At 38.2% G+C, this 72,089-nt stretch overlaps 4 protein-coding genes across 9 annotated transcripts; 2 read left to right on the plus strand and 2 right to left on the minus strand.

The window, feature by feature from the left end:
• The first annotated feature begins 9,146 nt into the window (after positions 1 to 9,146).
• Positions 9,147 to 11,572, plus strand: LOC105046136 (F-box protein At4g18380). 4 transcript variants are annotated; one of them, XM_010924657.4, is made up of 3 exons: positions 9,147 to 9,268; positions 9,410 to 9,627; positions 10,186 to 11,572. In XM_010924657.4, the coding sequence occupies exon 3, from the start codon at positions 10,218 to 10,220 to the stop codon at positions 11,280 to 11,282; it is 1,065 nt and encodes a 354-aa protein (XP_010922959.1). In that variant the 5' UTR covers positions 9,147 to 9,268; positions 9,410 to 9,627; positions 10,186 to 10,217; the 3' UTR covers positions 11,283 to 11,572. The 4 variants fall into 4 exon arrangements, with proteins under 4 accessions (XP_010922959.1, XP_010922961.1, XP_010922958.1 ...); XM_010924659.4 differs by lacking the exon at positions 9,147 to 9,268 and having other exon boundaries at positions 9,281 to 9,623; XM_010924656.4 differs by lacking the exon at positions 9,147 to 9,268 and having other exon boundaries at positions 9,282 to 9,627.
• Positions 11,573 to 20,039: 8,467 nt separating this feature from the next.
• Positions 20,040 to 32,424, minus strand: LOC105046135 (uncharacterized). 3 transcript variants are annotated; one of them, XM_010924655.4, is made up of 2 exons: positions 30,461 to 32,424; positions 20,040 to 20,058 (listed from the first exon to the last, which is right to left on the minus strand). In XM_010924655.4, exon 1 carries the CDS (start codon positions 32,321 to 32,323, stop codon positions 30,497 to 30,499), a length of 1,827 nt encoding a protein of 608 aa, XP_010922957.1. In that variant the 5' UTR covers positions 32,324 to 32,424; the 3' UTR covers positions 20,040 to 20,058; positions 30,461 to 30,496. The 3 variants fall into 3 exon arrangements, with proteins under 3 accessions (XP_010922957.1, XP_010922956.1, XP_029120536.1); XM_010924654.4 differs by lacking the exon at positions 20,040 to 20,058 and adding an exon at positions 26,732 to 26,881; XM_029264703.2 differs by lacking the exon at positions 20,040 to 20,058 and adding an exon at positions 28,559 to 28,773.
• Positions 32,425 to 33,464: 1,040 nt separating this feature from the next.
• LOC105046134 (uncharacterized) lies at positions 33,465 to 40,639 on the minus strand. Its single transcript, XM_010924653.3, has 6 exons — positions 40,336 to 40,639; positions 39,605 to 39,801; positions 35,582 to 35,662; positions 34,540 to 34,773; positions 34,208 to 34,285; positions 33,465 to 34,082 (listed from the first exon to the last, which is right to left on the minus strand). The coding sequence occupies exons 1-6, from the start codon at positions 40,451 to 40,453 to the stop codon at positions 33,795 to 33,797; spliced, it is 996 nt and encodes a 331-aa protein (XP_010922955.1). The 5' UTR covers positions 40,454 to 40,639; the 3' UTR covers positions 33,465 to 33,794.
• Positions 40,640 to 40,824: 185 nt separating this feature from the next.
• LOC105046133 (uncharacterized) lies at positions 40,825 to 47,346 on the plus strand. Its single transcript, XM_010924652.3, has 3 exons — positions 40,825 to 41,239; positions 41,326 to 41,473; positions 46,964 to 47,346. The coding sequence occupies exons 1-3, from the start codon at positions 40,850 to 40,852 to the stop codon at positions 47,191 to 47,193; spliced, it is 768 nt and encodes a 255-aa protein (XP_010922954.1). The 5' UTR covers positions 40,825 to 40,849; the 3' UTR covers positions 47,194 to 47,346.
• The last annotated feature ends 24,743 nt before the right edge of the window (positions 47,347 to 72,089 follow it).

Genomic DNA, 72,089 nt, shown 5'->3' on the forward strand with positions numbered 1-72,089 from the left:
GGGTCCAAACTGAAACTAAACTAGATTAGACAAGATCCTGTAAAATTGGACCAAACCATGTCAAAAGGTCAGCCCCATAAACATAGGCCTAAACCAGACCTAACTTCAGGACACAGACACACACACACGTGTGTGTGTACTGAAGTTAGGTCTAGATTAGGCTGTGCGTTTGGGTACTGAAGTTAGATCTTGATTAGGCCTATGTTTAAGGCCTAATCTAGACCTATGATTAAGGCCTAATCCAGACCTAAAGCAAACGAAGACACAGCTTAATCCAGACCTAACTTTAGTAAACACACACAACATGTGGCTCCCATAAAGTACACATAAATAATCCTCTTGCAGAGTGGCAAGGAGAGATCTATGTAATTTACAGGTTTGTTGCTAAATACGATGGATTGGTTGATTATAAAGTCGCCAAATCAGCAGTTGTGAACCAATAAATTTTTTGTGTGCACTTTACATGCGTCCCAAAGCATTTTTTTTAATTAATAGTCTAGAGGAATATGAGAATATATAACTTGATATGTGAACCATAGAAGGCAATAAGAACAACCATATGTGCTTGGCTTCTCTGATGACAAATGAAATTTCAGTCACTAAAAGTGTACGACTAATAACATAACTTGCATCGGAATCAGACTTGACGAGCTCCGTCCTTGGGTTTGGTGAGAAAGTTCCACTGGTTCTTTGTCCAATGCTAGGTTAACAAATCTCTTAACAAATCCTGCCTGCTTTCCTTAAAAATGGGAGAACAGATGATGATGCTTGGTTAGCTTCTTGCTGAAAAAGTTATCAAGGTCTTGGAAGATAGAAGTAACATTGATCCAATGATAATTCCCAAAACCTATTTTGTTCTCAATTAAGTGTCCTTATCCACTGCAAGGAACAAATTGACATGTTGAAAGTCACAAAGTTAGTGCACAAAGAGAGGTGGGGCTGTTGTTTGATTTTTGAGTAATGGGAAAGTTGTTGGGTGCAATCATAACCATTGAATAATTTGATTGTCGAAGTCTAATACACCAAAATCAGATGGACCTGCTGATTCGATTTGTCGCTCACCTGATTATCAAGTTATATGAGCAGCGATGATTGTGTTTAACGACTTGATGATGACGATGATGACGACGATGAGGTGGTGGAAGAGACATTGAACACTAAGTGGCTTAGCTGATGTTTTGGATTTCTATTGGTTGTAAGACTCAAGTCATATGAGGTGGGATAATGTATTATAATTTTATCTTAATACAATACTAAAAACCCTAAAAACCTGATAAGCCAATGGAGCCTTAACATGTAACCTATGAAGGTCTCATCTTGTCTCATGAAGAAGGAAGAATGGCATGAATAAGGAGCAGCCATAAGCAAGTTGTGGGTAAGGGAAAAATGAAGAAAAGTTTACAGATAAATGTGACTTATGGCGAAAGAACAAGGATAGATAGTTTATCTAAAATGAAGAAAACTTGTGGGACTAATCCCATGAATACATAATTAGGCATCTAAAGGCTGTCATTGTTAAGCAAAGAAAGAGTGACAATATTAAATTTTTTAGATATGCGTTCTTTCTTTCCTAGTGAGAGCACCGAAAGTTAGGATAACCCTTTGATTCTGAGAGAAGGAAGCTCTATTAGAAAGGAGCGCAACAATACTGATAACGACATGAACAAATTCCCTTTAACCACCAATTGTGCGAATTGTCCATCAAAGCATGGAAACCTCACATGTAGCTGCTCAAAAGAGGTCTCTCTTTGGTGACACCTCTCGTGAAGGCTTAGAAAAAGGACTATTTGGAGAATGACTGCCCCATGGGAACTTCACATGTTTCCCAAATGGTATAAAGTATATGTGAAATTCTTATTGCACCATGCGGTGCAGAACGAGCTGCACCGCGCATGATGATTGGTGCAGAACCCCCCTCCCTCTTCTCCATGGTGATCAATCACCGTGCATGGTGCTGAAATTCTGCACCGCATGCGGTGCACAAAAAATAGCTCAAACTATATTGGATGGTGGTGCTAGTTGTCCATAGCCAAACTTAGAATAATAGGATACGTGTGAAATTCTTTGTGCACCGCGGGCGGTGCAGAACCGTACGCACTGTTTGAGATGATTAGCTCATGCGTGGGTCCGAAAGAAAAAAAAAAAAAAAATTTTTTTCATGTGCTGCATCCCAATCTCGCACGCGAGTCAATCATAGCGGGTGGTGCGTGCGTTCTGCACCACCCACGGTGCACAAAGAATTTCTCTAGGATACATACTAGTGATATGGCCACATCAGTTGGTACTCAACTTGGATGAAGATGGAATGCCAAAGGAATTCTATTAAATGGACATTGATATTTGATTGGGAGCACTTCATGCACATTTTCTTTGTCTTGGATTCATGTGAACCAGCTGACTTAAGTATTTCGAACATGGTGAATAGCTCAACTCCAAAAGTAAAGTCCGATCTGATTCTTAAAAGCATATGAGAAAAAGGTAAATACTAAGATGTGCTTCTACTATGAAGGTGAAATTTTCGAAGTGATGCTAATTGGGTTGGTGACTTAACATGAATACTTAAATAAGTTGGTGATCATGTGCCAACAAATCGAGTGGTCCTATACTGAATGGTGGTTGGATCCATGTCAGCGTGGTGTTCCCATGATTAAATGATTTCAACCAATTCATCATCCATGTTAGATAAACTCCCATGAGCATTATTAACATCAGGCCGGACAAGAAAAGGAGTCTTGCTTTTCCATTAAGTTCTAAAAATTCTGAATACATAATTCTAATGCAGTTGTATGCAAGGATTTTGAAGCAATAAACATTTGCTAAGTTATAGGTTGCTGACCAAAAGGAAAGAAAAAAGAAGAGAAAAAGACATACCTCTAGGTCTAGGTTTGTTTGCATATCAATAATTTTCAGATCAATACTCGGTAGGTATGGTTGTTACAAAAGATCACGGGCTTTCAGGAACCAAGCAACAAGCATGTTTCATCTACACTAATGCGTGTACCTAACGAGGACCCCTTGTTGTTTAGGGTCCCCTAAATACCCAGTGTGGGCTCAGGAATACGGGCACGTATGAAGATAGGTCTAATAATTGCGTTTGTTTCCTAAATGCATTCATTTAGATCTAGTAATTCCTCTCACAGTATGTTCCAAGAGATAAACAAACTCTATTTTGGATAACCCTCTCCTTGTTTACTTTCCAGTATGATTAGTTGTATGTTTGTTATTTGATATAAATTGACATCAATATAAGCAAAAGAAAGTAGACTTATCTGTATGTATAATTCTCATATTGCTATGTATTATCTTGCTATCAGTTGGAACAAACCCCAATATCTCAAGGGACAACTAACAAAAGTAATTATGTCTATTAATTAGGAAAGCAATTTTAAAAGGTTGGGGTTATATTCTTAAACAAAAGATAATTGATTGTCCGTGGCCATGACTATTGCACAAAAATAATTAATGTCGCTCTTAGATACATGTCTGCTATCTTGCTATGGATGATTTTTGATGTTAATGCCGAAAACTCCTAATTTCAACAGATGAAATCTTTGTACATGCACTATGTCAACTAATAATTAGATTAAGATGGTGATAAAGACAATCACGCATCCAAAAAGCTCTTGTTTGAACTATCTATTCAAAAAGAAATGTCTAAAGAGAAAGTATACAGCAAATAAATTTTAAATTTTAAAACAAACAAGAGAAAAGCCTTTAATATAGTGTAGCTCGCTGTTGTTAGAAAAGAAGAGGATCCATAGGCTGCCTTAAACACAAATTAATGAGCATGTACCTTGCATTTGCTACATGTACATCAAAACTTATTGTGATATCATGTGCTCTGATACCATTTATTGTGCAAGGATCTGTTACCACTCATTGTAATAGAAAAAAATAAATAAATAGACATGCAATCAAGTACGTGGAACAGTCCAAGACCTGCCTCCACAGGACATGCAAGATTCACTATGAGAAAGAAATAATATAAGAAGAGAATACCTACTCTCAACTCTCTATATACCAATCTCTCTCAATTAGAAGCTATCCTTACAAAAGTTCTCTCAAATCCCAAAAAAAAAACCCTCTCATAAGCCTGCCAGTACCAGGATCCTCGATGTCCTTGAATACTTCTTATGGAGCAAACTACTACATCATGCCTTTCCACAGCTGCTCTGCCTGACGCTCTACTTTGCTTTCGATTTTCTGTCGGTGCTCTGTATGTGTCGCTCTGTCTGTCATGCACACTCAATGCTCGTCGAACTCCTCTTAGCTGCTACCTGAGCCCCCCATGGCTAATGCCCTCTCTCATGTCTCTCTATCGCGACTTCAAAGGTTCTATTCGCCCATAGGGCTTTTTAAAGTCCTAAAACTCTAACCGCATCGAAGAACTACTCCTAATCGGACTGTAAAATGCCTCTGGCCATCCGATCTATGCCGTAACACCTCGTGGCTATTGGATCACACTTGATCACGCCCGATCAAGCTCCCAACCATCAGATCAGACCCAAATCATGTCCGCAAGCCACTGTCGCCATCCGATCATGCGTCAGATCGATTCTCATCCATCTGATCACACGCCAATCTATAGAAACCCATCGTGAACCACCAGCTATTGTGGACCACGACTAAAGATCGCGTGGGCTACGATGTTACACCACGGTGGATCGATCTCGGGCCTGAGTCGTGCATACCATGCGTTGCTTGGGCCCGAGCCGTGCACCGCATGCGCCTGCACTGGGCCGTGCTCTCGCGATCGGCTCGTGCACCCCTGTGCGCTGGGCCACATGCCCATGTTGGGAATAGTGTCCCAAAGCCAATCGTCAGCCTGTTGACAGTTGTGTTCTTTGTTGTATTAGTACATAAATCATAAATAAATAAAAGTTATTTTGATATTTTTCATCATAAATTATCATCTTCTAATGAACTCCTGTGCTGTGGTGAAGTCCTTAGGACTATTTAGACTCGACAAAAGAGGATTTGTTGTTTAGTCCTTAAATCTGTTCGCGACCAAATGATACGTTGTTACCAAGGACAATAATGTTTATCGAGCATAGGTCGTTGTGTGCCATATAGGTTGGTTGTTCTCTTAACCAAGGAGTGTGGAGACACTGGTATGGCATACAGGTGAGATGTAAGGGTACATCTGCACCGAACGTGACCAACTTCGGAGCTATTTCTGCTGTCAAGATTTACTCCGATGGGATATGGGTATAAATGTTCCTCCGACCTGAGACCGCCATGGTGACTTGCAAGCAACTCACTGCACTTAGGCACTGGACTACCTGAATTTCTAATTTAGTGACGGAAGGCTGCTAGGTGTAGTCAAATACTTGACTTGTCGGTGCATGTGTCAAGATGGGATTGACCACTCTAGTTCAGGAGCTGTGTACAATCGTGTTTCAATTTAGCAAAATCTTGACCAGGGTAGTCCTAGTGAGGAGTTACAGGACTGTTTGAGTTGAACACGACTCGGATGATCTAATCAGGGTTGACAGTTTAACCCTGAGTCATCCTAAACACAGGGGTCAAAAGGGATGAATTATACAGTAACCATATTCACGTAGGTTCTGAGTGTTGCGATTGCGACTATTTGATCTATCCGGACGTCGGGTACCATTGCTAGATGGTCACTTCGATTAGTATAGGAATTGGTTCCTGTGCTACCGGCTTAGGTTCGAATCTGCAGGGTCACACACAGTAGAGGTTCCTATCTGATCTGATGGCTGATGAAGAGTCCTAATATTCATGGACTATGAGTCCTACGTGTCTGGGACTCTATGATCGAGAATCAGAATTCTCTGATCACGAGTCCCACACATTTTGAGTATCGGGGTCAAGAGTCCCACTGGTTTGGAACTCTTCGATCAAGATTTCATATTGATGAACTTTGATACCCGATTGCCCATCAAATTTGGACTCAATATTTATGAGAGGTTTAATTAGTAATTTGATCACTAATTAACTCAATTTGATTGAGTAATTATTTTTGGATCAAGTCCAATTGAATTGGATTCAGTTGGATTTGATCCGATTAGGTTAAGAGTTGACCTAATCATCGAGATGGTTTGGTCCCTGATTTGATCAGGGGTTGGACTTAGTCAATTCCTGATTTGATTAGGATTTTATTGAGCCTAATTAAGCCTAATTAAGTTGGGTTTAAATTAGTCTAATTGGGCCTAACTTATTTGGTTCAATTAGGTTGGTTTAAATAATGAAACCACCTTGACCCAAACTCCCTGCGCCACCTCATATCCACTGCGCCCATTTGAATTCACGAGAAATAATTTCTCGTGAATTTTTTCTCACGCAAAGCCCTCCCCACGCCCACATTTGTGCGCCATATGGATGGATAAAGCTGATTAGTTAACCATTCAAATTCAAAGCATGTTTGAATTTGAATGGATAGCTTATCTCTTATGCCTTCATGCTTATCCATCTTGTGCGCCACATAACTTATACGAGAAAAGGTTTCTCGTGAAACCTTTTCACGCACAAAGAGTCCACGTCCTTCTCTTCTCACGCCATAAGTGGATAGGGATGAGTTGGTTTGCATTTGAATTCAAACTCGATTTGAATTCAAATGTGCAACTACTTATCTTTATCCTCTCACGCGGATAAGACACGTTCGACGTTATTTTAAAAAGGGGAGAAAGGTGGGGTGTGCGTTGAAATTTTTGGAGAGAAAGTTTGGGGCATGAGGAATCTTTCTGCGTGAGGTGAAGGTCCAAAACCTTTCGAGAGAAAAAGAAAGAAAAAAGGATGCAGAGTTTTTCTAAGTGTACCCTAGGGTTTCAGCCTGGGGTTCGGGAAGTGAGAAGGTGAGCTACGAGTGTCGTGAGCTCACCAAATTTCAGGGAGATCTTCAACATCCTCTCAAATACGTCTGCTGACGATCCGGAGCGTCCGAAGAATCGGCAGACATCGATCGAAAATATTGATGAAATGGAGCAAACAACCGTCATCCAATTTTAGGCTTGGTATTCCAAATTATTGGAGTTTCTAATAGATCAGTAGATGTCAAAACTCTATGTATCTTAAAAATATTTTATTTATTATCCATGTAGAGTTATAATGTTTAAGATCTCGGCCAAATAGAGAGGAATAAGAGCTCTCACCATGTGCCCTCTTCTTTCTAGTGAAACCCTTGTCTTCTCTAATTATTTAATTGAATACTTATTTTTCTAAAAAATATGTTTCAAATATTATGTTAGAGATTTATCCTATTTTCTAATTTTTTATTGTTGTAATGTTCCAAATTCAAAAGATGAGTTACTATACTTATTATCTGCATTTACGTTGCTTATAAACTTCACAAATTTTAACAAGGACCCATAAATTGATATTCATCCTAATTATTTATAGAAATTAAATATTAGTTTTGATTGGTAACTTCATTATTTTTTCAATTTATCTATACATCTAGTTTTGTTATATAATGAAGTTAGATCCAGGATTAGCAAACCAAATAGAGAATACACACAAGAAGACAGGAATTTGTATATTTGGGTCTCTGGCCATATGTATAGGTGGAGACAAACACCAATGATAGACTATAAAAGCGTGAAAACATTATTAATATAAATCCCGCTAGTTAACAGTCCCAAGAAAAAAAAAGGGATAGGCCATAGATCTTGCAACCTGTGAAAATATATATATGGATTCCATTGAGGACCTTAGCAACAGCCAACACATAAATTCTAATCTTAAGATTTTGAACTACAACCAATCCAACATATAAATCTTGAAAATTATAAAAAATGATAGGAAAAGCACTATATTTCAAACATGCAAAATACATGGATCCATGCCAATGTTTCTAAAACTGGATTTGATCCTTTTGTTTAATTGATTGAATACAGAAATCGATCATTTGTCTGATTCAGTTCAAAGAATACTTTGAAAGTGATAAAAACTCAATTAAACTCAGGAGAATTGGACGAACTGGCCAAACTAACCATTCCAATTCAATTCTTATGGATTTGATTATTTTTTGCACTCACGGATTCACTCTAACATAATTGGCTAATCAAGGGGCGAGACACACTACCTCCTCCTAACCCTAATTCCTCCATCCTTCAACTAATCATCGTCCTCCTCTTAAAGCTCTCTCAATCTCTCCCCTTCTCCTCCATCATCTAAATCCATCGATGGCCGAAACTAGCCTCAAATGTCCCCCAAATCCTAGCCTCCTCCAAATGTCTCACCTCCCCATCTCTCTCTAATCCCTCTTCTTATTCTTTTTTGATGGCTCAAGTCCTCTCGCAAACCCTAATTTGAGATCATCTGTCCCACCTCTCCTTTATTGCTTGCCTCATCAACAACCACAACCATTCCTATCTCTAAAGAGGGTGCAGATTGTGAAGGTGGACCTCGAGTCCGAGTCTTATGAGATCGAGATCCCACCTCTCCTCTTCGCCTGCCTCATCAACTACCACGGTCACTCCCACAGTTCAAAAAAGATGCAGCCCATGTAGGTGGACCTCGAGTCCGAGCCTGATGAGATTGAAGTTATTTTTATTTGCCGTCTCGATAATGCCATTCATAGCACTATCACCCATTGATCTTCCCTCAATTAGCTACTTAGCTCCCTTTCATCTCAAGCTCCTCCTAGTAGATCTTACTGCGGAAGCAAGTCTATCGAGTAACTAAGCTTACATATCCTTTGATGGAGGAGGAGACACTCTCTTTCATGACGAATAAATGGTAACCATTGTCATCTAATTTGTGTAAGATCCTACTTCATGAAAGATAAAATCAATTGATCTCTTTGATTTTATTTAAATATGGCATCCGTTAATATTTATCAGAGCAATATACTTCCACGGAGGATTTTTTTATTTTATTGATATTTTTATAAATTTTTTAAAATAAAAATATAATTATTAGGCTATAATAAATTTTTTTTTTTTTTGCAGCTGTTATCAATCGAAATGGTATACCGGTCAACCTGGTACGGTACCGGACAACTTGTCTATTTGTTGCCTAGTTCTATTTTAAAAATATTACCCTGTATAAAAATGATGTTTTTACCTGATGTTCTCCTAAGAACCAGGTGCCCTTAATTATCTTCAAAAGATATCATAACGTACAACAACCACGAATAAAAATATTAAATTTTCTTTAATCTTTATCGTCACTAGGAATTAGCAAGTTGTCCACCTTCGGTGCCTTTTACTACCTGACGCCCTTATCCACCGTCCTCCATTTCTGCACATCAGGGGACAACCAGTTTACGGCGCCGTTATCTCCGTCTTTTATCTCTGCTTAGGTAACGATACATCAGAGAGAACTCGTCTTCATTTGTCCAGAGCGGGGGGAGAGCTCGAACCCTCTTGAAAACCCTAATTTTCTACACAATTTCTTCTTAATATCTATAAGTATTCCTATAAATTTGGTCTATTTCTTCTAGGAGATGGCATCAGTTGCTGGCTTTGGCTCGAGGAGGATTTAGGAGGAAAAATCCCAACATTTTACTTCCAGAATCGCTAATTATTGGATTTTGCTTTTGAATTGAAGCTCAAGGTCCTTCGATCAGGTGGGTCGCCGGGGAAAGTTTGGATTTTGGAGCAGTTTGTAAGATTCTAACTGGGAAATATGCTTTCCGATTGACCTGGAGTCTTGTAGTAGGTATTCTTTTGTTGTCTTTGGTGCTTTCATCTTGTTATGAATTATGAGTGAAAAGAGATTGATTCTTTGATAATTTTTTGGAGAAATTTAGGTTCTTTATGCTAGTACATATTTTGAGATGCATCATTTTGAAGGACTTTTTATGCCTTTCTGGGGTCTGTTCTTTAGTTTGATTGGAATAGCTGATGTATAAATCCAAACCACAGATCTCTGCTCATTCTGTTCTCTTGCTTATTCTTGCAAAAGACCTTTTTTCTGGGTTGCTTAAAGCTTGAAATAGTTCAAAGTCACGAATAATTAAATTGTTTGTGAGGTTTTATAGATGTAAGATTTGTGCTAATTATCACTTTTTTTTTTTTGTCTTTCGGTTCTTCAGATGATTTATTTGGATTTCAGCTTCTTATTTTCTTCCCCAAAAGCTAAATAGAGTTACCATTTCATAGCTTAGATCCAAAGCTAGTGTCTTTTTTTCGTCCCAGCATCAAAACTTGCATTTTTTTCAAGTTCAAAACTTTCATAACTAGAAGAGGAGAGGACATCAATTTTACTTCTTTACAGGTAATTAGAGCAGGGAAGCATTCTTGGAGAAAATGCAGAACAAAACAAGAATCCATGCCCACCCATCTCTTGAACAAGATCAGTTTGACCGCATACCAGACTCTCTGGTGCTCCTCATACTCAACAAGATTGCTGATGTCCGGTCCCTGGGCCGCTGCTCTGCAGTGTCCAAGCGATTCAATTCCCTGATTCCTCTAGTCCATGATGTCTATGTTAAGATCGACCGTGTTGTCACTGTTGATGGTGACTATGATGATGCCTTCAACCCATCCTCCCCGAAAGCTCGAAATCTTTTCTCCCACTTTCTAAAGCTCCTGATCTTCACCCTTCTTAAACCCTTCCACCATCTTCGCAACACCCATGGTGGGAACAAACCCCTCTTCCCACAGCTCTCCCACCACTCGCCTGCACAAGTCCTGAAAAACTTCAGCCACATCCACAATCTCAGGATCGAACTCCCTGCTGGAGATGTTGGAACAGAAGAAGGAGTTCTTTTGAAGTGGAGGGCAGAGTTTGGGAGTACCCTTCAGAATTGTGTGATTTTGGGAGGTACATGGGTAGATCGAAAACCGGCATCTACCGAACATGAAACAAGGTTAGAAGACAATGGGAGCATACCAGAATCTTTCTACACAAATGGAGGGCTGAAACTTCGTGTGGTCTGGACAATCAGTTCCTTGATTGCTGCTTCCATAAGACATTATCTTCTGAGACCAATTATCAAGGACCACCCAACACTGAAGAGCTTGGTCTTGACCGATGCTGATGGGCAGGGGACATTGAGTATGGGGGTAGAGCAGCTGAAGGAGTTCAGGGAGAAGCCATTGGCAGCCTCAGCATCTTCAAATAGGACACAGGTCCCGGCGTCCAACATGAAGTTGAGGTATGCTCCCTACTTGGAACTCCCTGGTGGGATGGGATTGCAAGGAGCCACATTGGTGGCAATCAAGCCCTCTTCTATGAGAAGTAGTGGTAGCACTAGTAGTAGGAAGGAGGCTGATGCCTTTGTTTGTGGAGCATTTGATGGCCCATATAAGGCTGCAGCGAAGGCATTGATGAAGCAGCGGACTTACCTTTTGGAAATGAATGGTTTCTAGATGAGTGATCTGCTTTCTTTTTGCTGCTTACCATGGTTCAAATTTTTTTCTCATCTGGAACTTCCAGTTCCATTAAAAGGTGAAAGCTTCCATCTCTGCTTGGTTGTGTGTGGTAGCTATCTGTTGTTTGTGTTCATGCTTCTTGCATCTGTACAGTAATAACAGCTGGTTAGATTTATGTCTGTTATATGAGTGGAGTTTTGTCTTTGTAATTTTCTGTTGCTTTTGAATATGCGATGTTGCTGTCTTCACTCTCCAAACTTCTGTATTTGTTGTGTCTGATTTTGGCATCTCACAGTTTGTTCATCATTTCTTTCATTCTGAAAATGGATGGATTAACTTTTGTTTCCTTCTTCTTTCTCTTGTGGAAGTAGAAATACGTGAAGGAACACTTCATGTTGGGGCAGCTAGATAGTAGTGAAGCAGCTGCAACTGATTCATTTAGATGTAAATTACTGGTTATATACCTAATAAGCTGGATCACAGATATGCATGGTCCACAATTTCATGTCCCGTTGGAAATGCAGCAAACTAGGGCTGCAGAATTATACAACTCCTATTCAGTCTTCCGAAAAGATTTAATTGGTGATCTTGGATGCCCGATTTTCTCTCAATGACTTGTCAGTAGGTCCCCCCCTCCCCCATCCCAAAAAATAGTCTTCACTCTTTAGAATAGATGTATCTGGTAGTTTTATTGGTAAGCAACTTAATGTCAACGACTTGTTGTAAGGTGAATGATTTTACTTATCACACAGAGTGGACAACAGGTTTCATTGTAGGATGGTAGAAAAATATGAGAACGCCAGATGGTTATGGGACTGCCCGAAAGCTTTTCAAAGGCTCTGTGAAGTACTGTAAGATTTGTTGAACATTGGAAGGATTGTATGGTAATCTCGAAGACTTCTGAATGATGTAAATCCAGCAATTCTGACTTCTGCGTGGCCTTCTTCTTGTATGGTCTCTACTCCATCTTTTAGCCACCATGCAGATTTGGAAACTTCACAGTTTTGAGAAGATTTTAAACAAGTGGTTAATAACTTGTGAAACAAAGATAGTATCATACTCTCTATATCAGTTGCCGCAGTGGTGTCTTAATTTGGGTAAGAGTCCAAACGTGTCATGATTTGAAGTTTTGTCTAGCTTGGAGGCTGCAATAGTTTTTAGAGCACAAGCATTGGGTTTGACTTGTACATAGGGTAAACTATGTGAATGATTTTAAGCATGGATAATGCTGGGTTTGTGACAAGTGCTATATTAGTGTAACTTTGATTAACGGAATATCTGATGGTTGTCATGCCATGAAGATAAATACTAGGGCCAGCTTAGAGCTCAGAGGCTTGTGGCATTGTTATGTTTGGGGACATGTGAGTGTGGTCTTGGGTAACAGTCGAATGGCAAGCTGGTGATGATAAGCTATGGAGTTTGATGTGTGCAAGTTCTAGATTGAGGCACCAAGTGATGAGCTTGTGTAATACAAGGACCATTAGCTCAAAGGGTGCTTCTATATGAACCTCAATTCAGCATGTTGGAATTAGCCATGCCTGAGACACCTAATTGAAGGAGAGGTTGGGGATCCAGAGATGACCTGCAGGTTGTCGACTGGAATGAGATCTAATAGTAGAGGTTCAGATCCAATGACTTAGAGAATTTATGGCAGTTATGGCAATACCAAACCTATTTCATCCTATAAAAATTGGAAGAGAGACTCTTGCAATATTGAGATGTTGGAGATACCTGATGTTTGAGAAATGCAACTCGGTTCCTACATGTGTTGCTTTTGCCTGAAGAGAGTTGGACAATTTAGGGCATACAGGATTTGATCAATGGTTATGTGAACAATGTTCATGTCATGCGTTTAGAAAGCTATGGCATCCAGGGTTGTCAAGCTCAAGCTCCTCTTCATGAATGTAGCCATGTACTTGTTCTGGATGGTGCAGAAGTTGTGATGTCTGATTTCACTTGGGTGGAGATGATTTTTATCGAGTGTGATCTTATAAACTTTAACAATCATTTTTAGTCACTTAAGTATAGAAAATGGCATGGAGATTTGGAGAATAGTGGGGTTAAAAGTTGTCGAATTCTCATGGTTTCATTGATTCTTTTTGTTCTTCATTTTTAAGGACTCGTAAAGAACTAAAAAACTACATGGTGAGACAGGATTTGGTGGAACAGAGTTCCATAGAGCCGATCCCCTATCCATTTGCAAAGAATCTTCATAAAAATGTTGAGATGCACATTTGATCAACTGCCAAGCTTCCAGAAATCTATATCCTAAAAGAAACAAGGTGCATGTGTGATCTACTCTATTTTTAAGTTGTCCAAGAATCTTGATCCATAAAGAAATAAAGTGTCTCATTGATGTATGACTCAATGTTAATGACCCACACTCCTTATATTGAGTAATCCAAGACCCTGGAAATGCTAAACTATTGGGGGGTCTGGTGAAGCATTTTGAAAAAGCTCCAAAGAAGAAGTTTTGTCAGTTGCAGTGAGAATTCTAGTGGGACATAGAAAGTTCTAAGTATATAAAGTATATTCTTGCACATTAACTAAGAGGGTGCAGAGTTCCTTGCAGATGGACATAAGAGAATGATAACCATATCGGTGACCCTAGGTAATTTTGGGCATTAGGTTAAGAGATGTAGGCACATTTCTTAACCACTCAGGGTAGGTTGGTTTCGTTATACCAGCAGGTGGTTCCCTACAAGAACAAAGTTACAATACCCTAGAAAGAAATGGTGTGAATTGCTGAACTTGGCTATCAATGTTAAGCGAATAATGATTCGTTACTTGAAATAATACTTATTATTATTTTGATGACTCACACCCACCAAAAGATATTCCTGAGGTATACGATTTGAACTCCTATTTCCTTCCTTTAGCACTAGCATTGCAAATTGTTGCGTCGAAACATAAGGATGGCATGATAAATTGTCTCCTCATGTATGCCTAAATATGATCCTACCAGTTCAGTGAGCTGTTGCCACTTCATATGCAAGGTCTAAAGAATAAAATTCAAGTATCATGTAGGATTTCTTTTGAAACTCCATGCTGACTAAAAAGGGTACAGTGATGCATATCATTGTCCCATTTAACATGTTCACTGGAGAACTTTCTTCCTCACCAGGTGTTTTACCATCGAGGAAGGTATTACTAGGATACATGGGGATCAAGCCCTTGGTGGCTTGGTCCAAGCTATGTTGGTAACCTAGCCAAGTTCTGGCCTTCCCTTCTCTGCATGAACATAGCGCAAAAGAGTAATCATGCCCTCAGAATGAAATTTAGTTACTGCACTGATGCCCTACTCCCATCCCCATGCAGTTCCTTGAGAGGCAGGTGTAATTTATGCAGAGATGTAATATGTTCTGATCTGCACTCTTTACAATTATAGTGCAGTAAGTCCCCATGCCCACAATCTGAAACTTTATTAATGCGTTGATGCCTCGATCATATTTTTGCTCAATTTCTTATGCAGACATGGCAAAAGAGGATTGGTGCAATTCTCTAAGACTGGTGTGACTCATGAGGAGGTAATCAAATTATCATATGTCATGCCAGGACCAAGATATGAGTGGAGGCTGATAACCATGTTTTCTGAAATTTTGAAGGATTGCAAGTGATGATCTGAAATCAGAGCTTCTCCAAAGGAAAGTTGGTGAGGGCCAAACTGCATTTCAGAGAACAAATTAAGAGGACATGAATTAGAGCATGGACCAGTGGAGACCACAAACTACTTTTGGCTCACTTCTCTTAATAAATTAGAGTAAGCATTAATTGGCTTTATTGCCTGAAGAAGCAGAGGAAAAAGATATGGAACTAAAGTAGCAAATTATCATCTACCAAAAAAATGTAGCGAATTATCATGTAGCAACCAAAAAACAACCAGTAAATAACACATGATCAGCATTCATAAAAGCCTTGAGAGAGATGCACAAAGACACTCCAGTGAAATTTATACGTCATTCAGCCATAGCCATGCATCTCTATGCTTTTTTACTATTGAAAAAAAAAAAAAAATGCCCATCCCTTCATCAGAGCTACATCAAAACTCCGGAATAAATCCACTTGATTCGAACCAAGAAATTCACAGGAGTCCCAGCATCATGTCAAAGCCTCAATTAATCTATGTGCAAGTTACCCCGTAAGAGCACACATCTGAAGTCCTAAAGTAGTCTAACATATTACTTCTCACAAAATCTTTGCATTGTTATATCCATGTTAAACTAGTTCTAGCTACCAGCAAGATCAGGTTTCCATTTTCTGAATGACCAGGGGAAACTCGCAATGCATCAGTGAGCTTTAAAGCCTTGTTTCAGTAAATGGTTGTATCTCCTTTTAATAATAAGGATCCATCAAGAGCGAAAACAATCAAAATACACAGACCTTTCAATATACTACAAAATTACATATCCAGATTTTAGAAAAAAACATAACTTCTTATAGTCTCTCAATGCACAAACAATTATCACAATATCATAGAATGGATTAGTAAGGAGAGAGAAAAGAAACGGCCATTCCATGTTACAAGTAAATTTTGGTAACCTCTCCATTTAAACTGTCATAATCCCGGCATCCCCATAAGCGGCAGAATGACAAGGGGAAAAGGCAAAAGGAACTCGTTCTTGCAAGCTCCATCTTTTCTTAATTGCTTCATGCCAATGACAAGCAGAAGTACCAGCAGCTAGAGAAATTGCAAGGACATACACCTAAATATTATCCAGAAGTTCTGAAATCGATAAAAGTCTATTTTAGACTATACTTCATTTTTTCTGAGAAAAGAATCACATATAAGCATATATCAATATAATCGGCTCATCAGCAATTTTGGAACAACTGAGCAAACAACTACGAGCACCAGTTAGTTCAAAAAAAAAAAAAACAAAGCATGATGCATGATGGTGCTTCATACTTCATTTTTTAAAGTTGCTGGGTGGTCTTTGATACATTGACAGATTTAAATTATCATTATTTACTATAATTTCTTTTACAAATGACAGACAAGGAGAATATAGGTGCACAGTTTACTGGTGGTCTTTCCTCTTATCTAAGCCAGAAAAGTTGAGCTTGCTTATAGTCTGGAGATTTTCCAAAAACATAAAAAAATACTACCACCAACAGAAATCCTAAACAGGATATGAGGCTGTCGCTCCAACCTATAAAGGAGACTATTGGAAAATGATTAAAAAAATAATAATAAATTCACTTCAAATATTTGATAGACAGCTCTATTAAATAACTTAAATGGGATAAATATTTTCGCGTGCATTTTCACCAAGATGATATGTTCACTACTTTCATAAAGATAATAAAGTATAAATTAAGACGATATTGCTATATATACATATAATTTTACATATTGCTAGCTACAAACTATATATTAATGGGGTTAGGTTGCCTTATGTATCTTAAAACCATAGCATAAGAGCTTTTGAGAATAGAGGAGTTTCTCTAATATATCGGTTTTTTTCTCGTTCAGCAAGATGATACCTCTACTACTTTCATAATGACAATAAATTACAAGTTGAGCCCATATTGCTATATATATACATGATTTTATGTATTGCTAGCTATAGATTGTGTATTAATGGGGTTGGATTACCTCGTTCATCTAAAAATCATAGCATAAGAGCTTTTTGAAAATAGAATGATTTTCCTAACATATTGGTTTTTGCCTCATTCACCAAGATGATATCTCCATTACCTTCATAATGATAATAAAATATAAGCTGAGCCCATATTGCTATATATAAACATGATTTTATATATTGCTAGCTACATACTATGTATTAATGAGCTTGAATTGTCTCATTTACCTAAAAACTACAGCATAAGAGTTTTAAAAGAATAGAGAGGTTTCCTTAACATATCAATTTTTACCTCATTCAACAAGACGATATCTCCACTACTTTCATGATGATAATAAAATATAAATTGAGCTCATATTACTATGTATACACGTGATTTTATATTTGCTAGCTATAGGCTATGTATTAATGGGGTTGGACTGCCTTATTCATCTAAAAACTATAGCATAAGAGCTTTTTAAGAATAGAGAGGATTTCCTAACATAATCATTTTTATCTTGTTCACCAAGATGATATCTCCACTATTTTTATAATGATAATAAAGTACAAGTTGAGCTCATATTGCTATATGTATATATGATTTATATATTGCTAGCTACAGATGATGTATTAATGAAGTTGGATTGCCTCGTTCACCTACAAATCATATTATAAGAACTTTTTGAGAATAGAGAGGTTTCCCTAATATATTAGTTTTTACCTCGTTCGCTAAAATGATAAAGTATAAGTTGAGCCCATATTGCTATATGTACATATGATTTTACATATTGCTAGCTATAGACTGTATATTAATGGGGTTGGATTACCTCATTCAACCAAAAACCACAGTATAAAAGTTTTTTGAGAATAGAAAGGTTTTCCTAACCTATCAATTTTTGCCATATTTACCGAGATGATATCTCTACCACTTTAAGAATAATAATAAAGTATAAGTTGAGTCCATATTACTAAATGTGCACATAATTTTATGAATTGCTAGCTGCATATTGTGTATTAATGAGGTTGGATTGCCTTTTTTACCTAAAAATTGTAGAATAAGATATTTTTGAGAATAGAGAGATTTTTCTCATATATCAATTTTTATCTCGTTCACCAAGATGATATCTCCACTAATTTCATAATGATAATGAAGTATAAATTAAGCCCATATTGCTATATGTACACATAATTTTACATATTGCTAGCGATATATTATATATTAATGGGGTTGGATTACCTCATTTATCTAAAAACCATAGCAGAAATGTTTTTTGAGAATAGAGAGACTTCTCTAACATATCAATTTTTGCCTCGTTCATGAAGATGATATCTTTACTACTTCCATAATGATAATAAAGTATAAATTGAATCTATATTGCTATATATACATACGGTTTTATATATTGCTAGCTACAAACTATGTATTAATGGGGATGGATTGTCTTATTCATGTAAAAACCATAGCATAGAAACTTTTTGAGAATAAAGAGATTTTCCTAATATATCGGTTTTTGTCTCGTTCACTAAGATGATATCTCTACTAGTTTCATAATGATAACAAAGTATAAGTTGAGCCCATAGTGTTATATGTACACATGGTTTTATATATTGCTAGTTACAAACTGTGTATTAATGAGATTGGATTGTCTTGTTCATCTAAAAACCATAGTATAAAAGCTTTTTGAGAATAGAGAATTTTTCCTAATGTTTCAGTTTTTGAAGTTAACAACTTAATTATTGGAACTACAATTAAGACAATAATCAAGATAGTTAGTCTAAAATATATAGGCAAAAGTCTTGATAGATCTCAAAGTTCCATCAAATCTATTAAACAACACAATAATGAACAACTCAAGCTCAGCTTGAAACTGAATAGTTTTTACTTAGAACTTGGAATGATAACCAAGCAAACATGATATTATTTTTTCTCGATAGGGATTGTATCTTTTGTGCAAAAGAAGGATTCCCCTTCCTTGAAGTGAATCAATCGTTTACCGATGGGTGATCCAACAGCGGATTTGTATGAATGAAAGTGTCCTTTCGATAAAATCTAGAGTTTTTAATGGAACAGTAGTAACTTTGAGGCCACCAAAACCTTAGCAGCTACCAATGCTTTACCCTAGCATCGGCATTGTAGAGTCAACAAATACAGTTTTTAGTATTCTGTGCACGAAATACTAAAACAAGGAGTAACCAAGAAGATGAAGTTCCGGAGAGGAAGAATAGCACTCATTCTTTCATATTTCCACTTAGTTTTAGCTTCAACCCGAAGGATGATGATCTTGTAGTGCATTATCATTATCTCTACCAAAAGATGAAAGGCCTGTCATTGTCTTACAATGTATTCAACAATGTCAAGCATTATGGTTACAGCTTGATAGAACTAGTTGGTTGGTACTATATTCTTTTTAATTTAGAAATATAAAATAGCTTGATATTTAATGGTTTATGATGTGTTCCACAGGTAATATCTTGTTGGTTATGATGTGTTTATCATGTCATTCTTCAACGTGACTTTTTATTTTTCTTCTTTACTATCAAAAAGATATATTTTTTATGGAATATCATAGTTCCATAGTTTCTAGGGTTTACGTTTACTTATTTTATTTATATGTATCAAGTACTCACCAAAGAAGTATGAGATTGAGAAAAAAGTAATAGATGTATGGCAGAACTTCCTTGTATATACTTTATTCTAACCTTTCTACATACTAAAGTTTGAACACTTTGACTTCGCCAAATAATAGCCCCATCGATGCTATTATTTGCTATATATATATATATATATAAAAGCAATGAGAACCATTATAAACTTTGGCATAAACTAGTCTAGATTCTAACAATGCTCCTCAAAATCATACTACTAGATTCTTTTTTTCTAAAAAAAAAATTATACTACAGGAATCTTTGATTTTCAATAAAGATAATGGTAATATTTTATTCCACAACTCCTCTTCGTTTTCTTCAAACGAATACATTTTTCTCCCTACGTGCTTAAGGGCAATGTTTCTAGCCCATTCTATCCTTTCGTTCCTGGTTTTATTTTTCCTAAGTGATGTTATTTTGTCTTTAAATTGGTAAATATCGTTCTACAAATCTTCAAGCTTCCTGAACAAGAAAGATCATATTTCTTCACTCCAAGATTACGCAAATATCCAAATGGAAGCCGTCGAGCTCGTGCCGTTGGGTTGAACATCGGAGAGCCACAACATCTGAAAAAAAATCAACGGTGGAGATCAACGAGTTGAACTGAAAATAAACTTTTTGGTATGCTATAAAAGAAAGGTTAAAGAAACTGATGGTGTAAAGGCTAGCTGGACAATACAAAAGTAGATAAGCAAGCTCGCAACTTGCAAGTCAGCGAAAGTAACTAAATAATAATTTATTGTAAAACTAACTTTATAAGTATTTATTATTTTTTTTATTTATCTTTTGGACATATATCTCTTTATAGCTAAATCATGTATTAAACATACCGATGAAGCTAACATTGTTTTATTTTTCTCCAACTTTTAGTTTGATGATAAATCTAATGAACCATTGAAAATTTTTCAGGCTCTATCAAACATGCCAACAAAACAAGCTGCAAACGACAAACAAAGCTATCATACTTTTAGTGGCTCCATGGTGGCTACAGCAATGTCATTATGTCATATCAATTAGCGGCAGCACTGAGTGAGCAAACAAATGGTAAGTGACAACCATTGGCAGAAGCATCAAGTGAGCAAATGGTTGATTTTAATGCTATTGATACTATCATTAACAGTAGCACCAAATGAGCAAATGGCTGATTTTAATGGATTGGTAGTTGGTACAACCACTAGCAATGGCCTATGGTGAACCAATGGCTAATTTTGGTCATAGCACAAGCAACAGCAATATCTCCAACCGAGCCTATGACTGACTTCAATGGTGTGGCACAATCATTTGGAGTAGCACCAATCAAACCAATGAGTACTGGCTTCAATGACATAGCAGGCACAGCCCTTTGCAATGGAATCAAGTGTGTCAATAACCTGTCACGACGGTGTGCCCCCACCGCTTGTGGTAGCATGTGATGAGTCAATTGCTGATTTCAGTGCAATGGGGCAGCCATCACTGCGTGCACCAGAGACTGAACTTAACAGGATCATGAGCATCTACAATAATTTTTCGACCACGCAAGATTTTCAGCAGAAATCGAGCAATGCGATACCATGTTTTCGAAGATCTTGGTGTGGTGAAAGAGATAGAAGTTATAGCTCCAAGGTCAACATATCCTTCAATGGAACTACCTTCATGGATGTATGATTATCAACCAGAAATGGGAATTGATGATGTTTTCTTAAGTAATATTTTTAGTGATGCTGTCAAACCAAGAGTTAGATGCTGACAATGATAGCAGATATGATGCTAAAGTTGCTGGTTTCAAGTATGCTCAAGATTTTACTAAGCCAGATCATTGATTTGGCTTTTGATTTTTTTTTTTTTTTTTTAGAAGGATTTTGATTTACTATTATATGTAACTGCATCCCAAGCATTCTAGTTCAGTAGCTGTACATATTAGGGTTTATTATAGAAATTTCATTGTGTATTTATGGATCTCTCATAATTGCTTTAGATGAAGCAAACATCTCCACTTCATATATTTCATACCTTGTTTCAGTTACATAGTTTAACTCTTCACTTTTCATGTTCACCTTTGTCAATTTCTTTTTTGATGTAACATCTTTGTCAATTTCATGCGTATGCTTTTGTTCTATTCTAATAAATTTACCATGATGAGGCAACTAGTTTTATATTGTTGTCAAAGTGCCAAATTGAAACTTTATGATAGTTTTAAGTTGAGAGGGGGAAAAATATCTGTACTGACAAAACATTGTTTATTGGCTACTGTTATGGTATTTATGCAGGCAAGTTAACATAATATGGTAGTCAAGATTTGGGGATTAGTAATCCATAGGCACATCTAGCCATTCAAGAAAAGAAAACATAGACGAGTATTATAAAAATTATAAGTTAGTTTTGATATTGTTATGAGCAAAGTCATAAAACTAATTTTAAACAAGAAAATAAAAAAAAAAAAAGATGAAAGATGGGTGTAAACATGAGGGACCAAGTGCCAAATTTCAAAGAAGCCTAGATCACATCCCTTGAGATTGTTTACCATACGATCATACTGTTCATTTATATCTATCCTGGTGACTGTTAGAACCCACCTCTTTTATATACATTGCTTCTAGATGAGATTTCCTAGGATCTTTATGGATCCCTAAAAGACATTTTTCTAGACCCCCATAAGAAAAGTAATTTCAATGATAATTTTTCACCCAGAGAATGAGCACTTTGGTTTTGCTGATCTTCGGACCAGATCAATTTACCTCTTGGTTATGTTTTCACCACTAGATTCTACCTGTTGATCCATAATTTGCTTTTATTGGACCCATCTGTTTGTAGACCTAAATCTGCCACTTAGTCAATACCTCTTTCTTGTTTGATGATGAAGCAGGTAGAAGACCACCCAGCTTTTATTTAAAAGAAATTGAATGAGATAATTACAAGAAGAAACTGCAGCTTTTTGAAATTAGAAAAGATGTTGCTGCAGTTACAGTCCAAGGAGGAAAATATAGGAAAAAAAAAAGTACAGACACTTAGTTAATACTTATTATACCAATTTATGTATTACTGATTCTATGAACATAAGAAGTTCCGTTAAATCCTTCTATTTTTAAATATATTTTTTTTCTTAAAAGATTACAGAATATCCATTATCAATGGTCTTTTAATCATACATAATATGCTAATAACGCTCAAGCTAGAGAATTCTGCAAGCTACTTAGAAAAATAGCAAATATCTCTATACCTAATCTAAGGAATAACACAATTGAAGAAAGGACAAAGCAAATAAAACAATTTCAAACCATATTGGTTGATTTTTTATTTCCTGAATCCTCTTCAAATCATGGTTTAACAAAACAAGTCAAGGAAGGACTCATCAATGAAAAATATTATCTATATTTATCAATGCTTCGAGGTTTATGTTATGATCATCTTCGTGGCAATACACAATAAGGCTACAATGACCAACATCTATTAGTGGTGGATTACAATGAGCAGCTTCAATTGCTCCTAAAAAAATTATAGTTTGACAAGACCCTGTGGGGGTGCTTGGTTGAGGGAAGTAGGGTTTTGGAATCAGAATAGGAATGGATGATTTCCATTCCAAAACATTTGATTGGAAGGAGTCCTATTCTGATTCCGATTTCGAAGTGGAATGGGAATAGCCCAATCTACATAGGACTCAATCCCTACTTTTGTCTATCGAATCAAATTTCTATTTCGATTCCGATTCCAATTTCGGTCACGAACCAAGTGCTTCGAGGGATTTGATCATTCCGATTCCGATTCCAAACCATTTCAATTTTCATTCTGATTTCAATTTTGATCATGAACCAAGCACCTCCTATAAGTTTTCTTACGTTAGTTAGGGTTCTTTCTATATGGTAAGGAGGCTTTGCAACAAACCAATAGTCTATATTTAATAAACAATCTCTTTCCTATGCAATGAAGCTAGATTAAACATAGCCCATCTCACCCTGCAAGATTTTGAACAGGTCTTCACAAGAATTGCCGGTCCATCGACCTTGGCTAGGCCTATATTTTTATGCTTATTTTGAGTCTCATTGCCTATTTGTATTTACTTTAGAGAGTTTGTATTTATTCTCACATACTTTATGTTTAGTCCACCAAAAGTTAGCGTTTATCTTTTTCTCTTATTATTTGTCGTGGTGAGATTCTTGGATGACCCAAATTTTAAGATCAAATTTGTATTTATTATGAACAGTTTGTATTTATTGTCATAAAGTTTATATTTATTATATAAAGTTTCTAAGTTTGTGTTTATTCTGGAGTAGTTTATATTTATCCTGATATGGTCCTATGCGAGACAAAGAGCAACTCCCTATGTTTGTATTTATCCTAAGCCTGTTTGTTTTTACTCTGTAAATTTTATATTTATTTTCATGAGATTTATATTTATCCCATCAGAAGTTAGTATTTATTCTCTTCGCTTGTTGATTACCATGAGGGACCATTGGATGACTCAAATTTTAAGGACCAAGTTTATATTTATTCTGAATGGTTTATGTTTATTGTCACAGAGTTTGTGTTTATTATTATATAAAATTTTTGTTTATTATATAGAGTTTATATTTATTTGAGACGATTTATGTTTATCATAGCATGGTCCCATACAAGATAGAGAGCAACTCCTTATATGTTGATCTTGAGCCTATTTGTGTTTACTCCCAAAAGTCTATATTTATTTCTACCCTTATTCCATCAGAAGTTAGTATTTATTCTACTCTATCATTATTTATCATGGGGGGACCCTTGGAGAGTTTCTATTTATTCTAGAAAATAGAGTTTAATATGGGCCAATCTGTGCTAAACCATTTTGCATCATCTATCATAAAGAATAAATATCTAAAATTCACAATCGTTAATGTAACATGAAATGTACAAACTAAATAGAACAAATCATATCATTGTATAGGAGTAATACATGTTAGATGTGTGCCCTAGATGCCAGATTGGCTGACACATTCCTGTACAAATGTAAGGGCAAATTTATAATTTTGACTATAAACGAATAAAAGAGTTATTCTACTATCACATTGTGTCTGTGATACATCCTTTGAGTTAGTAAGAATATTAATTCATATTTTCAAAAGTTGAAAATTTAAGGCATGAATTTACATAACTAACTCATAAACAGCTCCTGATCATAGGATCATCACAAAGATGGTGATCGGTCCGGAAGGTTGGTGTACGATCGCTTTCTTAGAGTAAATGTGTCTTGAGTCTACGGTGTGGAGACACCAAAGCGAGAATACAAATATTCGTTGAGAACGAGAATACTGAGCGTGACTACCTCGAGCAGTCATAAAGAAGTCTACCTTCTCATCGATGACTAGCTCGATGCTGCAGCTGTGTATCTAGTTCTTTGACCTGAGATACATCGACAGTTCACCTTGAGTGTGTTATAGTTTCACTACACCATAACTCGATCTCCTAGCCATTCAGAACCCTGAGGTGTATGTTGGCTGTAGCATATTCATTGTAGGAACCAGATTACACCAAGATGGGATCTATCAACCTCGATAGATGAGAGGAGTAGTCCTATGATGATCGAAAGATCGAGTCCTTAAGCCCATGGCCATGGCAGAGTGAAATAATGGAAAAAAATTTTTCATTGGGGTTCACATCGAACTCGAATCAATCGATTGATTCATATGACTGATGTTGGGTTTGACGAGTTTACCTTAATCCTAATTCAGTCGGGACTCATGATAGAGGAACTCAATCACACAGGTAGCTGCACCGAGAGGTTCGTCTTCATTTCTGATGGGTTGCCACCATATACTACTAGGTGTCACTGATGGATTTTGAGAGCAATTAGAATGATATTGATGATCGATCATTCTAAATTGTCTGAATCAGAAGAGTTCTGATCCATCGAAAGGAGTTTCGATGATGTCGATGATGAGATCACGATATGTCTTATTACCATACGAAAATGAACCTAACTGGATCACACAAACAAGATTTAGGGACTGGATGTCATCAATCAAGCTAGCCCAGCTCGATTGATTTGGATTAGATCCAATTAGGTTCAAGAAAATCATGCTAGCACACGATTGAATCTAACTTTCTCCTCGTGTAATCTTTTCTATTTCGACTGAGCCAAATGTGATTTGACTCACTCAGAGAATCTTGAGAAGGTTTCTCTCAGTCTGACTGGAGCCAGTCCAGCTCAGAAAAATTTTATCTTAATTCATGAGATGAATTTAAGACAATACCTGTCAATTCTTGTCACCTGCCATTTTCATTTTAAGATATTGGTCAAACGTTGACCCATGGACCTTGAACTGAAGGTCACTTGACAAGAGATCATTGGAGAGTTTTTGTGGAGTGTCCATCTGCTAAATTAGACCTCAAAGTGGACGTCAAGATCAGATTGGGTGTGCGCCTCAAATGGATAAGGATAGAGTCTCATGAGATGAGGACTCTATGCCTTGATCGACTCAAACTGTTGGGCACCAATCTCACTGTGTTTATCCAGTGTTGGCGCCAACAGTAGGAGGGTTTGGTGGGGTTCTTATCTGATATAATCAGATGACATCACTCCAATCATAATTTTTTCAGAATTAATTGAAATTTTCTGATTGGTCGAATGATGTGGCACTGCATGACGCAGCAGGGTCTATTTAAACCCTATCTGCGGCTAGGGTTTAGAGATTCTGCTCAATACCCAGCAAAAATGAGATTTCCCTCCACTTCTCCATGTCCCCCCTAATCCTCTCTCTCTCCTCTTCACGTCCAAAAAGTTGGGCGTCCATCTGGTGCTTGTCCAAGACGTGGTGGCTCCCTGATCAGAAGGCTGCAGGGATTTGTCGAGAAGCTGCTGCTCCAGCTTCAGAAGATCTTTTGAAGATCTTCCTGATCAGATCCAGATCTGATTTTTGGAGCAAAGATTCGCAAGGAGAAGACGATCCAGATCCTGCTCAAGTGAATACCGATAGAGGCCAGACGACTGTGTGGCTATTTTAGAACCTCGGGCATTGCTGCAATCATCTACAGGGTAATCTAGTTACCCTAAAGGTATTTCTCTAATCCTCAAATTTTAGATTTAATTTTAGATTAAATATCAGATAATAAGAATCAGATTTAATAGACCTTAGATCTGAAATAAAGTAGGATAATTTTTTTTTAAAATATTCTGTCCCAGATCTCATTAAATCTGAAAGATCCTACAAAGAAAAAGACGATTTTTCCTTCAATATATTCATTCATAACTATGTACAACCATATATCTTTTCATCTTAACAACTGAACACATCATATACATCACTTATGACATCTATCCAAGTCAAAATAGTGTCCATCATAACAAAATTATAAGTACATGATCTAAAATATCGGTGAACCTATACAATCATTGAATTGCTCTTCCTTAGATGAACCGTCGCTGATATACGCTTCAAAATCATCTTCCTGCATAAAGTACAACCATTCAATAAATCATAAGAAAAAAATTCTGTTACAACATAACACAAAGTAATTAATTAAAAAGATGTAGCCCAACTCCAACAACCAGTGAGAAAAGAGATATATCAAGTGAACGGTTCCGATGAGAGAGAGATAATCAGGAGAGAGTGAGAGAGAGAATAAAAAGATGGACCACGATTCTGATGAGAGAGAGAGGGAGAAAGAGAACAAGAAGAGTTTGTGTCGACAAGAGAGAGGAGAAAAAATGAGAGGAGTTTGTACTAATCAAAAAGAGAAAAGAGAGAATGAGAGGAGTTTATACTGATGGATGAGAGAGAATGAGAGATGTTTACGCCATTGAGAGAGAGAGAGGTGTTTCTACCGGAGAGAAGATATCTCGTGTTTGGCCAATGAGAAGAAGGAAAGAATGTCATTTGAAAGAGAGCTCATCCCTTTTGAGTCCCATCCCAATTAACATATATGTTTTATTATTTTTAAATACCATCTCATTTGATAAAAATATTTATAAGCCAAAAAGTTCATCCCTCTCATATCCCATCTCCATTAACACATATTTTTTAATTATTTTCAAATGCTACTTCATCTAAATAAAGGCCAATACAATCTCCTCATAAATGAGTTTTTTTTTAAACAAAATCACATCAGCCAAATGATCATAGGAGGTCCTCCGTTGACTAAAATTGAGTGCATCAAGATCCGTGCCTATCCAAGGGCTAAGTTGATTGAGTTTGATCTCAAATCCGATCAATCTTAAGCTCAATCTATCTCATATAAGATAAGATATAATATCCATACAAATCTAAAATGAATATAGCTGAAAAAATTAGAAAAAAAAAATCCTCAAATGACAATGACAAAACTATGGCATCAATCCAAAGGACCCTCCCACATGCTTGATTAAAAACTAACAATCCAATCCACCTCCATACCCTAGGCACCTGTGTGTGCGTGCACGGACTTATATTCTGGAAGATCGGCTAGATACTAAATGACATTGAAATTCTGTGCACCACAGGAGGTATAGAAAATCCTACGTAGAGTACATCACTTTATGTGATTGATCCACGTAGCTACCGCTTTCCAACGCGCATTTAATGCTTATAATTTTATTTTTTTTATTTAAAAATTTTAGATGACGAAAATATTTTTAATTTTTCGAAAAAATTATGACATCCTGTGTTCATATTATGACATCCTGTACACAAAAAATCATAATTTTGACACAGAATATTATAATATATCATAGGATATCATAATTTTATTCATAAAATAGAAATATTTTCGTCATTCAAAATTTTCAAACGAAAAAATAAAACTACAAATATTAAATACGCATTAAAAAGTGGTTGAACAAAAATATTCTTTCTATATTATGACATCCTGGACCATATTGTAACATACTGCATGCAGGAAGTCATAATTTGATACAAGATATCATAATTTTTTGGACCACATTATAATATCCTACATATAGGAAGTCATAATATATCATAAGATGTCTTTAAGTTTTTTCAAAGAATAGAGATATTTTCGTCATGCAAAATTTTGAAATAAAAAAATAAAACTGCACGTATTAAATGTGCATTGAAAAGCGGTGACTACGAGGATCAATCACAAAAAATGATGTACTTCATATCAAATTTTCTACATCATCCATGGTGCACAAAGAATTTCTCCTGGATGACTATTAAGAATCATGGACAGCAGAGCTGGCAGGGCTCGCACGCACATGAAGGGCATTGATATTGACACTAGGCCTGCCAGTATGCAGTTCGGCCCAGTCAAGGCATAGGTCTACCAGTCAATAGACGGTAGCATTCAACTACTTCAATATCTTTGGCACCAAGCAGTGAACTATTTTCTTCGTTGATGATCATCTGCAACACAAAAGAATTATTTTTCTGGAAGAATACACAGGAGAAAGGTACATGCATCAAGACTCAAATATAATCCAGGCCTTCTTAGAACCATATCACAAGAAACTGATCCCCAGACTCAAAATCCACAGTCATATATATATTTGTAAAGATCCTCTTTTCATGTTAACATGGCAAAATTGCCTCCACAAAACATAGAAAATTTGACAAAATCAACAATCAAACTGTTAGGCTATGACAACTAAAGCTTATGGCCTAAAAGTTAACCAGCATAAAACCAATGATACACCACCATACTCGAACAAATTAAATTTAATTATTCATCCATGATGAAACAATGCTTCATAAAAACAAGCTTAAGGTCGCTGCAATCACACTCATAAAGTCTATCCTCAATGACATCCAATATCCCCGAAATTCTCTCTTTATATTAAACCACCATTGGCATATTCTAGGAGAATAGCTTAAAAGGTTCAGGTCCACCCAGAGTCATGAAACACAAATAGGCAAATAACTGTGACATACCTATGAAGCCAGTAAGCAACTAGAGGTGTAGAATATGCTACAACATTCTCAAACTCTTTATTCTTTAAAGACATCTTGTACCACTTTACTGGCTGTAAATAAGTATCATAGCTCTTTCAGCTACCAAAGACGCTAAAAATCACAGCTAATATTGGCCAAGTACGAATTTGTTAGTCAAGTCATCAGTTAGTCACTTTCAGATGATTTATTCATTAGAATCAACTTCAGTCACTTCAACAATACCCTTGAAATTCTGCTTTTGAACAAATCTTTGAAATTACTCTTGAACAAATCTTGATTGATTTCTTGTTTCACCAGATTTTAAATGGAAAATCGTGTAATGGTGCATCAGAGTAAATCCTATTTCTACATGCTATTTCAAATCAGCCAATTTAAAATTATGATATGTTCCATTAGTAAGATCTTGTTTCTAAGAACACATATTTATCATTTTTAATAAATCAGTAGGTTAACTTTCAAAGCATTAAATGCCTCATTTGAGAAGCTTATTGTTGCAGATTCTTTCCCCCATTGCCCACACCTAACAGTCTCATCCATCCTGAACCATCATGAGATAAGGACTTCCTCTATATTTTTATGTCCTTACCAAATAATCCTTAAAAAGCGATATAATAACCTAGTGCCCAAACACATGGAAAACCATGACCTCCATCAGCTCATTGCTCGAGCAGCAATTAGGCAAGGCTGTTTGGCAATCACTATCATGTTAATCCACAAGTCATTTATATGGAATGACTGTGAGAAATATCAGAATCAATTTCAAGATTCTGAGTTAGAAACAACATAAACCATTCTAATGTAAAGTAGGAGAAGATATGACTACTTTATCTCAGAATATATCTGATTAGATCCACCCACAGATGTATCCAAATGCACAGGTTTCATGTAAAAAAAGCATTGGGAAAAAGCAAAAACTACATAAGCATATTATTGTTGTCAGAAGTTGGATCAAAAATTACTTTTCCACTACAAAATGCTCAAAATTACCACACAAATAGCAGTTTAAACACAACACAAATGAAGAGCATTTAGAGTTCAAGAAAGCTAAATGACTACTCCATCTTCTAACATAAAAGGTACAGGCTTTGCTTACCCAAATATTGCTAACAAAAGAAATGGCAGAATACTATAAATAAACTACCTTTCAAAATACCCATGCTATGTTCTCCAAAAATAATTAATTCTTTTTCTGAGGTTTCGAGGGGATCTTTCCATAAGCCATGAGCCTCGACTGGGACAGTTTCAATTCAGCCTGCCGGTGTCTTCTTCTGCTGCGCCTAGACAGTTGATTAGGTTCAGCTTTTGCTTTTTCTGGTTTTGTTTTCTGTTTTTCCTTCCCTGGCTTTGTGGAACTTGTGCCTTCCTCGATCCTCCGCTTCTTACCAATCTTCTGGGCATCTGTTCCTCCATGAAGAATCAAATCCTTCTTCAACTTCTGGTGATATGTCACCTTCCACTCCTTCTCTCTATAAGGTGCTAATCTCTTCAAAGAAACATATTGGCTCAAATCCTTGTCATTACCCATTAAAATCTCTTCAGGGTGCAAGCCATATCTATTAGCCGGAACAGATTTGTACTTGAACCGAGTCTTCAGGTCCCCGATTGTATCTTCATAATCCAATTTATAATACTCCTCCAACTCCTTATCAAGCTCCACTTTCTCCTTAAGAGAGATTTTACTCTTCAGCTTCCTCTTCTCTTTCTGCGGCTCTTCTTCCTCCTTCTGTTTCAAGAACCTCTCCCTTGCTGCCTCAAACCCCTCAGTAGATCCACCAACATCCCAACCTTTAGGAAGCCCAAGCAATTCATCTTCCTTATCAAAATCAGGCTTCTCCAAATCAGCCTCGTCATTGCTTCCAAATTCCGGATCAGCATCCTTGGCATTGTAATAATCCACATCAAACATTTCCTTCATTTTCTTATCATACTCCTCTGGATCAAAATCTTCATCCAGATCATCCTCATCCAGCTTGCAAACACCATCCCCTCCAATCCCTGCAATTGCCCGAATCTTCTCAAGCTTCTCCTGGATCTCCTTCTTCTTCAGATTCTTCAGATGCTTCAGCTCCTCCTTCCTCTCGAACTCAGCCTGCGCCATCCTCTCCTCCTTGCTCTTCCTCTGCAGCTTCCTACTGCTTGTCTTCTTCCTCACAGACCCTTCAATAAACCTCGAGTGACCCAAAACACGGTCCACCTCCCCTTCCTCATGCCGGAAATTGTACTCGGCCTCATACCTATCCTGCTTGTCGAGCTCATCCTCATCCTCTGAAACATCAATGTCATCAAAAGATGGCTTTTTGTCCTTGTCTTGCTCGATCCACGACCTCTGGAGAAAATAGTTTTTCAGGAACAAATCATCCTCGTTCAATTCATCATCTTCCCCAAAGAAATCATCCAATCTCTTGTTGCGCTCGTCCGCATCCTCATCCACCTCCTCCACCGCTGTCTCCTTCGCTTTAATGATATCGCCATCATCGTCAGACCCAGCTTCAGCTTCCTCCTCCTCTGCTGCCTCCAAGAACGCCTTGAGACCCTCCTCCTGCTCCTCATTATAGACCTTGGGGTTATTTCTCAGCGGCTTCTCGCCGAACTCCGGCCCTTCTTCGATCAAATGCTGGGCCATGACGTCTTTTAGATACAAAGGTCTCTCCTTTTTCGCAGCTTTCGGCTTATTGTCCTCTTCTTCCTCGTCCTCTTCATCGGAATAGATTTTTGCGTCCTTTGGAAGGATTCCAGGGTCATTCTTCCGAATCCTAACGAGGGCATCGAAGAACTGGAGGTCCCTCCTACTGGAGTCAACAGGATCGTCATCGTCGTCCGACGAGGAGGAGGATTCGTCGGAGTCGCCGGCGAGGCCACGCTTCTTGAGCTCCTCGTACCTCTGGAGGGCCTCCCGCTTCTTGTTGTGCTCTAGCCGCCGGGCGTACTGCTTGTCGACTTCGATCTTGGTGAGGTCGACGTCGTCAGCGCCGGGACCGCAGGCGTCGAAGAGGTCGATCCCCATCGCTGTGCCGAAGATTGGGATCGAATTCAGAACCCCAGGGTTTGATGTTTTAACAATGTCTACGATCGAAATCGAGAAAGTTCATAACCCTAGTGCGGGAAAGGGTAGGGTTCGAGGGTTTATGGCAGGTGTTGTTGGTCTAGATGCGGGCTTGGGCTGGGCCCAGGGCAATGCAGACCTGGGAATAGAAGACCTGGCCCGTTTCTGGCTAGAGCGCAATTTAGATAAACATTAAAAAAATAGATTAATTATGTAAAAAAAAAATTAATTATTTTAAAATTTTTTAATTTTATTATAAACTTCAATTTAGTACAATCAAATGATTCAGCTTTTAAATTTATTTTATTCAGATCCTAGCTATGGATTTTATCTAGCTGCTATAACAAGCATTTCCTGCATTATCCTCTTATGCTATATAAGCATTATCTTCTTATGCTATATGAGCAAATTGCAGAGCCAAACTAAGAATTTTATCTAGCTGCCGTAACAAAATTATCGTATGATGTCAGCATCATCCTTTCATACTATATAAGCAGACTGTGTGATATTATATGACAATTTCATCACATCAATTAGATGAAATTCAATCTGAATTAAACATATTTAAAAATTAAATGATCTGATTATACTAAATTAAAATTCAAAAAATAAAAATAAAAAAATCCAAATAATTTCAGATCTATTACATAATTAGCCCTTAAATAATAAATACACTTCTTTTGCAGCAAAGTTTCACTAATAGAGTTAGTCTGTTACAATGGAACCATACTGAAAATTATTGGCTGTTAGAGTGCTTATAGTGATCATTATCTGTCCCAAATTGTGATTTAAGACTATTTAATATCAAAATAATAATTTTGATAGCAGCCATTATAATGGCATTGCAATGGAAAAGTAAAGGTGTTATTATCAAAAAGTTTACAATTTTTTATGTGAAATAAATTTTTTTATGGAGGGAAAGATCATAAAAGTTGATTTTGGAAAATATCTTTCATAGAAAAGTAATAAAAATGTCAAATAAAAAATGCCCATGGGTGCTGAAATCGAACAGAAACAATTTCAGAATGCAGGAAATAAGTCTTGCCAATGCCGGTGCTTAAAACTAAACAAAGTAAAGCATTCATGATATCTGAACCAAACAAAAGCCAAACCAGAGGACATCAGAATAAACATTGCACCAGGTGGAATACAATAGGACTCATTTGGGTGAAATGTGTCAGGAAGAAGCTGGTGGGCTGGCACGGATTTAACTCCAAAATGGAGCTTTGATTTTGCCGGTACCAGTCCTAACAACTCCAGAACCTTTTCAGATTGAAAGATAGACCCTTCTCAAGAATCAAAGACGGATACATCTGAGTTAGCTGCGAAGGCAGTAAAGTGACTCCAGACTCCTGATACATGGCAGTCAAAGGAAGAGACCCAACATTAAAACTAGTTACAAGTTAAGCAAAAGAGCCCATGACTGTACTAGCTATATGCGGCTAGATCTGCGACTTCTCCTCCTCAAATTAGAAGGCGAGGCCTCGTTTTCAGCGGTTCCCACTGCTTCAGTTTTGCAGCTCCTCAACCTCTTCGCTCTCTCGGGGCCAGGAGGTGCCTGAGTTGCTTCAACTGCTTCAGCTTTGACTTTTCTACGCTTTCCTCTCATAATGGGATCATCTGAAGTCATCTGACTTTGTCCCGGTGTATTTGTATGATCTTCCTCCTGGCATTGAGATCCAGGCCATTCCGTACCGCAACCAGGACAAGCTCTTGAACCCTATGTTACCGCAAATTATCCAATTGTAAGTACTAAAATTCAAAGGGACAATTACTTGGAAAGAAGTCTTTCTTCCCTCGACGATAAGATAAAGGGGAAGAAGTACGAGGGAGGGAGACTGTCACCTTCCGCTGAGAAAATTTCTTCTTCAAACAATAATCATGAAGTCGGACAGGGCAACCTTCATTTGGACACGTAAGAGCCTGTTTAATTGAATAGAATAAAGTGAGAATAGATGAATTGAGCATATTGTCATCAGAAAATATATCAGGAGAAAAGGGAAATAGATGACTCGTAAAAATAAAGAAACTTGTCCGATTCATGCAGCCTCTGATAATCTTCAAGCCTGCAGCAAGAGTTGACAACAACATCCATCCACCGACAGAGAACCAGCTATATAATTCTAAGGAACCAAAAAGATTATTATCATCAGCAATTTATTGTAGAGACAACAAACCTTCACCCCGGCTTCATTGCAGACATCACAGGAAGGAATATCATTATTACGGAACCAGCTTCGGAGATCAAAAAACGATCGGATACCAAGTCCAATTTTACCATCAGAAGTATAGCAAAGCCATTGATCTTGGATGAGATCATTAAGAGCCTTCTCCTTTTGAGACAACGAGAAACTCTTGAATGCAGCAGGGATATGAGATTGACTATCTTGTGAAGCCTGCTCAGTCTGAACCTGAACCAGAATTATAGGAGTGTAAAGATATGAACCCCAAAAGACTTGGGATACTATGCACAATTAAGTGGTCAATAATGAACATTATGATGAGATGCATATGAATTGCTAATAAACTTAATAAGAACAGCATTAAAAGGAATGCTAGACAGATTCCATAATACCAAGATATAGTAAAAAGCTTTATAATGCCATTAACTATAAAATATGTAAAAGTCTACTGCTACAAGAAGGCAATCCACTCCATTTTGGTAAGTAGACAACAGCAAAATCCATAAATAAGCTATAATGACCATCAAAGATGTATTGACCATACATACAAACATATAAAGCTTAGGAATTAGTAAACATCTTGATGTATGTGCTTCTACAAGGATCAACCACTTTAAAATGAAATGAGTCCTTAAATTCCATGTGTCCCACCTATGAGATCTCATTTGCCCCTTCATCCTAGATTTGAGGCACCCCTTACAAGGCCGTATTCTGGCTTGACTGAATATGATCCATGCTTTATTGAGGAGGATGAATTACGGTTTCTAAGGTCAGTCCCTTGTGCTGCCCAGGATGACAAGGATTTGACTACAATGTACATACACTTTGTTTACATTACGTCAATAAGCAAAATTAATTTCTAGTCCTTTGCAGACACTAAAGAATCAAGATCAACAGCATATTTTACCAAAACTTCACTTATTGGAAAACTAACAGCTCATATGCATTGTCTAGATTCTTAGAGATAAAGTTTGCATGTGTGTGTACATGAGATGGGGGTGGGTCAAAGAGGAGAAGTGGGGAATGCACTCAAAACCTGATTTTCAAGATGGACATTAAGAGCTTCAATGTTGGTTATGCAGCCTTGAGTTGACATATCCTGAACGATTGCCTCTATCTGCAATAAATAAGAGCATACAAGAAAATTATTAGTATTGCAAACCTAGTTCTCTCACTTCATTACACAAGATGGATATCAAAGAATGCTGCCATCATAGAATAACACCAGCACAGCAATATGCAAGCATGTCTACTGTCTTCATCTTGAAGGCCTTTCGTGGCATGTGATACTACCAAGACATCATAGATTATCATCTCGCTTTACATCATTAAGTTACACTTAGATCAAAGAAAGGTCAACAAAACTAAAAAGGTTGTAAATAAGGCTTACAAAGAAGCCATTGAACACAGAAAGCTGATAATTGAAAATGCATAGGGATTCTAGCCAATTGAATGGGTCTTCTGATCAAACCATAGATTATTTAGATTCCATTGGCAATTAGGATGTGGAACATCAAACATTGAGCAACCAATGATTCAACAACTAAAAGAAAGAATGATTCTTTTGGATCCTTCCTTTCTTTGAATGGAACGAACAAAGGCAGAATTAGATTATTCTTGAAATACCTTTGGGATCTTCCTCGGTGTCCCATATATACATGGAATATGAGAGGCAAATGAATAATCATCCACTTCTTAGAATCCTACAAGATCAATTCGTTCTTTTTTCTCTAACAGATGGTCAGAACTTCATCTAGGATCTACCATTAACGAGAAAGGACAAAACAACATCCATTTACCTTAAAAGAAAAATTAACATCCAAATGAACAAACAACTACAAAAATAAGAAAGTGGAGCAGTGTTACCTGGACATTCATGTCTAGCTCAAAAAAATTATGTCAGAAACATATCCAAAACAGACACATGCCAGAAACTTGGATCCTTATGAAATTCTTTGTTTGGGGCTTTTAGAGTTGGGAAGTGCTGGACTCTTCCAGCAATGAGTTAGAAACTCATTTTTGACATTAGAATTGAGTAGCATATGAAACATGTAGATGAAAGAACTTAGAGACAGTGTCTTCTAATTTAAAAAGTATAAATATATTATCTAACTTAAAGTATCTTCTATCCTGCATATCCATGTATCTCCACTTTTCTTCTTGCCAAGTAAGTCTTGGATATGTTTCTGAATCTGATTCCCGTGTTTGTGTCCATGCAGCACTAAATTGTAGTACAAAATCAAAGCATATCATGGTTAGAACCTCAAAAAGATATAGATGCCAGATATATCGGACTGTCAAAATCTACAAGCTGTCATATGGTAAGACATATATATAATGAAGGACTTGTCCCACAATAACATGGAAATGGATGTCAACATTACAAATTCCAATGGTTCACATTGGTGCCACAAGATGGAAAGTTTGGAAGTACATCTCCATAAACACATGCATGCATTGTTGTTAAAATTTTACGATTCATGATGTAGATCTTACAATATGGATCAAAATGGCCCTAAACAATTCGAGTCCCTTCCTTGGATCAGGACCAGTTTAGGATCACAAGGTTTAGATCCATACGATGGACTATACATTCCTTTGAATCACAATATCCAATTGGATTATGTCATTGACATATTAGATCATGTCTAGGTCGGAAGCTTCCAACATCCACATTTTCCATCAAAAAAAAAAAAGGCTAGATCCATTTTCTATAATTTCTTTGACTATGTAGTTCTTAAGTTACATATTTTAAAGTCTTATCCTTGTTTATTGTGCATAAAAGGATAGTAAAATTGATAGAATATAAATAAACATCTTGAATAACCAAATAGAACATTTTTTCGTTAGAAATACTAATATATGGGCTAAATCAGTGAAAATTAGACTTATCATATGTCTGTTTTCTATTCTCCATTCTCCGCTTCGCTGTTGACTCATATTTCAACGATCCGATTCATGATCGGATCTGATCTATCCCTCTATGATTTACAACTTGATCCCAATCTTAACAACATTGCATGCATGTAATATTAGCAAATATACTATGACTTTATCAGAATTTAATCCAACTTGTCATGTTAAGCAAGACAGGGATCAAAGTTGTGACTTTATATATATAAATGGCTACTAAATAGTTTCTAACATTCTCTTCAAATAAGCGAACATCAAATATGACATCATAACTGTCACCGCAATTGGACATCACCATCTACATGAATCAAGCACTAGAAAACTCAATGATATATCCTCATTAGGAATTTTGAATTCATCTTTTTACCTGCTATGTCAACAACAGATTTTCTTTGTCGTCATCACTTGTCCTCCACAATAATGTTAGATTACAATCAACAATGAACACCACATGCACGATCATAGAGACATGGGTAGAGGTGTTAGGCATGCATTCAAATAATAGGAACTAAAGATGTGTTGCTGTCATTAAAGAATATAAATAGAAGACAATCAATGAGGTTACAACCACAAATAAACTCTTCCTTATATGTTAGAAAAATAAAGTGAAAAGTTAAAATATTATAGAACTCAACAGTGTTGAAAAATCAAGGTCATTATTCTCAAGCATCCTCTAGCAAGGGTAAAACCAAAGTTTTAAATCCTATAGGACGGGACTGTTCCGATTTTCCCATGGAATGGGATGCATCGCCATCCTGCCCCGTCCCAACACTTAGGACAAAGGATGTCCCAAGGTATCCTAATCGAAATGCTGGGACGCTAGCGGGATGGCCTGTCCCAACACATGGGATGGTACCCTGTCCCAATGTCCCACGGGAGTCCCACTGAGACCTGAATCCCTGGGTAAAACAACTCTATGCTTCCCAAAATGAATAATGATACTGAAAGAAACCAAGGTTAGTTATGCCACCTGTCACTCTTAAGCATTACAGAGCAGCACAGTAGCATTGGCATGTTGAAATAAGTTTTCCAATCCCATATTTCCACATGTCAGGTCTAGATGAACTTGTGCCGTTCATAGCTTACTACTTTCCAACAATTAAGCTATGTTTTTCTTTTTCTTATTTACAGCTACCCAAGGATATGGATGAGGTACAAAACATCTGAGTCAAATGAAAGGAGCAGGAGATGGCCTTCTTGTGGCTAACACGTCAACAGAAGTCAACTAATCATGGCTATTTCATTAGTTATTCACATTGGATGATGTGTTGTGTCTTCAGATCTCCAGAAAGCAATTTCTCGCTTAGCCTTGTCTTCCACAACTCAGTAAATGACAACTTTTTTTTCCTTATAGCAATCAAAACTTCATTACTAGGATTGGGAGCCTGTCACATGTTGGATTCATTTAAGGAGCACTAGTGTCTAGCTCTCAAAAAGCTCTAGGTTTGAAAATGCCTAGAAAGTATCCATACAAACAGATATTAGACCATGAGAGAGATTTCGAAGTGGGGTGTAACACCCTACATAGAAGATTTTGGCTTCTGAGAATCACAAACAAACTTTTTGGTACATTTGTGACGATTTTTGCATGCAAAGAAACATCAGATTGAAGGGTTATTGAAGGTTTTCACCATTATCACAATTTTCAGATATTGTACAAAATTGAAATGCCTAAACATAAAAACCCAGTGGAATCAAGCCACAGTATTACAAGTCAAAAGTGAAAATAGAAAGATGGTTTTTCATAATGTATTGACATAAAAAATCCATTATGACTCTTAATGTGGTTCTCAGTCAGGTTTCAGTCCTTAAGATGGACATTTTGTAAGCATGTAGCAGTAGGGCAAAACCTAGAGTTGGAGAGAAAGGACCAATGCATAGTATTCATATAAAATGATTTGCAGCCATAGCTTGCAGCATGAGTGACAAAAGATTTGATTGGCATGGGGATGAGTATCTGTGAGGTAATTTTCACAAACCCTATTACAACTGCACACTTTTTCAGTTGTTTTCGAATAGTCAGCTTTCTCATCGGCATTCAATTAAAATCTACAGTAGAGTAAACAATACTTCACACATGCACATTATCAATTATTAACAAAATAAACACATCAATCCAAAAAAATTCGAGCAAATAGAGACATACCACTCCCTTGTAGAATGCAATCTGTGGTACTGAATACTTAGTTCCAAGTTTTGATTGCTCATCAGCTACATTATTTATAATGCCATAATAAACCTTGCCATTGTATTGGTTTCTGCATGCCCGCAGCTCAAACTGAACAAAAGCTAGCTCCTTGTTTATTTTGAGCAGGCAATCATTGAATATCTGCGGATGTGTGGCTGCAAATTATCATGCAGACTGTTAGTGGTAGGAAAACCAAAGCTGTACTATACAAAGAATGATGCTTAATGGACCCTAAAACAAACCCCAGTACAGGTCCCAACTGATCCCCTCAGCTACGAGTTCGATCAATCTTGGGGTGCTCTAAATACATTTCTACTGAAAATAGTTTGAAAAATCTGAATTTGGTCTGGCCACTTTATATAAAAAGTAAGAATATAGAGAAAGATATTTTTATTCAAACTATAGTACAAAAGAACTGAATTTGATTATAACAAAAATGGTTACTTGGAACTATCACATCATTGGTGAATTTTGTTCCTATCATACCAATAAAAAGGAAAAAGGAATCAAAAAGGAAACTTGACCCGAGAAACATCAATAAGCTAAATAAGAATCAAAAATTTAAACTACTACACCACCGATTAAGTTTGGTTTATCACATCCATGAAGAAAAATCAGAGAGATGAAAAAGAAAAATAGATCCAACTCGCGAAGAACCTGAATTTTGCCGTTAAAATCGAAACAGATACCTGGATTTTTTCCCGTGATGCCAATAAAAATCTCATGGAACTCCTTCTCATCTAATGGGCCACGGGACATCAAAGCTTGTATAAGAGCGTGGTGCTTCCATCCCAGTTGCTGAGACATTCCTTCTCTCTCCTCCAAAAAACCCTAATCTCCACAGATCTTCCGACCCAGTGAAGCCACAGAAAGCTCCAAAAAAAACCTAATTTCTCCAAATCGAAACCCCAATCTCTCCGAGAAACCAACGATCAGATAGAATCTAAACACGAGAGGAGACAGTTTTCTCCATCCTCTGGCGGGAGAAAAGAAGGGTTTTGGACTTCGAAAAGGGTAATAAGATTTTTATTCGAGGAAAGGTGCAAGTCAACCGCAGATAAATCCTATGCGGACCAATGCCATTTAAGGGCCGGATACAAATACTGGACCAAACGGACGGGGGATGTGGTATCCGCAAACGATTAATATGTGCACTTTCGTACGGAATTCTAGCCGCTTCCTCTTATCTGCTCCCGTCTTCAAATGGCGGGAACTGGAGCAAAGCCGTCGGAACACATGGCCTCCACCTCGAGATTTGCGCCCACCCCGATCACCCTCCATCGATCCTTCGCTCCCACGAAACCCTACTTGTTCTCTCCGCCTCGATCTGGGGATTCCTCGGCGCGGTTGCCTCTCCGGAAAGCCGATCTCCGGGTACGGCACCGGCTCTCAGGCGGCGAGGGCTTGCCGGAAGGACTGCCGGACGGAGAGGACCCGAGCTTCGACCGGGCGGCGGAGCTGTTCAACGGGGGGGACTACCACCGGTGCCACGACTTCCTCGAGGAGCTGTGGAACGGGGCGGAGGAGCCGATCCGGACGCTTCTCCATGGGATTCTCCAGTGCGCCGTGGGGTTCCATCACCTATTCAACCAGGCGAGCTATAAAAATCTAATATTTTGTTGAATTAGCGTTTGTAGGTTTTAAAGTTGGGATTTTTAGGGTTTTTGGTGGGCTTTCAGAACCATAGAGGGGCGATGATGGAGTTGGGAGAGGGGCTCTGCAAGCTCCGGAAGATGGATTTTGATGAAGGGCCTTTTCTTGAGTTCGAGCAGGAGGTCTCGGCGGCGTTGGAGTTTCTATACCAGACACAGAAGGAGCTTGCTGCGTGTAAGTCTTGATCTTTTGCAGGAATGGGAGATTTCGTAGTTGCAGGATATAGTTTAGCTTACAGAATACATTTTTTTGTGGTTCAGTAAGCATTTCTCCTATCGATCTTTTTGCATGGTGTAGAAGCTTTGTTTAATTATTTTGGAAATGCATGGGCACTAAGTTTGGAGATACACTATGAATAGAGATACACAATTTCTATATTAGTAGTTTACTCCAGGTTGCATTGATTGCTAGATAAATTTTGTGTTTCATGTCAGAACTACTTTTTTGGAAGGCATATTATTCGTAGATTAAGAGGGGAAAAATTGAAACCAAGAACATATGTGTTTTAGCACAAGAAACTAGTCACTTTGTAAGGAACACTTTGCTAGATTCAGTAAACCTTCAAGTTTTTTAATATGAAGTGGGTTGGCTATCCTGCACTTAGGAGAGTGGGTTTGATAATATGTTCTGGTTGTCATTATTTTCCTGCAGAAAACATAAAGTAACTTAAGAAAGTCTGAAATAGAGTGGAATATGGTAAACTTAGCTAGTGAATGATAGTTGATGAAGATGATAATGACCTTGATATAACAAAGTTTTGTCCCAGATGTATCATATTAAAGAGGGACAGGCTTTAAGGGTCGCGATATGTCAGTGACAAAACCTTGTGGGCTGAGTGATGCTGGAGAGAGTATGCAAAGGGGATACTGAATCAGCTGCCATTTGAGGTTACAACTTGGATTATGCTCATTGGCCTGTCTATGTGCATATTTCTATTATTTTGAGTATGTTCCTTTTCTAAAGGTACAACTCAACATATTCTTATTTATAGCTTGTTGGAAATCAATTTCAAGGAATATAAATTTTAGGAATGAAAGTAGTATGGATATTGTCCGTCTGGATCTATTTTCGTATCCAAATAAATCCGGATATAGATAGAAATTTGAGAATCCGACTAACATCCATATCTGTATCCATATCCGTCAAAGAAAAATGGATATGGATATGGATAGACAACTATCCAATTTGTATCCAAATATCTGAATCTATATATAATTCTATATAATTTTATATAGTACCAATTAATTTTTAAGAAAAATATACAACTATATAAACATGTTATTAACTTGATTTATCATTTATTTAATAATATCTTTGCTTCTGTAGTCATAAAGTTTAATTATCTAAGTAATATATGTAATTATATCCATATTTTCAGTATCTAAATTATATCCACATCCATTTAAAATAAATATGGATACGAATTTTTATATCTGAATAATATCCGTATCCGTATTTGTATTCGTCAGACACAACAAATATGGATATGGATATTGTGGTATCCGATCCGTATCCGATCCAGTTTCAGCCCTGATAAATTTTCATAAATCAGTCACTATGGGTGATGAAAGTATAAGGTTTGATGAAGGAATTATGAATGGCCATGATATGGAAGTTTTAGATTGCATTCATGTTAAGAAAAACTCCTGGTTGCAGGGAAGGAAAAAGGAAAAGGCGCAAAAACAATTGATATATCATCAGGTTTATGTAACTTAGCCTACATATGTGGAGGCCATGTCTATGATGTAGAAAATAATGTATTATGTGTTGTTTACTTATATTTTGTTTAATTGGCTTCAAAGCAAGGAGTAACTTATTATTTTCATAGCACTAGTTCTTATGCGGATGCTGTGCATGTAATTTATTGAAGGAGCATTTGATGGTGATCATAATCCCATCAGTGAAGATTGTTTACAGTCGATTTTACAGTTATGCTTCTCATTTCATGGAAGACATGGGACTTTTGGATAAGATTCCTTGTCTAATAGGAGACTGGATAAGATTCCCTGTCTAATAGGAGACTAAAGAAACAAGCAAGGGATCTAACAGGAAACTGGAAGCAACACTCAGGGATGCTATGGGCCTAACAGATAGGCAGATAGGATTTTTTTCCCTTATATTACTGCATTTGAACATAGTGGCATAGTGAGACGTTTCAAAATCATACATGTTCAGAGTCATGAAACATGGATTTAGTCGACAATAAAAATATAAGTAATCATATATGCAATGATTTATGAAACAGAAAATAGGTAATAGAGATCCCTAAAAAAGCTGTCTGAGTCATGCATGTTAAGATTGTTTAGTATAATAAAAAGTATATGGATTTTTATGGAGCAGTAAAAATACATCTGAAATGCAAAAGAACAAAAAAATATATAGCAAATATTCCAATAACAGGTATTATATTGGCCAAGGCCAGTAGAAGCACAATAATGATACCATGTGTTATTCTGTGAGCTATTCTGAAGTTGACACTTCACAGATGGTCATAGGAAAATATAAAACCTTTTCTAAGATGACTCGTGACAAAATTTTGCTTCAAGTTTGTTCCTGTATTTAACAATATTAAAGTTAGAATTTTCTTTTTGTGCATGTAAAGCATGTACAGGTAAACTGCATTATGATGCATACATGAAACAACAATTTGTATGTTTCCTTCAAAAAAACAATTTGTGTGCACAATTAATATCTTTCTTGGGACATAGAGTCCTACAGAGATTACTCTGTTGTGTAAGTCTTAAAACATTAGTAAAAAGTATAATTGGTATATATTAAAAAAACTATAAAAATATGAGCACACATGTGAACGGTTCTCGTATGACAATATCAAAATCATCCGGAATCCCATGCCTGTTAGATGTATGCCCTAAAGTCAATTTGACAGACACATTGTATTATTCTAGAATATAAATTTGTACTTGATACATTTTATTTATAAATAAAATTGGGCAGTTTTTCAATACCATTCTTGTTATGTGTCCTTGAATCATCCAAAAAATTAATAGGATGATGACATATATTCTTAAGAGTTGAAAATTTTAGACATGTATCATTAATGGTTGATTTCTAAACTGCTCCCGACTGATGGATCATCATGGGGACGGTGATTGATCCGATGAGTTTAGTGCATAGATCACTTGCTTTAAAGATAAACGAGTCTCGAATCCACAATGTGGGAACAGTGAGTGAGAGTGCAAGTAGTTGTTAGAGAACAATGGTACTGAACGTGATCAAAACGAGAAGTCACTTGGATGTCTACTCACTCGTCAGTGACTTTCTCGATGTTGTAGTTGTGTGAGTAGTTTTTTGACCTACGGTGTCTCGGCTGTTCACAGTGAGGTTGTTATAGTTTGACTGCATATTCACTTAGTCTCCTAATAATGCGGGTTCTTACGGTGTTTGTTGGTTACAGTAGATTCGCTGTAGGAATAGGATGTGCACCTAGACGAGATCTATCGATCTTAATAGTTAAGGAGTAGTCCTATTGATATATAAAGCTGAGTTCTTAAGATCGTGGCCATGGCGATATGATTGATAGAAAAGAGTTTTCATGAGGAATCACGAATTAAACTCGAGCTGATTAAATCTTACATATGATAGATGATGGGGTTTGACGAGTTTTTCATAACCTTCATCTTGTCGGGACTCATGATAAAAGAACTGAATCATACGTTAGCTACACCTAAAGGTTCAGATTTTTTCATTCTGCTAGGTTGCCACTACATGCTGTTAGACGTCACTGGTGGATTGTGAGATCCACGAGAATTAATTGATGGTCAATAATTCTCATTAGGTGCGTTGGAAGTGTTCCAATCTATTGAAAGAGATTTCAATGATATTCATGATGGAGATCATGATATGTCTCACTATCAGATAGAATAGAACCTATGAGGTCACACACAAAAGAGATTTTGACTTGATCAAATAATTAAATTATGAATTTGATTCATAGATGAACTCAATTATCAATTTGATTGATGATTAGATCAATTTGTAAAAGTTACAAAAGGGACTTGCTAAAGGGTTAGTGAGTTAGAGGAAGAACATTAAGCAATTGTTGCTGAATTAATCATTAATTATTTGATTTGATCATTTAATTAATGATTAGGCTTTGAACAAATTAAATTGGATTTAATTTGGTTCAATTTGGGGTTATTCCTAGTTCAAATAGGATTTGGCTTAACTTTATCTGAATTGGTTTGGAACCAATTTAAAAGGGGTAAGGAGAGGAGTTCCCAGTTGGACTGGGACTCTCTCTCCTCTTTCACGCCACAAGAGAGAGTGCCGATCACATGGAAGCAAGGGGCCGACGGCCCCCTTCATGGGGCGTGCGTGTAATAAAAGAAGGGAAAGAGAGGGCGCGGCCAAGGTGTTGGCGTGCCCCCTCTGGGCTTCTCTCTCCTCCCTCTCTTTCCTATCTCCTTATCCAATTAGGATTCAAGATTTGAGTTTGATTCAAATCCTTGTAATCTGAATTTGATTCAAATTAATCTCATGAAAGGATAAAGATTTGAGGTTTATAAATAGGACCCCTTGGAGAGGACGCCTTAAGCAATTTTGAGATCCATCTAGCCTCTCTCCTTCTTGCCGCCCCATCCTCTCTCCCTACTTCTTGGTGCCGCCCAACAAGAAGGGGATTTTCTTCTTCCTCTTCCTCCTTCTAGTTCATCATTCTCTTCCTCTTTCTTGAGAAGAAAAGAAGAAGAAATCAGATTTGATCTGAAAGGAGAAAGATCTGCAAGAGAGCTAATACCTCAGTGATCTTCGAAGCCTTATAATCGAGATCAGTCCTGTGTGGATATCTATAGAGGCCGGACGCTTGTGTGGTTCCAAGAAACCTCAAAAAACATCCATAGGTTTTCAAATTGCGGTGAAGATCTACTGGCACAAAGGTAAAATTTTAGATTTTATTAGAACAGATCTAAATCTTGTTTATGTAATGATTTCTGGGTATGAGATATGATCTCTATGCATGCTTGTTAGATTAAATCTAATTAGATTTAAATTGTTTAAATCTAAAATTATTTTCTACTGTGCACATGAATAAAATTTTTGAAATTCAGCATGCATAAAAATCGCCATCAGATGGCGTTTCCTTCAATGCCTGCTTATGTTCCTTGTGTTGATTCATAGCAAAAATTTATTGTTTCCTATTGAATGTCATTCCCATGCTTGCTCTGAGTCTTTCTGTGTCTCCAAGATCCAAGGGTTGGTTAAACTACCAGCTTTTGGAGGACATCACATCATTTCTATACCATCATGTTTACCCAACATAAAAGAAATGCATGTGACAACTAAGCAAAACAAATGAATATCTTTCTGGCGCTCACATGAGTTGCATCCTTTTAAAAATTTGTTTACCAAACTCATAAATGAAAGGCACAGGATCACTGAGTGCTTTTCTTTCTGGTGCTCCCACATTCCTCTTGTTTCTCTCTTCTTTTCTTCTCTCCTAAATTGACAGTTTAATAATTCACAGTTTTCTGAAAATGAGTGGTTTTTCTCCTTAAATGAGGTTATTGTAACTTGCCCCATTCATAATAACATTTATCATCTTTTTCTTTTCTTCACAAATCCAGTTAATTCTGCATGTCATTAATATTGCACTGGAGTTGAACCACCTGGGCGCGATGACAAGAGACTTTTGTTGGTCTATTTCAGGTACAGATGATCTCTGCTTGGCAATGGACGGCTCCGAGAGATCATACCAACTACTAGGTAGCTTTGCTGCCGGGCAGCGTTTATACAGCTTGGATGTTGACCCAGATGGCATAGCCTGTATAACTTTCTCCCTGGTCCAAAATCAAGGCTCAGATATATCATTGAGTGTTAAGGTTCCCACCCTCCATGCCACAGAAGAACATCTCAAGGCATGTGAATATAAATGCTGATATAATCACACCATACACGTGTAGAATTTCCTCTATTTACCAAGTTTTTGTATCTTAGATCTTCTATAAATTAAGTCTAATGTTTATTTGTTTCTTTACAAATCAGAGTTGTGTAATTACTGTAAAAATCTTATAAAATTGAGATTAGACTTCCATGTTAAGTTTCTACATTTTGCACAGATGTCCTATGGAAATGACACAGAAATTTCTCTATGAGGACTACTGCAAGGGAAGTAGATAAAATCGAAGAGATCTTTATGTACATCATCAAGTGATCACGAGGAATACAACATGTATGGACATAGAGTGGCAAGAGCAGGACTAATATGGAATAATGTGGCATTGCAAAAGGTGGGTAGAATTTAGAGAATAGAAGCTCTTGGCTTGGTTTATAGAATAAGACGGGGAAATGGGACTCGTTTAAGCTGTGCAGGATATATTCATCCTAATTTCTTTTTACTTTTTCTGAGAAGAAAGGTTGGATGAAATCTGATCCAATTTTATCATCCATCCCTAGTTGTCAGTATTCATCAAACAATAAATCAGGATCAGGATAACAATATTCATCAAATTATCAAAGGCTGTTAGTTTGAGTGGTTGGCGTCTTGCTCTTCAAGTGGCAAGTCTCAGGTTCCATTAATATTCTTCAAGTTACAGAATGATCTTAAACCATTTGCAATTTTACCAATTATTTGACATCATGAACTGCATAGCATTTATTCACAGGTGCCTATGCTGATCCAAATTCAATTTATATATTTGTGTCAAGTCAGCAAATTGAACCCAAATCCAAGCCAATAATATTTCAGTTAAAATTAGTTATGGTATAATTTTAATTTTAACATTTCATCAAATTTTTCACATCAAATCAGGTCAACTGTAGTTATATAAAATTTGTTTGATAACCATATGTAGTTATAATTAACAATTAGCTTATAACCCCATGCCATGGGATGTAATTGTTTCTTGAAAAAATATTTTATTTTATTAATTTATTAATATTTATTTTATATATATATTAAAAATAATTAAAATAATAAAAAAATATTTTATGTATAATGTAGATTATAAGTTATTTATAAACTATTTTATTTTTTCTAAATCTGGTGTTCCCTAATCTTGTTTTTTTTTTAGACCTTCTTTTTTGCAAACAACAGGTGTTATTTTTAATTTACAAAATTTTTAATATTTTATTTATTATTATTGGAAAGTTAGAGATATGCTCGAACTCAACTGATTTATGTTGGATTTATTCATATTCACATTTATCTATTCTTATTTTTTTTATTTATTTATTTATTTTAAAAAATATATATATCCATGATGGTTGGTGTTAGGTATAAAATATCTTCCGGCCGAAGTTTGTAAGAGACCGACCCTTCCAGGACTTTTCCGGCTTCCGACCTTATGTGGCATCTCTTTGAACCTCCTCAACCGTCCGAACTTCCGGACTTCTCCGACAATGAGCTTCTCCATTCATCTATCGGGCCGCTCCAAAGGCTCTCTGGGCTTCACTACCAGCCGATCTTCTACAGTGATCAACTATTCTCTGAATCCCTTCCAGACTTCTTCCGGCCGCAGACGACCCTACTCCGAACTTCTTTCGGATTTCATCAATATCCGAGCTTCTCCGACGACGAGATTTCTACAGTAACCAGACTCCGAACTCCTACTACGAGCGATCTACTCCGAACTCCTACTACGAGCAGTCTACTCCGGATATCTACTGTAAGCGAATTCCATCCGAGCTTCTACTATAAATAATTTTTTTTCGAACTTCTATTACAGGCAGACTTCAGCCGACCTCCTGCAGTGGATGGATCCCAGACGAGCTTCTACGACGGGATAGGATCCACCGGTCAGGTCTCTACTCCGAGCTCCTATGACAACCGATCTTCGACCGAGCTTCTACTATAAGCGGTCTCCTTTTAGCCTTCTACAAGAACCAGACTCCGTCCGAGCTTCCATAGCGGATGGATATCGGACGAGCTTCTACAATGGACGGGCTCCAGCAACTAGATTTCTACAACGGCTGATCGCCTCCGGTGTCTGCCGAACCTCCCCAGCCATCAGCCTTTAATAGCGTCAGTCGGACTTCCACGACGCCATCCAGACTTCCACAGGATCCCCAGACTCCTCCAGCAGACGAACCTTCCCAACGCCATCCGAAGTCCACCGCCGGCCGACCCTCCGTCAGATTCTTCATGAAACCGAACTTCTCTGACGGATAATCTTCAAACGAGCTTCCGCTCCATCAGACATCCCAGCCGAGCTCCAGCCGACAGATCTGAACTCTCTAGCAAGTCACGACAATGGCCACTACCCCACTCCACTCTCAAGGCTCTACCACTCTCTGGCAAGTCGCAACAACAGACACCACTCCACTCTCCGTAACAAACTCTACGTGGCCCTGAACGACCCCTGACGCCACTATAAAAAGGGACCCCCATATATGTTCTTCTCTAGGCTCTAAACTCTATCTCGAAACTCTGCTAAAATTTTCACTCGAACACTCCATTTCTGTTGAAGCAGAGCACTGACTTGAGCATCGGAGGATCTTGCCGGAGCACCCCCAACTCTGGTTTAGACTTTCCTTGCAGGTCCCGGCGGCGGCCGCGGTTATCTCAACTCCGGCTTCGGTGGAATTCTGCGTCAACAGAATTGGCGCTAGAGGAAGGGGTGTGTCTTCGCAGTACCCTTGTTCTTAAAGGAGTGCTCAACAGGACTGCCTCCGGTCATCTTCTCCGACATCCTCTTCTCCTTCTCCTATTAGATCTCCACCTAATGCCACCCCGAAAGGCATCCACCAGGCGATCCACGGCCTCCGTGGCCAGATCTCAGGCTCTGGCCTCGCCTCCAGTTTTTCAGGCTCATCGTCCTCCTCCGGCAACGGCGGTCGGCATGGAGCAGTTCAACCTGCTGGTTCAGCAGGTCAGAGGCCTCACCGAAGCAGTGCAGGCCATGCAGCAGCAGCAGCAACAGCCGCAAGCGTCAGTGCGGTTAGAAAGAGCATTGCCGGAGTTCCAAAATCCGGTAGTAGGGCAGGCCACTTGGGCCAGTCGCCCTGTCTTCCCCGGAAAAGGGAATCCGAGGGTGGAGAGCCCTCAGTCTGATCACGATTCTACTTTCGGAGGATCCCTACCTCCACTCTGCCAGAAGACCCTCGAGACTCGCAGTCGAGAGGACCTCCTGGATCGAAGGCTCCAGGAGATGAACCGACGGATCGAAGAGCTCCGCCATGCTCCCCCTGCTTATGGTGAGGACATCTGTACTGACCCTTCTTTCTCTCAAATGATCATGCAGGAACCGATCCCGCCAAACTTCAAGCTCCCCCAATTCGAAAGCTACGACGGGATCTCGGATCCGGTTGACCACCTGGAGGCCTTCCGGACAATGATGCTGCTCTATGGCACGCCAGACGCCATCGTGTGTCGAGCTTTTCCATCTATCTTGAAGGGAGCAACAAGAAACTGGTACTCGACATTGAAGCCGGGTACTATCTTCTCCTTCGATCAGATGAGCCATCAGTTTGCGGCTCATTTTGTTAGCAGCCGGCGTCCCCGGAGAGGTTCGAAGTCCCTTATCAACGTCAAGCAGAAGGAGGGAGAATCCATCATAGCTTACGTCAACCGTTTTAACGTTGCCGTGTTGGAGGTCCGAAACTTGGATCAATCAGTCGCGATGGCCACCCTGAAGGGCGGTCTTCAAAAGAACGATCTTCTATTTTTCCTGGAAAAGAAATATCCCAGGGACTTTGCTGATTTGCTGGCTCGGGCCGAAGGCTATGTCCGAGCAGAAGAAGCCTTCAAGATGAAGGACGAGGAGGCCGCAAAGGAGCGATAGACAGGGGACTCCAGCAAGCCCACAGTTGAAAAAGGGCCGAGTGAAGCTTGGCCACGTTCTCGAACTCCCTCCAGACACAAGTGTGTCCAGACTCCTCTCCGGGCTCGTAGGCAGAGGAGCCCGGACCACAGAGTTCGACGGAGCTCTCCCCCGAAAAGATTCCACAGCTACGCCCCTCTCAACACATCGAAAACTCAAGTGCTGATGGTGGTTAGGGAGCAGTTGCCAAGGCCGGAAAGGATGCGCACACACCTCGGGAAACGCAATCCTAACAAGTTCTGCCTCTATCATCGTGACCACGGTCACGACACGGAGGAGTGTATTCAGCTCCGAGACAAGATCGAAGAGCTCATCAGATGAGGTTGGCTCGACAGATTCGTTCGACGCCGACCTGAAGGTAGGGAAGACCGGCCTAGGGCCCTGCCGCAGCCAGAGCCGCCAAGGAGGGAGGAGCAGCATGAAGATCGGCCTCCGATTGGGATTATCAACTCCATTTCAGGAGGACCCCGATGAGGAGCAGACCTTCCGCGGCTATAGGATTCAAAAAATCTACGGATGTGTTACCGATAACTTTGGCTTAAATAAAAGTTTCATATTTGTATATTTTTTCTTTTAGCATTAGCTTAAAACGACAGGAAGTAACCCCCTCATACAATCGAAGTTAAGCGTGTTAGGAACAGGAGGAGAACCTCATCCTAACATGAGCAAAGTCGAAGGCCCAGTTACTCAAAGACCGGATAGGGAGAGAGGCCCTTTGTAATAACCCAGATTTAAAAAAAAAAAAAAAAAAGGGGGACGGAAGGAGACTCCCGAAGGGAGTCTTCTTCTCCGATGAATCCCGATCGGAGAAGAGTTTTAGGACTCCAAGAATTCCCTATAAATCTCCTTCTCCCCTCCCTCCAAAGGATCCCAGAGCTCGGCCTCCTCTCTTCTTCCTCCCTCTTTCTTTCTCGTTTTACCGATTTTCTTAGACCCGTGCTCACCGAAAATTGGAAACGGAGACACTGTCGGAGCTCGAGGTAAGCCCCTCCCCTTCTTCCTCTCCCTCTTCCCTTTCTCCTCTGGCCCAAGGCCTTGCCGCCGGCCACCGACTTTGTCGAAAATCAGTCGCAAAAGAAATCTCCTGTTTTTCTGAATTTTCTCTTGATTTTGCCGCCGTTCTCCTCTTCGCTGCCGGCCATCCGCTGCTGGCCACCGTCGGTCGAACCCCATCGCCGGCCGTTGTCGGATCTCCGGGCAAGCCACCACCCCGTCGGAGCCGAGCCACCGAGGGGGGGACCTCACGGTCTTCCTCTGTTTCAGCCAAGGGAGGCCGCGGGAAGAAAAGAAAAGAAGAAAGAAGAAGAAGAAAAGAAAAGAAAAGAAAAAGGAAAAAGAAAAAGAAAAGAAAAAGAAAAAAAAAGAAAAAGAGAAAGACAAAAATAAAAATAAAATAAAATAAAAAGAAGAAGAAGAGAGAAAAATTTTTTCTCTCTCCTCTCTCTGCCTTCTCTCTCCAATTTCTCTCTCTAGATTATCTCTCTATTTTCCCTCTAGATCTTTCTCTCTTTTTGTGGATTTTATCTCTCTAGAATCTTTCTACCCTCTCTCTGATTGCATCACAGACCCTAGGATATATTTGAAATAAAAATATGATGAATTGAGATTGCTCCCAAATTCGTACAGTAGATCTGATCCCAGTCCGATCCTATTCGAAATTTGTAATACTTGATTCATATTGAGTCACCCTGATAGGACCTTTGATGATCTCGATCATGATTACCTCATCTGAAGGATACGAAGATTTTTTCTCTACTTTCTCTCTCTAGAATTTTCTCTCTCTTCATGGATTTTCTCTCTCTAGAAGTCTTATGGATCAGTGGAGGATCCAAATACTTAGATAAATCCTAATTTTGATTAATCTTGAGAGAAGTCCTTAATTTGTGTTATTAGGATCGATTATTGGTAATTTTCTCTATATATGATTTTTATATATTTGATCAGGGTTATGAAGAGATGATTGTCTGCATATGATATCGAGTGGAATATCTTGTTAGAAAAATTCATAAATCAAAGAAGAACATTGATTTCTGTGCTTGGATCAGTCACCGGTAAAGGTAAGAATCCCTGTACATGATCACTATTATATATATGCTATTTTACTGTTGGTCTTGCATCATTGGTTTTGCATCGTCGGATTTGAGATCGATGAATTTATTATACCTGAGATACTGTTATTTGATTTTGAGCATTAGTATGTTATGTCAATATATATATGTATCAGAGATTGATGGCATGATTATATGGATATAACATATCTGAATTGATCATAATGCAAAACAGAATTGATTTGATGAAATCAATACATAATGATTAAATGAAAAGAAAGAGATATATGGTATGGACTAGCCTTATCATATGGAACAGCCCGCCAGGAGCTTATGCCTGGGACAGCCCCCACTGGCTTACAGGTGGATCAGCCGGCCAGGAGCTCATGCCTGGGACAGTCCGCCAGGAGCTTATGCCTGGGACAGCCTCTCACGGGCTTTCGTACGTGGGACAGCCGGCCAGGAGCTCATCCTGGGACAGTCTTGAAAGACTTTTTAAATGGATTCGATCCGGATGATGACTGAGGTATAGAATTGGATAGTCCAGAGCCAGAAAGAAAATGTTAAAAATCATATGATTATGAAAAGAGAAATGAAAGATAAGACATGAAATAATTGTTGAACAAAAGTGTTTCATCTGTTAATATATGATGATGCATCTATTTTGACAAGATAGAAAATTTATGAATGTTTGCATTATTCTGGACATTGAACATGAGATTTTATATTTTACTGCTTATCCTTATTTTCAGATTATAGTACTATATCAGTGTGATATGAGAATTCTTACTGGGCTGTAAAGCTCACACCCTTCATTTTTTTTTCTTCTCAGAGTTACAGGATGCTTATGATTGACTATGGCTTGAATTTACGGATGAGCAGAAGGATAAATAGAGTGTCATAGTATCTGATCAGAAATTGAAGAAATTTAAATTATAATTATGCAAGGTTTTATGAATTATTATTGAAATTAAATATTATGGTTGATGAGGTTGTAATGATTTAAGTTGGCCTTGCATATTCTTTAGGGCTTGCTCTAAGGAGTGTGCGGCCATCACGTATCCGACCCGGATGTTGGGTTCGGGGTGTGACAGAATGGTATCAGAGCTTAGGATATGATCATTAGGGATTATGATATAAGTGATTAGAATATTACAGTGTAATATCAGAGCTTAGGATATGATCATTAGGGATTATAATATAAGTGATTAGAATATTACAGAGTAATATCAGAGCTTAGATTATGATCATTGGAGATTACGATATAAATGATTAGAATGTGATAGAATAATATCAAAGCTTAGGTTTAAGATCACTAGAGATTATGAAGAGATATTAAAACTTTATGTAAGATCAATAGGATGTGACAGAGTGGCATTTGAGCTTAGAGCTTAGGTTACGTTTATTCGGAGATAATGATACAAGTGATTAGGATATGACAGAACAATACTAGAGCCCAAGTTTAAGGTCACTAGGGATTGTCATATAAATGATATCAAAACTTTGAGATTAATCAATAGAGTATGATAGATAATATTAGAGTCTGAGGTTATAATCATTAAGGATGTAATAGAATGATATTACAATTTAGGTTATGATCATTAGAGAATATGATTTAAGTAGTATTTAAGCTTAAGATTATAATTATTTGAAATTATGACTTTAGTGATATTTAAACTTAGGTTATGATCATGAGAAACATGATAGATATAAAAGAGAAGATTCAATATTTAGATTTCGAATCAATAGATATTAAGATGAAATTTATGTAAAAGTGGCATATGATATCTATAATAGAATTGATGAGTTATATTTTAGATTTCAACTAGTAAGGTTGACCTAAGTATGAAAAGAGCTGACCTTGGAATAAAGTGGGAGGTATTGATAAGTTATGTTGAGTATACTAGATGATTTTGGAATGTTAAACTTATATGATTGAAGATCATGATACTTTTCTAATTTCGATGATAATTGTCTGATGCATTATGAATTTTGGATTTATCAAAAGAAAATTAATTAAGGTATGGTCTAAGAAGAAATTTCATCATATGAGGGAAAAATATTTTTGAGTATTGAACCTACAAGAGGATCATAAATGAAACTCAATTTTAAATGAAAAATATACTTAAATTTTATTATGAGAATACGAGATACACATCTTGGTAAAAGTCTTTGGTCACTCAAAATATCATATTCTGAATATAATCTCTTGTCTTTCAAATTACATTAAATTTCAAATTAAAAGTTTATTTCTCTAAGTACATCAAAAGTATTTTGATATTGTTGTTAAATTAAAGAAGAAAATTTATTTTGTTAGAGTATGATATACAGGTTATGATAAAATCTTTAATAATTCATATTACTATCTTTGGATTAGATTTTTTTTTTTTTTGTAATTGTTGAAGATGGTGAAGTGTATTAATTATTCAAGTCAAAGTTCGGATTTTTTTTTTAAATTGAACTAAGACATCTTGCTAGTGTTAAATTTTGAATGACTCATACAAGGGACAAGATTTTGTATGGATAACAAGATTTTGTATGGATTTATTGATTAATATTAAGGATTGTGATAAAGGGAGCTCTATAAGAAATAATCAAGTTGATTCTACTTAAGGATGTTGGCTTGAGTTCTTCTAATTTGTCAAGTTAGAATTAATTCTTTTAAAAAGAAAGTTTGATTTAGAAATTATCTAAATGATTGTAAGATAAATCTAAGGTTAACTCCAATTAATTCTAAACATGTCGGATTCTTGAAAAGTGATGAAACTTATACAATGATTTCAAATATAGGAAGTGGATTAAGATTTAATTTTTATATGCTATACCCGAAGGTAGTAAAGATAAAGAAACTTAAAATTTTGCCCTAAGTTTTATCTAAAATTTGAAGGTTGGATCTATCCTGGATTGAACTAACATATAAGGATATTTTATCTTTGATAGACTTATATAATTTGATAAGTTGAGATCAGAGTGCGCAGCAAAAGCGTGATGGTCTGAATTGATTAGAAATATTAATCCTTTAAATCAAAAGTTATGATGGAATACATTAGTTGCAAATAAGGAAGGATTTTATTGATAATGAAAGGATACTATAAATTTTGATCTAATCTGATCATAGCCGGATAATTTTTGTCAGTAGGTTGTTTCATTGTAGATAATGCCAAGAAATTTTAGATATCTCAAGTTTATTAACAGCTTGATAGTTCTGTTATTAGTTCAAACTTAGAATGTCTTAACACAGATCCCATATATATATATATATTAATTTAATATTATTATTCGAACTGATATAGAAGATTGAGGTTTTCTTAAGATGAGAGTTTACATATAAAATTTGTTGGAAGGTCAGGAGAAGAAAGAAATCGATGATTGTGAAGAGTGCCGATGTTTGACCTTTATTTATTTTTCTATCAAGGGTAGTCTGAGATAATTATGAATTTCGAGTGAAATGTATTAGACAAATAAAGGTGGTATATTAATACAAGTCCAAAATATTACAGTTCTTCAAAAAGTTGAGAAATCAATAAGAAGGGATGAGTTTGAAATTTCAAATAATTTTTGTTATAACAAGATCATGAGAAATAAATAATATATATAAGATATTATTGTAAGCTTGAGAATGACATGAAGAATGTATACTTTGAAATAGGTATCTTGAACAACATAACTTAATTTCGAAGATGAAATTATTTTAAGGAGGGGAGAATGTAATAACCCAGATTTAAAAAAAAAAAAAAAGAGGGACGGAAGGAGACTCCCGAAGGGAGTCTTCTTCTCCGATGAATCCCGATCGGAGAAGAGTTCTAGGACTCCAAGAATTCTCTATAAATCTCCTTCTCCCCTCCCTCCAAAGGATCCCAGAGCTCGGCCTCCTCTCTTCTTCCTCCCTCTTTCTTTCTCGTTTTACCGATTTTCTTAGACCCGTGCTCACCGAAAATTGGAAACGGAGACACTGTCGGAGCTCGAGGTAAGCCCCTCCCCTTCTTCCTCTCCCTCTTCCCTTTCTCCTCTGGCCCAAGGCCTCGCCGTCGGCCACCAACTTTGTCGAAAATCAGTCACAAAAGAAATCTCCTGTTTTTTTGAATTTTTTCTTGATTTTGCCGCGTTCTCCTCTTCGCTGCCGGCCGTCCGCTGCTGGCCACCGTCGGTCGAACCCCATCGCCGGCCGTTGTCGAATCTTCGGGCAAGCCGCCACCCCGTCGGAGCCGAGCCACCGAGGGGGGGGACCTCACGGTCTTCCCCTGTTTCAGCCAAGGGAGGCCGCGGGAAGAAAAGAAAAGAAGAAAGAAGAAGAAGAAAAGAAAAGAAAAGAAAAAGGAAAAAGAAAAAGAAAAGAAAAAGAAAAAAAAAGAAAAAGAGAAAGAGAAAAATAAAAATAAAATAAAATAAAAATAAGAAGAAGAGAGAAAAATTTTTTCTCTCTCCTCTCTCTACCTTCTCTCTCCAATTTCTCTCTCTAGATTCTCTCTTTATTTTCTCTCTAGATCTTTCTCTCTTTTTGTGGATTTTATCTCTCTAGAATCTTTCTACCCTCTCTCTGATTGCATCACAGACCCTAGGATATATTTGAAATAAAAATATGATGAACTGAGATTGCTCCCAAATTCGTACAGTAGATCTGATCCCAGTCCGATCCTATTCGAAATTTGTAATACTTGATTCATATTGAGTCACCCTGATAGGACCTTTGATGATCTCGATCATGATTACCTCATCTGAAGGATACGAAGATTCTCTCTCTCTACTTTCTCTCTCTAGAATTTTCTCTCTCTTCATGGATTTTCTCTCTCTAGAAGTCTTATGGATCAGTGGAGGATCCAAATACTTAGATAAATCCTAATTTTGATTAATCTTGAGAGAAGTCCTTAATTTGTGTTATTAGGATCGATTATTGGTAATTTTCTCTATATATGATTTTTATATATTTGATCAGGGTTATGAAGAGATGATTGTCTGCATATGATATCGAGTGGAATATCTTGTTAGAGAAATTCATAAATCAAAGAAGAACATTGATTTCTGTGCTTGGATCAGTCACCGATAAAAGTAAGAATCCCTGTACATGATCACTATTATATATATGCTATTTTACTGTTGGTCTTGCATCGTTGATTTTGCATCGTCGGATTTGAGATCGATGAATTTATTATACTTGAGATACTGTTATTTGATTTTGAATATTAGTATATTATGTCAATATATATATGTATCAGAGATTAATGGCATGATTATATGGATATGACATATCTGAATTGATCATAATGCAAAACAGAATTGATTTGATGAAATCAATACATAATGATTAAATGAAAAGAAAGAGATATATGGTATGGACTAGCCTTGTCATATGGAACAGCCCGCCAGGAGCTTATGCCTGGGACAGCCCCCACTGGCTTACAGGTGGATCAGCCGGCCAGGAGCTCATGCCTGGGACAGCCCGCCAGGAGCTTATGCCTGGGACAGCCTCTCACGGGCTTTCGTACGTGGGACAGCCGGCCAGGAGCTCATCCTGGGACAGTCTTCAAAGACTTTTTAAATGGATTCGATCCGGATGATGACTGAGGTATAGAATTGGATAGTTCAGAGCCAGAAAGAAAATGTTAAAAATCATATGATTATGAAAGGAGAAATGAAAGATAAGACATGAAACAATTGTTGAACAAAAGTGTTTCATCTGTTAATATATGATGATGCATCTATTTTGACAAGATAGAAAATTTATGAATGTTTGCATTATTCTGGACATTGAACATGAGATTTTATATTTTACTGCTTATCCTTATTTTCAGACTATAGTACTATATCAATGTGATATGAGAATTCTTACTGGGCTGTAAAGCTCACACCCTTCATTTTTTTTTCTTCTCAGAGTTACAGGATGCTTATGATTGACTATGGCTTGGATTTACGGATGAGCAGAAGGATAAATAGAGTGTCATAGTATCTGATCAGAAATTGAAGAAATTTAAATTATAATTATGCAAGGTTTTATGAATTATTATTGAAATTAAATATTATGGTTGATGAGGTTGTAATGATTTAAGTTGGCCTTGCATATTCTTTAGGGCTTGCTCTAAGGAGTGTGCGGCCATCACGTATCCGATCCGGATGTTGGGTTCGGGGCGTGACACCCTTGCAACAGCCCTTATGTGCCCCCACAGCCTTGTTAGGAACAGGAGGAGAACCTCGTCCTAACATGAGCAAAGTCGAAGGCTCGGTTACTCAAAAATCGGATGGAGGGAGAGGCCCTTGCAACGACCCTTATATGCCCCCACAGTCTTGTTAGGAACATGAGGAGAATCTCGTCCTAACATGAGCAAAGTCGAAGGTCCGGTTACTCAAAGATCAGATGGGGGGAGAGGCCCTTGCAACGGCCCTTATGTGCCCCCACAGCCTTGTTAGGAACAGGAGGAGAACCTCATCCTAACATGAGTAAAGTCGAAGGTCCGATTACTCAAAGATCGGATAGGAGGAGAGGTCCTTGCAACGGTCCTTATGTGCCTCCACAGCCTTGTTAGGAACAGGAGGAGAACCTCATCCTAACATGAGCAAAGTCGAAGGCCCGGTTACTTAAAGATCGGATGGGGGGAGAGACCCTTGCAGCGGCCCTTACGTGCCCCCACAGCCCTGTTAGGAACAGAAGGAGAACCTCGTCCTAACATGAGCTGAAATTGACTGTCGGAAATAAGAGGAGAACCTCGTCCTGACCCAAACAAAGACCCGATCGATCAAGACCGGACGAGGAGGAAAGCCTCCTCAATGGCTCCTCTACACTCTCACGACCCTGTTAAGAGCAGAAGGAAAACCCTCACTCAAACACCAAAAAAAAAGAGGGAGATGAAAAGGAAAAGCGACGAACTACACCAGCGATAAGTGAAAAACAAACTACATCAAAGATCCAAGGGACCTCGTCTCAACGAGGAAGGATACTCCTATCAAAAAACCCTCAGTCACTAAAAGGAAACTCAACACAGGTCGAGGAGAAATCAACTTCCTCGAAGTAACGAGAAGTTCGGATCTCCAAGCTCGAGCATCGGGAGGAAGCGTCAAACTCAAATGGCCTCGAAAAGACCTACGGTCATGAACAAAAAAGGCAAATCAACACGACGGTGATCGGGAACCTTCAAACAACGACAGCGTCGAACAAGACAAAAGACAAAAGAAGTTTGGTAAACGACAACTCAATACTAGAATGGACAAAGTAATGGAAAATTTTCTTTTCATTTCATTAGTGAAGTATACATTACAAAGCTTTGAAGGCCAAAAAGAGAAACGACAAGAAAAGAAAAAGAATACATGGAAGGATGAAAGATAAAAAAAAAGGGGAGCTCTAAGGAAGCCCAGCTTCTTCCGACTTCGAGCTCTCAGTTTCGGTCCTTATTAGGGATTGCTTTAAGTTTTCGACTTCCTCCTCTAGTTCCATCTTTCTCAACAGTATATCCCGGTACATCTGGTGGAACCGCCGGCTCTCGCCCTCCGACTCTCGAAGCCTCTTCCTCAGGACCTCGGACTCTGCCTCAGCATCTCTGACCGCCTGCTGCTCGTGGACCAGCTGAATCTTCAGCCGCTGCAGTTCGGCCTCCTCCCGCCCAAGGGCCACAGATAGTTCTGCCATGGTCCCCCTCAAGGAGCGGAGCTCGTCGGAGCCTTGTGCAGAGGCAAGCTGGACTCTCCCAGACAACTGCCTCCGAAGGCGGACAACTTCATCGGTCGTCGTCTGGAGCTTCCTTCGGTAGTCCTCTACTTGTTCGCTCCAACCGACTCGGTAGGCGTTGTAGTTCACCTCGGCGTCCTACAGCTGCTTTTGAAGGTCAGAGAACTTCTTTGACCAGTCTCGATCGCGATCAGCTTGGGTTATGAGCCAGGACGAGCTCCCTTCCAACTGGCCGATCTTCTCCCGTGCGGCCGCCAGCTCGACTTCAAGGGAGCTAATCTTGGAAGCCTGAGTCCAAGATCGATCGCTGGCACGTTTTCGAAGTTCCTCAAGCTCCGTCACGAAGTCGGCCTTCCTCCGAGTGTATTCCATGAGACCTTTTCTGTGGAGGTCCTGAAAGCGAGTAGCCTCCGCAGTGACTTCCGAATGGCTCTTTCTCAACCGATGAAGTTCATCTTCCAGCTTCTTGGATTTCTTCGTCAACTGACGAACTTTTCTTCTGAGGTCTCGGATCATCGACTTCAGAGGAATCCCCTGTGGCAGGGGGAGAGCTTCGGTAGGGCACTGTCGTTGGGAGACAAAAGTGCCACGACTCAAATTAGTACAAGAAGACAAAAGAGAAGGAAAAGAATACAGAAGAAAAAAAAGGGGGCCCCCTGTAAAGAAGAATCCGATTTCATTGATTAAATAATTTTCAAGTACAAGAGAATGAAGAAAAGTCACCACAAAAGAAAAATATAAAGCTAGAGGTTCCAGACCTCTGGGGCAGAAGTGGAGGGACTCGACGTCCCCGAAAGATCGACAGCGGTGGCCGCAGCGGTCGATGAGGTCCTGACTAGAGGAGGATCGGTAGCGGCTTCGGATGGTCCGACTTCATCGTCGGACGTCTCATCCAGGAAGTCGAGATCTAGTTCGAAAAACCTTCTAGCCACCTTCTCTTGGCAGAGTTCAAAACCCTTGATGAAGACATCCTGGCCGAACTGGACCTGTAGATCCTCCATCTCGATGGAGGCCTTGAACTCCTCCACAGCTCGGGCCCCTATCTCGAAGACCAGGGACGAGATCCGTGCTTTCAGCTCGGAAACCTGCGCCTTCAACTCGAAAACCTGCACCTTTAGTTTGGAGATCTCGGTCTCAGCCTTCTTTCTCTCCTCCTCCAAAGCGGTCCTCAGATCGGATGAGGTTTGTCCCTCCTTTTCCAGCGCCTCCTGGAGACTTAGGACCTCGGTGATCTTCTCCTCGAGGCAGGCGGTCCCGGCCAGGCGACCTTCCTCCGTCCGAGCTACCTCTCTCTTGGCGATCTTCACCACCTCGATGTTGGCGACAAGCTGGTGCCCAATCTGCAAGAGAGGCCGGGGAGTCAATATAAAGGCTAAGGAGTAAATTAAGTAAAGAAGCGAGAAGGAGAAAAAAGTGAATTAACCTACTTCGAGAAAAGATCCCAGAGAGTCCCAAACCCGCAGCTCGAGATCAGCAAGGACGATCCTCTGGACGACCTCGGGCAGAATGCACCTTTCGACCAGCCTCTTTATTAAATCCCTGTTGTTGAAGGGATTTTCCCCCAGGTCTTCTTCGGAGCCGCCAGCCCCCTCGACGGCAGCCTTGCGACTGCGGCTCTTCTGGATCAGGATTTTCTTTCTCCTCCTCCCTTCGGCCCAGGGTGCCCCCCCGAGACGAGCCTCTAGAGTGGGATCCTCGACCGGGGGGCTCCTTGAAAGGGCTCGGGGGACTTCGGGTTTGATGTCGGAAGGGACGTCGACAGCAACGGCCACCTGAACAGGCACGGTCGAGCTTGTCCCTTCTGTCCTAGCTTTTTTCACCGACCCCGAAGTCGAGGCGTCTTTTCTCTTGTGGGTCTTGAGACCTTGGGCTAATCTCTGAGCCACGCCTGCGTCCATGTCTGCAATAAAAGAAGATCAACACGGCTTAGAGATGGAATAAGAGAAAGGGGAAGCAGCGCCAAAAAAAAAAATAGTACCGGCAGGGTTAAGAGGACTCAGGCCGACGTTGAACAAGAGTTTGTTTCTTCAGAAGTTCGGAGAGGAGGGGGGCTTGATAGGCCTCGAGCTTTTTGGAGGCTTCGAGGTCGTCACTTTTCAAACTAGAAGCCCGATGGACGGAATCCCTCAGAGAGCCCCAAGGGGGTAATCCTAGCTCCAAGGTCGGGCATCGGACATAGAAAAACCTCTCCTTCCAGTTGTGGATAGAAGAGGGGGCGTCTTTCAGCAACCCCTTTCTACCGAATTGAGGAAAGAAGTACCACCAGTCCTTTGCTGAGGGATGACGCTTGAAGGTGTAGAAGTTCCTAAACAAAGAAAGAGTCGGCCGAACTTCAGCTAAACTACAAAGAGAAAGAAATCCTATCAAAAATCTAAAGGAGTTCGACGCTACTAAGACTAGAGAAATATTCAGAAAACGAAAGAGAGCGATGACAAAAGGCGGAAGTAAAAGCTGAAGTCCGACACGGAAGGCCTCCTGGTACGACAGAAGCGGTCGGGAGGAGGGGCGCTAGCCCGATCAGTTGGTCCGAGAAGCTCCAGCTCGTACTCCAAAGAAACTCCATACTGAATCCTTATCAGTGAGAGTTCATCCGGAGTCAAGGAGCTGGAGATGGTGTCCGGCGCAAAGACCAGATGAGGTTCGGTCCTAACAACGGGTTCGTCTACGGTACAAGAACTTTGAGGAACTGGGGCTGACGAACTCTTAAAACCGCTAGAAGTGGAGATATCGTAAGACATTTTGGATCAAATGGAAGCCACAAAAATCTCGAAAAAAAAAAGAAAAAAAAAAGCTCTCGAGGAAGCTAAATGAACGGAATACGAAAAAGAAAGAACAGAAAAACGGCAAGAAGTTCCGAAACTAACCTAGGTTGGTCCGGGGAGTGCAGGAAGATGGCAAGGATGATGGAAGTCGATCCGGAGGAAGCCTAAGGCCGAGAAGGATGCTAAAAGAGGCTGGAGCTTTCGGAGAAGAGGAGGGGACCGAGGGATTCTCTCAGGCAAAGTGAAACCACTGAAGGAAGAGGACATGTTTAAATAGACCCCGGGGTCTGGCGCAATAATGATTGTGGATCTTCTCTGGCCGACCTACGCTCGTCGCGTGTCTCACTCACCATGGCAGGCGGCTGAAAATGGCTGACAGCTAACAAAATCATTATTGCGCCGTACCTAAAGCCACGCCCCAGTGAAAATTCTGAAAAAATCTTTTCGGATCACTTTGAATTGAAAAGACTCTGGCACCAGCGCGTCAAGTGCCAAAATATCTGGCAACCATCGAGTGCGAAAATTGAAGAGACTGGTGTTGGGTATAAAATAACTTCGATCGTGAGAATTTTTTTGTACTTTCTTTATTCGGAATCCGAACTCAGAAGTAGGGGGACTGGTGTTGGGTATAAAATACCCCCCGATCGAAGTTTGTAAGAGACCGACCCTTCTAGGACTTTCTCGACTTCCGACCTTGTGTGGCGTCTCTCTGAACCCCCTCGATCGTCCGAGCTTCCGGACTTCCCCAATAATGAACTTCTCCATTCATCTATCAGGCCACTCCAAAGGCTCTCTGGGCTTCACCACCAGCCGACCTTCTACAGTGATCAACTATTCTCCAAATCCCTTCCAGACTTCTTCCGGTCGTGGATGACCCTACTCCGAACTTCTTCTGGATTTCATCAATATTCGAGCTTCTCCGATGATAAGATTTCTACAGTAACCAGACTCCGAACTCCTACTACGAGCGGTCTACTCCGAACTCCTACTACGAGCGGTCTACTCCAAACTCCTACTACGAGCGGTTTACTCCAAACTCCTGCTACGAGCGGTCTACTCTGGATATCTACTGTAAGCAAATTTCATCCAAGCTTTTACTGTAAATAAATTTTTTTCGAACTTCTATTACAGGCAGACTTCAACCGAGCTCCTGCAGTGGACGGATCCCAGACGAGCTTCTACGACGGGATAGGATCCACCGGTCAGGTCTCTACTCCGAGCTCCCATGACAACCGATATTCGATCAAGCTTCTACTATAAGCGGTCTCCTTTCGGCCTTCTACAAGAACCAAACTCCGTCCGAACTTTCATAACGGATGGATATCGGACGAGCTTCTACAACGGATGGACTCCAGCAGCTGGATTTCTACAACGGTCGACCGCCTCCGATGTCTGTCGAACCTCCCCAGCCATCAGCCTTCAATAGCGTCAGCCAAACTTCCACGATGCCATCCAGACTTTCACAGGATCCCCAGACTCCTTTAGTGGATGAACCTCCCCAACGCCATTCAAAGTCCACCACCGGCCGACCCTCCGTCAGATTCTTCATGAAATCAGACTTCTCCGACGGATAATCTTCAGACGAGCTTTCGCTCCATCAGACATCCCAACCGAGCTCCAACCGACAGATCTGAACTCTCTAGCAAGTCATGACAATGGCCACTACCCCACTCCACTCTCCAGGCTCTACCACTCTCTGGCAAATCGCGACAACAGACACCACTCCACTCTCCGTAACAAACTCCACGTGGCCCTGAACGACCCCTGACGCCACTACTCTCCGTAACAAACTCCGCGCAGATCTGAACGGCCCACTACCGGACGGTTACAGATGTCGCTGTCAATCAGTTACGCTCTCCGTCTATAAAAAGGGACCTCCAGATACATTCTTCTCTAGGCTCTAAACTCTATCTCGAAATTCTGCTAAAATTTTCACTCGAGCACTCCATTTCTGTTGAAGCAGAGTACTGACTTGAGCGTCGGAGAGTCTTACCGGAGCACCCCCAACTCCGATTTAGACTTTCTTTGCAAGTCCCGACGACGGTCGTGGTTATCTCAACTCCAGCAACTCTGGCTTCAGCGGAATTCTGCACCAACAGTTAATTTATTTGCTTAATCACTGCATGTGCATAATTTTTTCATATAAAATTAGTCCAAATTTTTTAAAAAAAATATTTTTGATATTTCATGAATTTGAGAATAAAACTTGTAATGCAATATGATGTTCATCGTATTAATGTGTTAATTTTAATTATTATTATAAAATATCATAATATATTTACCTATAGTCCTACCAAATTTGATATGTTTAAAATATTTTCTAATTCAATATTAATATTTTTTGATTCTATTTTCTAACATATTAATGTTGGTTTTAAAAGTATTCTCTAAAAAATATTGGTTTTAAAAGAAAAAAATAATGATGTTTGATACTAATAAGTAGCACAAAATGCTAATGCTTTGTCAAAGACATGCATATATATGCTCCCACGAACTTTTCTTTATCCAAAAAAAAATTTATATACAATTAAATACTATATATGTGGTAGATAGAGACTTAACCCACTTTTCTTCTCGGGAAGTTCTAACAATGTCAACGATTGGTTATAACAAAAAAATATATATGCTATCTGTGACTTTAACATTAATGGAATAGTATTTAATCTAAAGCCTCCGCATATATATATATATATATATATATATATATATATGTTAGACTAGCTAAGAACCCCATGCCATGCACGAAATATAATTTTCTCTTAAAAGTATTTTATTTTATAAATTTATTAATATCTATTCTCAAAAATAATTAAAATAATGAAAAAAATATTTTGTGTATAGTATGGATTATAAGTTATTTTATTTTTTTCTATATTTGGGGTTTTCAGCCTTGTTTCTTTTTCAGACCTTCACTTTTTCATAGATAACAAGTGTTATTTCTAGTTTAGAAAATTTTTTAATATTTTGAGTAAATTACGTTCCTAGTTCCTAAACTAAATCAGGTTTTCTTAAATGATCCCTAAACTATAAAATCCTAAATTTTAGTTTTTGTACTTTCTGAACCATTTTAATATACTCCTTTCTCCGGCTTCCGACTACTTTTTCTTATCGAAAATTCTAGCCGGCAATAATCGGTGCTATATGACAAAAAATATCTATCGAATATGATAAAGCATAGATGATGTGGCATACAAATGATGATGTGACATGATGGATGAAAATTTTTATTTGCTAATATGGCATGGGTGATAACGTGGTATCTGATGTAGATTTTTTTCGAAAGTATCCAATCATCAAAAGATATGTCAGCACTTATAGATGACATGGCATAGATGGTGTAGCACATACGTGATGACATCGCATGGATATGATGTGATATTTGATGTGGTCTTTTTTTTATAATATTCGATCATTTAGTGACACATTAGCGCCCATAGGTGATGTGGCACAGATGATGTGACATTGATGATGATGAGGCATCTGATGTAAAATTTTTTTATAAATATCAAATCATGAAGTGCCATATCAGCAATTCAGTACTACATCAGCACCCATATGCCACATCATCACCCATATACCATAAATTATATTTTTCATCCTCTAAGTTTCATAAATATTCTTAAATGATCCTTATTAACTCTAATTAGGTCCTTTGATTCTAGTGTGATTTAGTTTAATCTTTCCAATAGGATAGCAGAGAAGATGGTGATTTTGATGCAGGATGAGCCATTGGCTGCATTCAACAAGTCGAAAATGACAACAATATCCAAAATAGGAAGTCGGGTCCAACTCTAAAGATGGTCTAAAAGTAAATTAGGTTCAAAGATTTAAAAATCATTATTATGAACATAGCATTGACAACAAAAAAATAAGCAAGCTCCATGTTCTTAGTTTTGCAGTTACTGAGCTTGCTATTACTACCAATTTTTTTCTTGAAAAAGAGTAGGTTGGTAATCATGAACTATACAACTAAGAATCTCAAGCATTTACTCTGATTGAAGTAACATAAGCAAGCCTAGAGAACAAATGGATCAAAAATAGAAATTATTTTCTTTTTCTTTTATTTATTCTATTTTGCTTTCATTCTTCTTACGTTCAAATCATACTTTCTATATTTGCTTTGTATATATATATGTTTATTATATACGTATGATGGGGTGTTATATGCGAATCATGATAATGTAATTCTTTTTTTATATATATATTTATATTTATTCTGATACAATGTAGGAGGAAAAAGAGGATAGGCTAAGAGTATGATCGAAGATTGAGTAAAATTAGTAATATAATAATATATTATCAAATTATTTTTAAAATTTTTAGTTTATGTATTATCTCTTGGTATTAGTTTTAATTATCGAAATCATATTAGTTTAAATTAAATCATATTTCTACGATCGAGATCCTAATTAGGGGATCTATCCTACTCTAGTTGGAGTAAACGTTTGAGATCCTTATTTGTATAGTCCACAATTACTAATATATTCTTTTTAAGAAGAAAGTTAGCAGTGATAGTGAACTTGGCAACGGTGAAATTGAGAATGCTGAGTCTGCATACTTTTCTGTTGTCGCTGCTATGTTCCTAATAGCGATTTTTAAATCTTTGAATCTGATATGCTTTGAGACCATCTCTAGATCCAAATCCGGCTCTCTGTTTTGAATATTGCCATCATTTTCGACTTTTTGAATGCATCGAATGATTTACCCTGCATCAAAATCATCATCCTCTCTACTATCATGCTGGAAAGATTAAACTAAATCACACTAAAAAATCAAAAGATCTAATTAGAGTTTTTTGTTTCAGTATAATGATCATTTAAGAACATTTATGAAACTTAAAGGATAAAAAATATAATTTATGGTATATAGATGATGATGTAATATAAGTGATGATGTGGCATATGGGTATTGACGTAGCACTTGATGATTGGATGCTTTTGAAAAAAAAAAATTCACATCAGATGCCACATCATCACCATGATGCCATGTCATCTATGCCAGTCACCTTGGGCGCTAACATGTCACTAAATGATTGGATACCATTGAAAAAAATACTACATCAAATATCATATCATCACCCATGCCATGTCATCACACATGTGCCACACCATCTATGTCACGTCATCTATTAGTACTAACATATCTCTTGATGATTGGATACTTTCAGAAAAAAATCCACATTAGATGCCATGTCATCACCCATACCATGTCAGCAAATAAAATTTTCATCCATCATGCCACGTCATCATTCATATGCCACATCATCTATGCTATGTTATATTTGTCAGATATTTTTTGCCATGTAAGCATCGATTATTGCCAACTAGGATTTTCAATGAGAAAAAATAGTCAGAATTTGAGAAAAAGACTATATTAAAATAGTTCAGAAAGTATAGGGACTAAAGTTTAGAGTTTTCTAAGTTATGGACTATTTAAAAAAATCTGATTTAGTTTAGAGACTAGGAACATAATTTATTCTAATATTTTCAAGCTCGAACTCAACTAATTTATGTTGGACTCATTCAAATTCACATATGTCTATTCTTGCTTTTCTTTCATTTATCTTTTTCTTAAAAAAAGTGTATCCATGATGGTCGATTTATTTGCTTTAGTCACCGCATGTGCACAATTTTTTCATATATGACTAGTCTAAATTTTTTTTAAAAAATATTTTTGATATTTCATGAACATAAAAATAAAACTGATAATGCAACATGATGTTCACTATGTTAATATATTAATCTTACTTATTATTATAGAATATCATAATATGCTTATCCATAGCCCTATCAAATTTAATAAGTTCAAAATCCTTTCTAGTTGAATATTAATATTTTCTGATTCTAATTCCTAACCTATTGATATTGGTTTTAAAAGAAAAAATAATAATATTTGATGCTAATAAGTAATAGTAAATGCTAACACTTTGTCAAAGGTATGTGTATATGTATGTGTGTGTGTGTGTTCTCTTAAACTTTTTTTTTCATCTAAGAAAATTTCTACATATAATTAAATACTATGATGTGGTAGATGGAGAGACTTAGCCTACCTTCCTTCTTAGGAGTTCTAATGATTCTTGATTGTAACAAAAAAAAATATTTATGCTATTTATGATTTTAATATTAATAGAATAGTATTTAAGCTAATATTACTTTTTTTCTCCTCTATAATCCTCTATGCAGTGCTAATAAATGAGAGGCATGCTATATTAGAAAAGTTGCCAAACTACCATGATAATTTTATAAAAAATTATCATGATTATAACAATTTTTTTTTTAAAATAATTATTTGTACTAGCAAAAGCATAGCCTATATAGATGGCAAAAGGAGAGCTTACCAATACAAATCCTTCATTTCAATATACATATATATTAGATATATTAGATTTGTCCCATGTTCTCAAAATGAACATTTTTATAATAAAAAAAATGGGCAGATTTGTGATTTCAAACTTTCTAAACTTTGGAATAAAAATTAATTTTGTGTACATGTAGACCAAGGTTGAGTTTACATTAGAGTGCTAAATACCATCATTAAAAAGGATGATCCCATAATCCAAGCACAATAACTTTAAAAGGAATGCGACAATTAATGCTTTCAATTTATTAAGAATCAACTTGATTAAAATTCTAACAGTCAATAATTAATAGAGTCTGAAAATATAAGAATTAGGAGAGATGGTTTAGCTAGTCAAGTAAACAACATAAATAGAATAGGCATTAATAGAATAGTATGTGAGAGATTCGGGCTTCTCTCTCTATCATTCTCTAGAGAGAGAAGCTCTTTGAAACATTTTTCTTCCCCCATATCCCTACGCTCAGAGCACAACTCTGATGGATCCCTTCCCCTGACGGCCGACCGATGCTAGCCGGCCGTCGGGCCCCTCTTTCTCTCTCTCTCTCTCTCCTCCCTTCTCTCTCTCATTCTTCTCCTTTCTCTCCTTTTTTTTCTCCTGCTTTTCTTGAGGGCCGACAAAGCCATCTCTAGCTTTCTCCGATGAGGCCATCTCCGATGACCTTCCTTTCTCTTCTTCTCTCCTTGCCATTGGAACCCCCCTTAGCAAAGCCACTCATCCTCTCTCTTCCTCTCTGGCGGTCAATGCTGGACCTGTCTCTTTGCTCCTTCCTCTCCCTCCCTCCCTCCCTCCCTGTCCCATCTCAGCTCTCCTTCAATCTCTCTATCTCCTCCTCTTTTTCGACATTGGACGGCCAAGTTGGCTTGTGCGGCCATCACCCCCATCTCAATTCTCTATTTCCTCTCTATCTCCTCCTCCTCTTTTTTGGTGTTGAACAGTCGATCAACGACCGTCAGCCCTCTCTCTTCTCTATGTTTTGGTCCGAGCCCCTATTTTTCTCTCTTCTCTGTGTTTCGATCCGAGCCCCCATTCGTTGTTTCTCCCTCCTTCTGATGGTTGGCACCCATGGGCCCAATTCCGTCTTCCCCCTCCCTCCCTCCCTCTCTTCTTGGTGTTCTAGTCCCTTTGGTGGATCTTTCCTTCCAACGGACGGCAGACAACGGAAGGCCAGGCCCCCCTCTTTCTCTCTCTCTCTCCCATCACGGATCTTTTTCGGTGATGGACTAGCCCACCCTCTCTTCTCTTTGTGTTCATATCCCCATCGATAGATCCCTTCGGTGTGTGATAGGTTGGATCCCCCTCTCCCTCCTCGTGGCCGATCGTCACCCCCTCCCTCTCTTCTCTGTGTTCCGACACCCTTCGGTGGCCGTGGACCAACTCTCTCTCTCCCTCTTCTTATTGCAGCTGGACAGAGGGGGTGCCCTTCTCTCTCTTCCTCTCTTTCATCCACCTCCCTCTCTCTGTTCTCTCTCTTCTCCCTCCCCCATTTCTCTATTCAAAATGTTCCCTCTTGTGATAAGCCCCTCCTCCGCCAGTTGTCGGCCTCTCCCTTCGCTGGCTGTCCCTCCCTGATTAGGTGCTATGCTCCTCCACGACCGACCGGTGTCACCCCTCTGTGCCCCTCCCAATGCTGCTAGTGGGTCTTCACCGATGAGTAATGATTTTATCCCTCCAATGAGTGTGATGGTAGATGTTGCTCTCTTCTCTGTGCTCTTCACCTCCTGATGTGGTGATCGACGTCACTCTTCTCTCCTCTATCTCCGATCGATATTTCTCTCTAGTGGTCGGTGCTGTATCATCCGATGGCAGCATGATGGCAGTTTTTTCTTTTATATTTTAAATTTTAAAATCTAATTATTAAAAAAAATTAAATTTTAAATATTGATTGATGGGTTGGTAGAGGAGAATTTAAAATTCAAATTTCAAATTTGAACTTCTGTATTATAGGTTTGGTGGGGGTTTTTCTTCTTTATTCTTTTGTACTCTCCTTCTTAATAAATTTTGGTGACTATTGTGCTATAGCACATTAGTTTCTTTTTATATCAAAAAAAATTAATAGAATAGTATTTAAGCTGTCATTAATCAAAATTATTTATTAGCATTTAAGATGGACCTATTTTTAAAAGATGACATTAACGGAATAAGCATTAAAAGAATAATATTTAAACTGATATTAATTAAAATTATTTTTTAGC

This window comes from Elaeis guineensis, chromosome 5 (assembly GCF_000442705.2).
Source record: "Elaeis guineensis isolate ETL-2024a chromosome 5, EG11, whole genome shotgun sequence".
Lineage (NCBI taxonomy): Eukaryota > Viridiplantae > Streptophyta > Magnoliopsida > Arecales > Arecaceae > Elaeis > Elaeis guineensis.

Coding starts and splice junctions, on each gene's coding strand:
- LOC105046135 (XM_010924655.4), bottom strand. CDS start 32,323: ATGGGGATCGACCTCTTCGACGCCTGCGGTCCCGGCGCTGACGACGTC.
- LOC105046136 (XM_010924657.4), top strand. CDS start 10,218: ATGCAGAACAAAACAAGAATCCATGCCCACCCATCTCTTGAACAAGAT.
- LOC105046133 (XM_010924652.3), top strand. CDS start 40,850: ATGGCGGGAACTGGAGCAAAGCCGTCGGAACACATGGCCTCCACCTCG. Junction 41,240..41,325: donor TCCATCACCTATTCAACCAG/GCGAGCTATAAA, acceptor GTGGGCTTTCAG/AACCATAGAGGGGCGATGAT. Junction 41,474..46,963: donor ACAGAAGGAGCTTGCTGCGT/GTAAGTCTTGAT, acceptor GGTCTATTTCAG/GTACAGATGATCTCTGCTTG.
- LOC105046134 (XM_010924653.3), bottom strand. CDS start 40,453: ATGTCTCAGCAACTGGGATGGAAGCACCACGCTCTTATACAAGCTTTG. Junction 35,663..39,604: donor TTGCATTCTACAAGGGAGTG/GTATGTCTCTAT, acceptor TATTTATTGCAG/ATAGAGGCAATCGTTCAGGA. Junction 34,286..34,539: donor GCAATGAAGCCGGGGTGAAG/GTTTGTTGTCTC, acceptor TCAATTAAACAG/GCTCTTACGTGTCCAAATGA.